This window comes from Papilio xuthus, unplaced genomic scaffold (assembly GCF_000836235.2).
Source record: "Papilio xuthus unplaced genomic scaffold, Pxut_1.1 DF828177.1, whole genome shotgun sequence".
Classification (NCBI taxonomy): domain Eukaryota; kingdom Metazoa; phylum Arthropoda; class Insecta; order Lepidoptera; family Papilionidae; genus Papilio; species Papilio xuthus.
In genome coordinates this window covers 4056765-4128427 of record NW_013530472.1, presented here as the reverse complement: position 1 = coordinate 4128427, position 71663 = coordinate 4056765, and the positions used below count along the sequence as shown (strand labels likewise).

Sequence of the window (71663 nt, the reverse complement as noted above, 5' to 3'; positions counted from 1 at the left end):
TTAGTAATTCGTACTTAAATATAATTTCCAAAACATACATTAAAAAAAATGCCGGTCATCCAGGTACTAATATATAAAATGTTACAACTTCAAGACCGAAACGTCTAAGAGGTAATCTTTCATCGCAATCTTAAGACTTGTTCCTTATCTCTTCAAGAGATTTGCGTATGTAATCCTTAAGTTGTACAGTTTACGTAATGATCCTTAACAGACGGTATTTGTTGTGTAATTTTATATGTCAACTTTTTCTTTTTCTACTTTACAACTAGATAACCCAGAACATTCTGTCTTAAAATAATTCCTTAATAGAATCAAAAAAATTAAGATAATATTTCTAACAGAAAATGTTTAAGGATTACTCAACGTGTATATCATTATTTTTGTACAGTCAGACGCATAAATATGTAAACACTATCTATCGTCCGCAACTCCGTCCGCGCGGGATTTAAAAGAAAAACTTAGTGAGTATGTGTTCTTCCAGACTATGTTCTACATCTGTGCAAATTGCATAAAAATACGTTGAGCCGTTCCGGAGATTTTTTCAAACAAACATCCGACCATCTATCCAAACATTCGCATTTATATTATTATTGAGATTAGGCCTCCATCAATATCATGTATTCGTAGTTGCAAGTATATAGACGGATACGTGCAAACATTTTTTTAAAACCAAAGGCTTGTAAATGTATTCACATTTATGCAGCTGACTGTACAGTATTACTTAGTAAGTAAATATCAAATATAGTTCTTATTTTAAATTATAAAACAGTACTGGCACAACAAATAGTAACAGACCCGCATTATGTTTGTCGCTTACCAGCAATTGTCCGTAAAATGAGGTCCTATATCGCTATAAAAGTGATAGATGTTCACTGAATGAAAGGAAATTATACGATAATAAAAATAAATATTTTCTTCTTATTTTGGATTTCGGGGAAGTTACATAAGTAAGTTCCCCGTAAGACCGATCGCTCGGTTGGCCGATCACCACCCTGCAAAACGACGAAACATCCACAATCATCAACAAGACATCATCAATGAATACGAAAACTGCTTCTTAGTAGGTTTCTAATACTAAATTTACGCTAAGGCGTTCTTTAAGTGACCATTTAACAGGCCTGAGTAAGGCAGTTGTTCTCATAAGAACTTTTAATTGTAACTATTGCAACATTAAAAAGAAATAAAAGTCTGCGATAAAAATAACCGACAATAACATGTTTTTCCACTTCTTTCTACTTCGTATCGTATCAGTACCAGATCTATAAATCACATATTTACGTAAAAATGTTTGTAAAGGATACGCGTTTGCTATTTGAAGAAATAAAAACATTTTAACGTAGCAAAAGATCTCTGAAAACCCTCTCTGTGTATACCGGAACAATACGAGCGAGGTTGCCGCAATAAATATTGTAAACTAGCTGTTGCCTGCGACTTCCTTAGCGTAAAAAAAGCGAATGTAACGTACATCAGCTACCGGTTAAAATAGGTTCCGTTTCGGAAAATACCAGCAATATACTCAGACTTGCGAACAGACAGACAACAGAACAACAAAACTATATTTTTGTTATAAGTAACGCAAATGTACCTTGTGCACGAAATATGATTTTTTAATGTTACATACAGACACTCTAATTTTATTTATCTATATAGATGTTACAACTCCCTTTGACCTAGTCAGGACGAAAGAAAAGTAAATTAGAATGCCCGAATTGTTCGCACAAATTGTTCGGAATAAACTATAAGCTACTCATTTCCAAATGAATATTGTTCGTAACTTATTACACGGTTATAAAAAGATAAGAAAATGTTATATAATTGTTTCCTTTGATGATTTTTTTTACTGCTATAAAGGTATGAGTCCATTTGCCCCGGAGATACCGCACGCACAGCTCTCGACATATTTTAGTTTGCTTTGAATTTTATCGTCCACTATCCGCGCAGTCTGCATATTAACACGGCATTTATCAACAAGCAATCCGTTGCGAGCCGATCGTGCGGTGCGTCCGCACGAATTAATGGACACGTACCTTAAGTGTACTTTATAATCTATAACAATGAAATAATCATCAATTTGTGGGCAATTCTCGTTGCGTATATTTAAACGCTTTGTCACGTCAAAGTACTTAAATTTTCAATTTATAATTGACCTCATTGTATTATTAAATTCAAATTTTAATTGTAAAAAAATCAATTAAATAGAAGAATGAAATTTATGTTTTGTACAAACATCATGTATATACCAAAGTAAATATCATATATACAATATATATCAAATTGTTAATGTTTCCTTCACTTCATATTCAAAAGCAAACAATTTGTATCATTGTATGTTTAATTATGAACTAAATTCACGATATGACGGTAACATGTATATAAACTATCTTTCTAATGTTAGTATTAAGAGTAGCTGTCATTTAAAATGACCATATTGTGACAAAGAACTAACATTACGTGTAGAGAAAGTTTATAATTACTTTCATGGTCTCATGACATGAACAATCTAAAGTAACATGAATGTTAAATCTTACTAATATAATAAATGCGAATGTATGGATTGTTGGAAGATATCTCTAGAACGGCTAAACAAATCTAGATGCGATTTGACATAGATGTAGAATTTAGTATCTTTATAACATCGACTCACGAGAAATGGTTATCCTCATAACATGACCCCCTTGTCAGTAGTGTGAAAAATAATTTAAAAAACATATTTAGAGATCAAATTACACTACTAGAGTAATGATAAAAAGTAATCATTCTTTCCCAGCCTTTACTTTCATTTCAAAATTTCAATTCTCGCATATTAACTTTATAACATTCCGTATCTTGTCGTCTTAAAACAAATGAAACGGAACGAAACGTCCTGACGTTTGTAATCTGGAACCCATTTCCCGGGTCCCTTCGAATCCGCGCAATCATCAATTGATATTTTTCCTGAAGCCCGCATGCAAATAATCAAATAGGTACGTACATAGGTACGTATTCGCATTTCCTGTTGATTTTTAAAGTAAATATTTGTCTCGTTTATCATTGTAACAAAATGAGTTATTCAAACGTAATAAAAATTTGCTAAAATACGAAGCTGTCACACTTTTAAGGGTTCCGTACCTCATAAGAAAAAAACGGAACACTTATAGGATCACTTTGTTGTCCGTCCGTCGTTGTGTGTCCGTTTTCGGAACCCATGGGGCGCGAGTCTGACTCGCACTTGACCAGCTTTTTTTAAATCAAGGTGGCAAACGAGCGAGCGGTCACCTGAAAGAGCTGAAATAGCGAAGCGTCCGTTGCCCATAGACATCCGCAATTGCAGATGCATTGCCAAACTTTTATCGACAGAGGAGGGGATGCACAGAAAGAGAACATTTTCCCTTCCTATGCATCGCCTCAACCGGAAAATCCACTTCCCCTTCCCGTCCTTTCCTTATAACAGAAAGGGTGGGAAGGGAAAAGGACTAAAATTAGGAAATAACTTCATGTAACTGCAAACATATTGAAAGTAAGTCGACTGAGCAAAAGATATTTACTTCTTTTGAAATTATACAAAGCTTAATCGATGTAATAATCGAAGTCATAACCTTGGCTAAGAAAAGTAACCTAAGTAATATTCTATCAGGTCTTTTTTTTCAGCGGGGAATGCTTTATGCATACTCCGCGCCCCGGGGGGGACGCGGTAGTTATGTGGGATTCTCTTCCGGATGGGAAGCATACCCACTAAACCCCTCTGTTCCTCCTACGCATCATGGCGAGGCCACGGGCACGCTTGCGCTTTCGTCCGCGACCTCGCAATTCTATCAGGTCTTAGGTTACATGTTACTAACACAAGAAGAAAGTAATCTAAGACGATGTAAGTTACATCCGTATCCAAAGTCGTAACTTACATACTTTATAACTTAAGTATAAGTTAATGACGTGCAAGTCTCAACGAAATATAAACTTGCTTAATGATAGTACGCTAAGTGTAAAAGTGACCTAGTAAGAACTAACATATTAGCCCTATTTCGTAAGATGTACACGTATGTTTTGCTTACGAAATTGCGTTAACTTCGTATATGAGTTTTCCTGTATTACAGTAATGTGTAAAACCGAAATTATGTTTATTACAATAATTCTTTAAAGTATCTGCAATTGCGTATCTATGGGCAGCAGTCGCTACGCCATTTCGGAGAATTCAGGCAACTTGTTTGTCACCTTATAATATAAAAAAAAGTTAATGTATTGACCTATACCGATGACGTATCCCCGTCTTTTTATCTTACCTATAATATTGTAGTTTCTTAAGAATTATGGTAAAAAAGATATGTTTTTAGTAAACTAGGAGTAACAATAACAGATTCTTCGATTCGTTTACTCACGTGCTCTCTGACGTCCTAAATAAACAAATTATTCGCATATAAAATAATATAAGTTAACATAAAATAATATAATCATTTTAAACATTGCTTTGATTAAAACGTGACTTATTTTACATCTATTATAATTTCGGTGAATCTTTAGCTTGTACTAAAGGTACAAAATTACAAAATTAGTGTTTTATTTTGTTACGGGCTGACACCAGCGACTTCGTCAGCGAGGACTTAAAAACAAACTTAACAAGTAGCCTATGCGTTCTTCCAGACTATGTTATATATGCCAAATTTCATCGAGATCCATACACCCGTTCTGGAGATACCTTCAAACATCCATCTAAACATTCGCATTTATAATATTAGTAAGATTATAAATGTAAATTATAATTAACGTTATAAAAGTTTAGTAGTATTTCCTGGTATCTTAGGCGCTTTAATCGTGTCTTGTAAATAGGGCGATCCTATTTAATTGGCCTCATTAACTTTAATCTACCTCTCACTTAATTAGTCGCAATTAACATTTTGTTATTGTATTAGAAAAATTCGACAGAGTAAAGGAATTCAAAAATAAAATACTCTTTTATATGTTAAATATTGAATCAAAAATCACAAATTAATATTATTGCTACTTTAATACGAGTTGTTTATTCGTGCTATTAGGTTTTGAGGCAAGCTGAATATTTTTGTCGAATATTACTTAACTGCACTGCTGCATAACGTTTTATTAAATACTATTTTCTTTTAAAAGATTTCATCATCATTATCATCAGCTCACTATACGATCCCACTGACGGAGCCTAACCTAAGTTAAAAGTGACTAGGCCATAGTCAACCATGCCGGCCCTATGCGGGTATACTTCACACATATCTTTTAAACCACGATGTTTTCGTTCACTGGGTTTCGAACACAGGACCTGCAGATTACAAATCGACGCTTAAACACATTTAACGTAATAATAGTGACTTATTACCGTAATGTCTTTCACAGATGCAATGTGATAATGTAACTCTCCCGTACCTTATATAACACGAGCAACTAGAACGGAACCTAAGAATAAACCTAAGATTAAGTAACCAACGGAATTTTACTCACAATATGTTCAGATATTACACAATATGTTTACATGTCACCGACAGATTTTTATATTCGTCAGATTCTAGTCGGGCTAGATAAGTCGGGACTGTTGGAAAATTATGAACTAACTAGCGTAATCTTTGACCATTTTGCCGCACAAACACAATGAGCCTATTTGTATTGAGGGCGAGCAAAGAGAGCTCTATATTATCCCAGAATGTCGACAGTTTTGTGATACGTTATACTAAGAAACTATGAAATCTTTAAGATGGCTTTGGGACATTAATCTTATATCTTTAAATGAGCAATTCTTGTAAATATGTATATAATTCGAATCTCGGAATCGGCACCAACGATTTTCATAAAATTTAATATATAGGGGGTTTCGGTAGAAAGCTTCGGAAGACGGGAGTTAAAAGATTTGATTTTAACTGCACAGTAACTAGACAGAACATGTCAAAAACCTACCTAGTCCGATTTTAAATTGATAAAGTTCAGAATCGTTCGACAACATCTAGTCCGAGCAATACCTATACGCAATTGGTATAGCACCTCTATCAGTTTTTCCTTTTACACGATCGAAAAAGATTTTATTGCCCTTCAGATAAAGTTGAATTTCGATAATTTTGCTTTAGCATCCTGGTTACATCGCAAATACTTTGGCAATTTGCCAAAATACGAGGAATTATATTTTAAAAGTGAGAGTTACTCCCTTTGATTGTACCAAATAAAAATTACCATAAATATCTCAGTCCCCGCGATCCATCTAAACATTCGTATGTATAGATAATATATAAAAAACAAATAATTAACAAATAGTTAACTTCCTCTATGAATCATAAAATATAATATTTTCTTTGTTACATTATAATATTTAAGATGTGCTATACAACAATCATAATAAAAAACCGACCATGACCGCCATGAATAGTGAGAGTAAAATGTAAGGCGTTCAAACACTTTCGCCAATTGCTAAACTACACTTCAATCGAAATAGAACTCTATTCACTAACAACAAAGTTGATTTTAACTTCCCATTTTGTATGCGGATATCCTCTTTCAATCAATTGAAAATCAATCTAATAACTAATGCCTAAGGTTGAATTTTAAATAATTATTTTTAATGTTATTGCATAACGCGATCCAGTTTTCTTACGATCGATATTTTACATATAAATATGTATTTCATACCATGATATAACACTATGCGTCCCACTTAAGCATAAATAATATAAGCATACAAATTTTTAGATGGATGGATGGATGTTTGTTTGAAGGTATCTCCAAAACAGCTTTATGGATCTTGCTGGAATTTGGCACAGACGTAGAACACAGCCTGGAAGAATACATGGACTACTATTTTTTTTAATTCTGCGCGAACGGAGTCGCGGACTACCGCTATGTTATGTTATACTTTAATTTTCATATACTAAAGTAATTTCAACAGATGTTTATGCAAGACATTTCGGTTGAGTTATTACGATAATTTTAAATTAATATGAACAGAACGAATCATTAATTAATTTGGATAAATTAATTTAAAAGAAAGTTAGTGAAAGTAGTTATCCTTTTAAATAATTAAGCCGGGGTCACGTATTCGAATCCCCATTGTATCGTACAAAACGAATACGTATTGTTTAAAGTTAAATCATCATATTGCTTCATACTTTCTCATAAATATTTAAGGTTATGTTACACATGAATACTATACCACAAACAATTTTGTTGGTGTAGTCCTGACTTTATTACATGAACGTTTCCTTCAATACCTCCTGTTTCACTACTTATAACTCACTGGCTGTAGACCGAGACTGCGTCCGCGCGGATTTAAAAGAAAAACCTATTTAGTATCCCATGTGTCCTTCCAGGCTATGTTCTACATCGATTCTAAATTTCAGCGTGATCCATGCAGCTGTTCTGGAGATATCTTCTAACAAACATCCATCCATACAACCAAATATTTGCATTTATAATACTAGTATCCGATATCCATTTAAAATATTTTTATTTAGAAATTAAAAATAATTATTCACAAACAAAGTTACCAATTTAACAAAGAATGAGTAATGCTTTACAAAAATGGCGGGAAACTTGACCCAAAGACGAAATGTCAAGGACGCAAATTTGTCTCATTTTCGTTTCCGCGCGCGTAACTCCGACCATACAAGATGCAATTAAAGTTCCGGCCCCAGACCGTCAGCCACGTAATTGTCGCACTTGAATATAAAAGAAATTATTCAAGAGAGAACATAATTTAGAAATAGAAAAATTTAATTTTTAATACGGAAATGAAAACGGTATTTTGTATTCCAAATCCCAAATACATATGTTTATTACTAAAAGCCATCAATATTTTTACAACACGTTGTTCGTCAAAAACACAGTTGGCTTCTGAGACAAAAAACGCTGTATAAGCATATATTCATCCCTGTCATCTGTGACAATAAATTTTAAACAGGGATTTTGGTCTCAAAAACCCACGGTTAGGAAGGAATTTTTATACGGACTGTCCTAACTTTGACAGGACAGAGTTTATTAGCCACAATATTATTGGAGGATATTGTAAAGTTTAGTAATACATTAAGTAAATGTCGTAGTTTCATTTATTTACGGCAACACAAATATTATGATAACTATATTTGATAGTAAATTAAAACATATTGACTTACAAAAGAAAATTTAATCTAAATAGGGCCCTAAAACCTCATTGTTTTAGGGCCATGTTTGAGTTTAATTTTAAAATCATGTTTTGTATTTTGTTTTGACCTTCAATGTTTTACAATTGACCTTCAATATTACCTTCCTTATTTCTCCATCTATTGTTTATATTATCTTCAAAATGTATAAGGGGAATTAAGTATCTATTGTCATGGAACAATCGTTAGCAAGTATTAAAAGATATTAAGATAAAGGAAGTACGAATAAAATATACTTGAGTCACATGATATTGGCATGACATTGCTATGTATGAACTTATTTCGTTCGTTTGTAAAAAAACATTTAATCATCATTATCAGCTCACTATAAGTCCCCACCGAGGAGCTCGGAGCCTACCCTAAGTTGAGGGTGATTAGGCCATAGTCAACCACGCTGGCCAAGTGCGGGTTGGTTGACTTCACATATATATTTGAATTTCTTCTCAGATACGAGCTTGTTGCATCACGAAGTTTTCCTTCACCGTAAGATCGTCGGATAAATGTACATATGTAAATCGGAAATCGAAAAACATATTGGTACATGGCGGGATTCGAACCCAGGACCTGCAGATTGCTAGTCAAGTGCTTGACCACTGAGCCACCGACGCTCGCTCATTTAATACTGTCTATTAAACTCAAATACTCACAAGAATTCTACATGTGATAATTTACCTCTCGTTATCTCAGATACAACATTATATAATTATGAAAATCGGACTACTCGGGGCGAAATTATCGACGATCAAAAAAAAACGAATTGAGAACCGATTTTCGAAGTCGGTTAAAAAGGAAAACATTTAATTTTTTGTCCCTTATCATACGAATTTGTTTTACTTCTCTGTCTTTATTAAAATAATCCCATATTAAAACGAAAATTCCCAAGGCAGTATTTTGGTTTCTGGCTGAATCGTCTTTATGAGGACCCAATCTTTTCATTTTGTCATTTCACACGCGCGGCAAAATGACGCCTTGTCAAATTTTTATTTCTCAGCAACCCGTCACTTCCGGGTTAAACTTGAGAATTTTTTGTTATAAAAAAACATTTTCATTCCTTTTATTCTTTCCTTATTTGGCAAAAACATTTTTCCTAAATTTTATACTGATAATACAATCTTTTGTATATTTTCATCGAAATAACAGACGTATTAATAAACGTAATTCGAATAGCTCGTATAAAAATCTAGTTTCGGTCCTTTTATTTATTCTTATATAGCAAGAACACTTTTTTAGAGAGAATATCTTGGCTTGACTGATACGTGGAATTGGCGGGAAACCGACCTTTTCTTCTAACCTCAACCTTATATTGACGTCGATATTTTTAATTAAAAATGACCCAACAATCGCACTACCGATATTCAAATTAAGTCATTGCATTTTTTAATAAATGGCCAGTAAACCTTAACGTTTCTTTCATCTAAAAATAAAAAAATAAGATAAATTGCTTACCATTGTTGACGGTTATTTTTTTAAATATTGTAACACCATAGACAATTCACTTTTCAAGAGCACAGACACAAAAGTCGATCACTTTATTCCACAGCACTGCGCTTCGAATGCACCGACAGCCACTTCCTTTGCCTTTCCGAATCTGTAAGATGAAAAAAAAACATTGACTTAGTGAAAGTGAGAGCGGTTCGGTCGCGCCTTGTTGAGATGATTTCGACAATGTTATTCGCTTTTTAGTATTGTTGGCAAATAATTAATGCTACGGTGTTATTGTAACTTTATGCACCAACTAGTTTTTGCGTAGTCCAAATATATTTTTTCCTTCTTTTAATGGCAAAAAGTTTCAATTAGTTTCATAGAAGTTCTCCTTCTTATTTTTTCTATCTTTCAGAAATCAATCCACGCTTAACAGTTCATGAAATAGGTTATAATTAAAGACGTTATTGTAAAATTAACAATAGAATTATTAATTTAAAGCATAAGATAAAATCGCACGTTAAAAGTGTTTTAATCCAATTTAAAAAAAAAAACATTCGTAATATATTTTTACGCACATAACCATGAATGTTTACAACGACCCAATAAATGCGTTTTCGGTGGCTGAATACAATTTTACCTTCATTTAAAATTCGTATTAAATGGCCTGGGATAACACGTTGACCTCAACCTCGCAACTTTCGAGTTTTAACCAAATATTATGTAATGTTACCAGCATGATAATATATCACTCCAATTTCGGACCTTTTTAATAAGATAGCTATTATTGAAAATAAATGAGAAAAGCAACAGTGAAAAAAAGACTACAAGAAAAAATAAAAGTAGAAAATGAATTTGTAGTCAAGGTTAGATTTTTGGACACCTGTTTTTTTTTATATAACAGAAAGGGGCAAACGAACAGCGGGAACACTGAGGTATTCAACGACGCCCATGCAGCAATACCAGAGGAACCGCAGATGCGTTGCCGGCCTTTGCGATAGTGATAAGCTCGCTTCTTGTTTACTATGTTACTAGTTATTACTATAAATACGAAAGTTTATATGGATGGCTGTTTGTTTGAAGATATCTCCTGAAAAGCTCAACGGATCTTGATGAAATTTGACACAGATGAACATAGACTGGAAGAACGTATAGGTTACTTAAGTTAATTTTAAATCCACGCAGACGGAGTCGCGGGCGACAGCTAGTTATTTTCTAAATTAAAATTCAACTAAAAAGAAATCAGTGTATTGTCTTATTCTTGCATGAAATAAATTCTTTATAACTTGAATTATTTTTAATTGTTACTAAATATCAGTTGATAATAATCTACGTTGAATTATAACTTTCTAAGCAAATTAACAAATTGAGGGCAGTTTGACACAGATTTTCACTCGCGTGTCGACCACTGCAAGGTGCGGTTCGTGATACCCAATAATATTTACGTTCCACTTTTAATCACTAAATCGAATGCCGGTTTCTATGCCTTGCATTGGTAAAAACACATCCTCTACGTCATACGAATGAATTCAATTTTAGTAACACAAGGTGAAAAAATAATTTTTAAAACAATTTTTTTTTTATATCAGATGGCAAACGAGCGAACGGCCACCTGAAATCGCTGAAATAGCGAAGTGACCGTTGCCCATAGACATACGCAATTGCATATGCGTTGCCTATTTTCTCTTGTTTTTAAAGTTGCTCGTCTATATTTTTATCTGTTCATCTCCGACAGAAGAAAATCGTGATATAATTTGCATAATAAAATGTATCACGTCACTTTCATTTTTAATCTCAATACGATTTGTGTTGCGGTAAACTGCTACGTGAATCGATTAATCGATGACATGTGCTTCATAAATAAGGATTTCCAAGTCCTCTTGAATAATAAATCACATTTCTTAAAAGTAAACATAATTAGGGTTCCGTACCTCATAGGAAAAAAACTTAACCCTTATAGGATCACTTTGTTGCCCGTCCGTCTGTCTGTCAAGACCCTTTTTCTCAAAAACGCGTCAATCTGAAATTTATTTTTACTTAAATCTTACTAATATCATAAATGCGAATGTTTAAATGGATGTTTGTTTGAAGGTATCTCCAAAATAGCTGAACAGAACTCAATGAAATTTTGCGTACATGTAGAACATAGAGCCAGGAGACAGACATAGGATACTATTTATTCTTTTTTTTTTTCGAATTTATGCCTTGAAGAGCTCCTTTTTATTTAACTTACTAATATTATAAATGCGAATGTTTAGATGGATGTGATGTGGATGGATGGATGGGTGGGGTACACTTATTAAGTTTTTTATATATCCACGCGGACGGAGTCGCGGGCGACAGCTAGTATTCATCAACCTGCCCTTATCCCTATCGAGGGTCGGCACAGCATGTACTACTCCTCCATACATCTCTATCAGCCGTCATATCCGAGTCTACCCCCTTCTTACGCATATCCTCTTTCACACAGTCATTCCATACTTTTTTGGTCTTCCTCTACCCTTGTAGCCATCCACATTCAATCTCATTACTTTTTTGCTTATATCATCATCATCCCTCAGGCGACAGCTAGTATTGTATAAATTTAATTGATCTCGTACATTACAATGTTCAACTAAAATAAATACAGCCTCACACTATTGATTTGTAGGGCTTTATCTCCTGACTTTACTCTGGTCTGACTTAGTCTTCTTATCCGATAAAGTTTATCTACGTCTGGATTTATAACATGCATATAAACAAATGATCCAGAATCAGAGATCGCGTTCTCCTAACCCAATTCCAAAGTTGTAATATATGGCGTGTCTAACTTCAGGAATTCCCGCCGAAACGACGTCGGAGCAATTAGGGATCAGTTGGTACGGCACGGCTCACTTGCGGAGCCCTAATGGAGCTTTATAGCCACATAATCGGATCAATACGGTTCGTAGGTTAAACATAATCCTACTTAATTTATTCCAATTCCATAGAATAATAACTGTAGCTAATTTAATTAACCAATTGGTAATTAAATCATTATTTTATACCAAAGTTTAGAAATACGGACGTCTATTTTTTTGTTACCGAAAAAAATATGCAAAAAATTTCGAAGGTTTTTTTCAAAACATATTTCTATTTATAACAGCAATAAATAAAATTAATAGAAACATGTAATTTTTACTATAATAAATTACATTAATATACCATTCCTTTTTTTTCCACATTAATTCTTAAGTGGTTTCTTTGGACTAGGAAAAAATATATTATGTTGTTTCAAGTTTCCAAAGCTATCTTACCATAATCTAATCTATGGTTACGCCTGAGATGGTAAAGTGCTTTTAGTGTTTAAGCTAAAGGAAGATAGAAAGAAAATTAATCAAAATATTTCTCATATTCCAAATTTTTCAACATCGTGTCATATAACGAACGTAATAAATAAACAATAAGAAACTAAATAATTTTTTTATATAAAAAACGGCTAAACACTCACGTATAGCCCCGATGGGCTCGAAACTAGTCGATGCCGCCACCGGACGAATATACGTGAGTATTGAGCCGTTTTTTTATAAGTTTATTATAATGACCTACGAAAAAAATAGTTAAGAAGCCAAAAAGTGATAAATCATATATGACTTTGCCTTGAATTATGGTGTTTCTAAAAGTAGTTAGAAAGAAAACATCGTGTTGCAACCTGCACTTATTTGAAGACATTCAAATATATGTGTGCAGTCAACCCTCACTGGGCCAGCGTTGTTTACTATGGCCTTCTTCTTCTTCTTCTAATGCCTCTCCATTACTGGAGGTTGGCCGTCAGCTCAATGAACCTTTTTCTGTCCTGTGCCAAGCGAAAAAGTTGTTCAACGCTGGCAATATTGGTCCATTTCCGGATGTTTCTTAGCTACTATGGCCTCTTACTATGGACTAGTCACCCCTAACCTAGGGTAAGCTACGAGCATCTGTGGGGACATATAGTTAACTGATGTTGACTTAGTATCGCATCTCTGATGTCTCGTCCGCTCAGAAGACAAGGGTAAAATATGTATTTCCGCGTTTTGTGACATGATTGTTAATTGTAAAAAATATAGTATGCGTGTAATAAACGTTCTGTCATCTGTAGTAGAGAAAACGGGAAAGGAAATTTCCCAATTATCGATATGTTAAAGAATTACAATCTCACTGTTAAACGTTCTCAATAAGATTTATTACGCGGTAATACGTAATCGTTAGCGGTGTCAGTGTGCCGTCGAGTTACGACTTACGTCTGTTTACACATTATTAACATCCTTTCACGCGATCTTTATGACGTCATTTAAGAAATGTGAGTACTCAAACGTAATAAGCGTTAGTAACAAGTTTTAGAGTAGATGTTTGAGAGGTAAAATAAAATTGTGAACTTTATAAATTGACTTCAGCACAGATATAATGGAACTTAACAAAGATTTATATTTACTTTCAATTATATTCAATTAGTTTAGATTCTTCAAGATTTTCGACTTTTAGTAAAGTCTACAACCAGTTATGTTAAAAGGCTATCTGAAAAGGCTACGAAATAAATATATTTTTCTCCTACTAATATTATAAATGCGAATGTTTAAATGGGTGGATGGATGTTGGAAGGTATGTCCAGAACTGCGGAACGGTTGTCGATTAAATTTGGCATACATGTAAAACATAGTCTGGAAGAACACATAGACTACTAATTATGTTTTTTAATTCTACGCAGATAGAGTCTAGATATCTATATACTCGATTACAATGATGTAATATCGTTAGCATAGGAACAAAAAAATATAGGTGCGTCAATATTGCAAGATTTAAACTTATATAAGAAATCGTTTCATCGAAACTAAATGTACTCATCAAGAAATCTCTTCATTAAGAGACCGCCATCTTTGTTTATGGAACTTTTTTTACAATTAACCAGACCTCAGGCTTTTGAAATGTCTGACTTTATCCTTATTTATTTGTCTGTTAAAATCAAAAGACATTTTAAGATAAGAGTAAAGAAACATTTAAGTTGTTTTTCAGTATTTTTAAATTGAAAGAAAAATGTTCAAGATAAATTAATGTTTTATTTTACGTATGAAAGATTTTTAGTCTGTTTTGTACTTAAATACGTGTTTACTGTAAAATATTGTTTATGCTCTTTTAAAGTTTCATTTTTAATATTCAAAATTTTTGTATAAATCTTGTTTTATGTTATGTTGTTTCCATCGCAGATTTCTTGTAGCAACATCTGTGTCAACTATCCTTGTTTTTGCCGAGAGAATAAAAGAGACGACAATATGTTTTGCGGAAAACAAACACAACAAAACACAACTTTAGAAAATCACATTTCTGCATCTGAATTTTTTGGACCTTGAAATATCTAGGAAAAATTATGATATATTGGTATATATTGGTCTAATTTATAACTTTTTGGATTGTTTTAAAGGCAGTTCAATGAACAATAAGTCGACTTCAGAAATTCGGTTTACGCGTAGGAAGTTGCAATTATTTGGAAACTAACTGCCGACCATGAAACTAATGCTCTGCATATCGCATGTTTATGCGTTTTTCTGATAATTTAAATTGAAGTGAATAACTGATTGTCAATTTTTTTTATTATGTTTCATAAATTATTTATGGCCAGATTGCAAGCCTTACAAAGTTCCTAACATAACCTGAAAGTGTTCGAAAGAGGTTATGCTACAGCCAACTCTATAGGAGTCCTAGAGTGAAATGATTCTTACTAGTTTTCACATAATAGAGTTTCACAGCTAGCTTAACACATAAATATTAAACGAAAAATACTTAAGTTCGAAAAATTTTATTATGTAGTACTAGCTGTCGAACGCGACTCCTTTCGCCCGGGTTTAAAAAAACTTAATTAGTAGCCTTTGTGTTTTAAGCGAGATCCATGGAGCCGTTTAGGAGATACCTAACGAACATCCGTCTAAACATTCGCATTTATAATATTAGTAAGATGTAATCCATATTTGATACTAATTATCCTCTATATTTCAAATACAATTAACTGTTTTAACGAATGATAGTTGAATTCTGAGACCAAAACATATCGTCAACCCAAGTTTATCGACAAAGCTCTACGTGTAGGTTTCTACTAATAAAACACGTGTACAAAATAATACCGCTGTCTTTTTTTAAGGTAATGAGAGAAAAAAATAATATGTTTTTCTACGGTAAAAACCCACAGCATCATATAATTATTGCATACGCATATACGCATTTACAAATATATTAATGTTGTCACTTTATTTGCTCCAATTAAAAATATTTTGTTTTGATCATTTTAAAGGTGAAGGCGATTCTGTTGCAATTATTGTGAATAATGCAATTTAATTAAGAAAATTTTCCATTATTTATTTCGAATATGGACCGCTTAGCTTTTTCTCAAGGACCTTATGACGCAAAAGTATGTACACTTAGTAATTAAATGCGTAGATGAAAGTACATCTATCGAATTGGTATGTCACTAATCCAGTCTACATTTACCAAAGTAACTGAGAAAAATAACGGACAAATTACTTATAAAATCTATCCAAGATGCTATGTTATAGTGATATTAGGGAAATAACACACCTGTATTAACGGTTTTTTTACTTTTTGATTACCACCAAATTTTAGCTATATTTAAACGCGACTGCGCGAGCATAACTTCGTTATTGCAGTATTTTTTTGTAGGTACATAGTAACTATAATACGCCTCCGCGCATCACATCCATACAGGCAGTCGAGAATTTTAAAAATAGATTTTTTAAAATGACATTTTTCCATGTTAAATACAGGCAACCATTTTTATTAATATGTAGCGATAATATATGAGTTAAGAAAAAATACGATATGTATATTTTATTTAATTACCTACAAGATAAATAAGAAGTCGACTAAAAACAAAGGTCAATTGCAATATATTTATCACCGTAAATCTTGTCAGTGTTTGACAATTACTCAATACAATATTATAATAAGGAAAATTCGAGGCGTCTTAACAAATCTAAGTGTAAGAAATGAACTGGAAAGTCCAAGAAACTATTATGTAGTAACCAAGTTGTTATAAGGCCTCTTTTCTATGAAGCGACTAGTTCAGACTACTATTCCTATAACGAGGCGCGCCAGTGGAAATGGTAACAGTGGTGCATGTATATTCGCTTAGTGGAAATAGAATGTTTGACAAAGTAATTTTAAAAGGTAGTCTTAAACCTGGTTGTAAGCTGAGAATACTAGAGCACTGGTCAAGGTTAAACTTTGCCTTTTATAGAATAGGATAAAAAACAAGTATACAAATTATTTAAATTCAATGTAGTTTTAAGCCTTACAGATTATATTTAAGTAACGTAACAGTATGCTAACAAAATTACCCGAAATGTTTTATTGCTATAAATGCCCGCTTTCATATGACTTAATAACCGCCTAACTTTCCTTAGGTATTTAAAATGTTGATCTCTTGACGTGATTTCGACATTTGAAACTTTCAGTGTTAACATTGTAAAAAAACGATTACATAACTGTAGTAGTTTATTTTTTTTGCCACTCGGGTGAAATTTAAAATTTATAAACTCCTAATGTCGCAAAATAATTAAACACGACGTATAAACATAATTAACATTAGTATTACATAAAAAGCTTCCTTTAATTGGAATAAAATTGTTTTTTCACTAAAAACAGCGGGAACCCTTTGTCAAACTTCCCAAAAAAGGAATAATTAATTCCATCGTAGAGTTACATAGATATATTAGAATATGTGAAATTAAATTTAATTAATAATTTTTTAATGCAAAATTATTTACAACTTCTTAAAATATATAAACTTTTAAATAATTACCAAAGATCAATACCAAAATTGTTACACGTTGTATTGTAAAAATTTTTTTTTTGTTTACTGTGATAAAAATAAAACTTACTTTTTAATTAAAATCCGTTTTCACTCACGATAGCATAACAAAATTCGAAAACTTAATCGAAAACGAATCGATACCAACCACCTCAAACTTTTTAAAGCAAGATGGCGTGCGCGTGCGTTTCGCGCGCTTATTCGCGACGTTTTGCGTCCCTACCACATCGCCTTCGCTTACCACGAAACCATTCCACATGGCGGTGAAACTTACCATTTTATATTTCAAATCTAATCAATGTTATTTCATCGTCCAAATTAATAATCCTGTCATAATAAAGCCTGACCTCTATCAGTAGATCGGGTCATTCAGTAAATCCGCTTCTTTTGTTCCCGCCAAAACGATGTTTGAAATAGCCACAAGGAATGAACTCAGATTAACTCAGTTAATTGCATTTGTATTGTAATGTATATGATTATGTTCAATTAAGTTCCTAATATTACAATGTTTAACATAATGCTACGTTATGTAACTGTTCGTAGAGATTGTTACTATTTTTTGTTATTTTATCTTTCACTTACTATCTCTTTCGATGGCCAGTACTGTTAATTGCATAATCTATTAGCCAGAGAAAGGATTAACTTTTATATAGTACAGTGTGCAAATAAAATTAACACATTTTAGCACGAGAATGGACATCTGAAAATAGACCTCTTTTGAATTATATTTTTGTTGTATTGAAACGTTATTCAGTTTACTTTTATTTTAATGTCCGCTTTATATAATGTCCAGTTTACATTATTTCAGTCCAGCGACCAAATCTAGTGCACGCGACAGCGAGTGTTTTTTTTTCCAGTTTCGCTCTGAATCGGAATACTGTAAACTGGGTATAAAAGCAACATAACCTATTGTGTCATGCTTATCTATGTCCTTCGTATAATTTTAAAAGGGACCACATTTTATGACTATACGCTATTTGTGAACCGTTTAGGAATTCCGAAGCATTTAGAAATGGATATTGTAGTTTTCTGACATCTTGAAGGCTCTGAACTTCGCGCGAGTCACTGCGCAAAACACTATTTTAAGTGTGGCAAGATACGCGGGAAGAGAACCGCACGGCGCGGCTATGACCTTGGGCCGCTAAAATATTTGAACAGTAATACTTGTCTTTTATCTCAGGTGACGTTTGCAATTTGGAGGATTATAAATTAAAAATCATATATTAAAATATAATATTTTATTTATACCAATATAAATGTGACTTTACCTTTTGACTATGACATAAACACATGTCAACTTTTTATTCCAAATCCGTAGACGAGACATACCTTAATACTTCGCATTATTTAAAAAAAATTTACAAAACTTTTAATTTACAAATGTAGATCAGACAATTGACAATATATTATACAGATAAAAAATTGACAAGTGGAAGCCCTTTTTCTCTTTGCTAATTATTATAATAAAATGTTTTATTTAATCTATAGATAACAAACACAGATCTTCATAGTATTTAAAATAAAGCCTCATTTTTAGTAACATTCAAACTATAAATTGTATAGAATATCTAATAGAACCTCGTTTAGCACCCTTCTTAAATACTACCGTAACTTTCTTTTCTTCTTTTTTTCCACAACTTTCAATAACTTACCATATCGTTAAATTTATTCTACACTATATTCTAACCTAAATTCTTCATAGATTATTTTTGAATCCAACATCCCCTCTCCCATAATTTAGGCTACCCCCCTTTATGTCAATGTAAACACCAAAAAGTAAAACTAGTACAAAATGCTATTAAGAACATAATTAAATAGTTTCTGTCACAAAAACATCAAACCAATCATCTGGTCCGGGAAGACACAAACTTTATTACGGTTGGATCTGTCAGAAAATCAAAAATTAGACATAGAAAATAACACACAAGACAAGAAAACGAGATGGCTATGTTATTTTCACAATTTTCCTGCTAATATTTTAAATGCAAATGTGAATGGATGTTCGTTTGAAGTTATGTCCAGAACGGCTGTATGTCTCGATGAAATTTGGCATACATATAGAACACATTCTGGAAGAATAGGCTACTTATTATGTTTTATTTTAATAATGCGCAGACAGAGTCGCGGGCGACAGCTAGTTATATTAATACATTAGTAAAGTATTGAAAAAATGCTTATATCATGTATTATTTTGAGCTTGACTCATATCAATAATAGTGGTATACTGAGTTGCATTAATAACGGGTACTTCTGTGTGAGATTCAGTGTTACTTCTAGTGTCCATTTGATCTCTCTTCTCTAGATATCTGGTGATATAGTGCTGGGATAAATGTTGACGAAGTTCAGTTTGCAAGCGGAAACTTTCATTGCATTGTGTACATCTGTAAATAAAAAAATAAGTAATTCAATTGAACGGAGAAATTATGTAAACAAACTTTAAATATATTTTAATTTATGGTGTGTTTCTGAGGTAATAAATATTATAAATCATATTGTCACTTGTCTTAAGAAAAATGTGAAAAGTAATATGATATAATATCAGAAGCGCTAATAGCCTAATGGTCAAGGGTGCAAATTCCTGACCACGACGTCGGGGGTTCGAATCCCGCCATTCGATTGTCGTAAACCATATCCTAGCACAAGGCTAGAGTTTACTTGGAACGGTATAAAGAATATTAGCAAACATACAAAAGTCTGCTAATATTTTTTAAAAAAAAAAATATATATCTGGGAATATATTTTTTTATGTAAAAAAAAGCGTTAAATTGAAAATTATGTGGTAAGTTATTGTGAATTTTGACTAATAAAATGCTTACTTATACAATTTATCACCCAAATGTGCTCGTCTATGCTTCACCAAATCATTGCTTTGTGTAAACGCTCTGCTGCAAAATTCACAGCGGTACGGTTTTTCTCCAGTGTGGATACGGTAGTGTCGTTTTAAATGATCCTTACTAGTAAATCTGAAAATAACATTAAATTATGTTTTAAAATAACTATTAACCATCAGTTCTTGATTATTCCTCATTGTGGAATGTTTCCGAACGTTGCTGTCAAACTGTCAATTTTTTTTATACAACTTCCGATTTTAATGGCGTTTCAAAAGGAGTATTTTATTTGTAAGAACCTCCAAACTCTATTAATATCACGAGAGACATAAGTTTTTTCTGAAATTCATAATCAATTCTAAAAATATGCTAAATATTATTTTTTACATAGAATATGCACATAATCACTATTTTATTAGTAAAATGTAGATTTTATCAACCCTTTTCAACCTTTTTCTTTATTTACAGGCCCTAATTTTGGTATTAAAAAAGCTAGCAACGCTTCTACAGTACTAATCACTTACTTCATAGGACAGACATCACATTTATGTGGCTTAAGACCTAGATGGCGCTGTTTGTGCTTAACAAGGGAACTGCGTTTAGTGAACTTTCCATTACATTGATCACATGCAAACGATCTTTCACCTGTATGAGTTTTAGCATGAGACATCATTTCACCTGGAAAATAAAACAAAAAGAAATAATTATGGTTTTGATGTAGACAATTTTTTGTTAAGCAATTATAATAATTGAAAAATCTTTCTTACAAGTTAAGTTATTTGCAGGTAAAATTGACACAAGTCAGTGTTTCTATCACATTATGGTGTAGATGAATAAGATAGAATAGGCACTTACTTAACTAAAGATCTAGGTTAATTGATGGTTTATGCTTAAAAATTGTGGAAATTAATTTACCTTTACTAATAAAAAGCTTGGGACAAAAATGACAAGCAAATGTTTTATGACCAATATGCCTCTTCATGTGCTGATTAAGATTCGTACTAGAGTTAAACTTTTTACCACAAGTTGGGCATAAATATACTTTGTCCGTACTATGTATTTTAATATGATTTGTTAACGTTGATAACTGCGAAAATGATTTATGGCATAGAGGGCATGCATGTGGTTTAATACCATTATGTTTATTCATATGTTCATTTAAACAACTCTGTTTTATAAATGTTTTAGGACAGATTGTACATTTATATGGTCGATTGGCACTATGACATTGTTCATGTCTTTTTAAATGACTTATTTTATTGAATTTTTTGGCACAAACATTACAAGAGAGTACTCTGCCTTTTTTAACATGTTTTCTCATATGAGCGGATAAAGAATGCATTGATTTATATATAGACGAACATATGTCACATTTAAAAATTTCATTGGTTTGACTTTGGTTTTCATTTGCATCTATTCTATTGTTCTCTTGACTATGTATTATTAAATGGTTTACAAGTTTAATTTGATGCTTAAAACTCTGTGAACATATATCACATACATATAAATTATCTAATGAAAAATGTTTTTCTTTATGCTGATTTAATTTGGAAAGCTTTTTGAATTTCTTTTCACAAATATCACATTTTAATTTAATTTTAACTTCAGTTTGTTGAGTATCTTCAGCTTTCACATATGTAATGTCATTGTAAATAGTTGAATTCTTATTTTCATCAAGTTTTGGTCCAATTTCTATTTTTATTTCTGTCATTTGATCATTAAGTGCATCAAAATTATCATCTTCAGATTCAATCTTAATATCCGCCAGTAAATCTTTTTGTAGGGATATTGAGTTGTCATTAGTATCGTAGTTAATTTGATTTCTAAGATGTGTATCAATTCTCCTTGCAACCAAACAAAAATTGTAAAAACTAACAATATTATTATAACAACTACTGCATACAGTTTTTGGAAGACTGTCATCAGGATTTGCCTGGAAAAAAGAGTAATCTATTTTATTTAGAGTGTCAATAAATATACTACGAGGAAATAAAACAACTGAAAGCTATTACATTTTTGAATTACGTAAACAAATTAACAAGTAACTAAACTCACCGCTAGACCTGTACAGGTCAATAACATATGAGCGATGTTAATAGAATCTTTTTTATCGTCAAAAATATTATACTGCTGCGTAGAAGAGTCATTTAAGCAAGTTCTGCAACTGTGGACAAAACTTTTGCAACTTGTTTCTAAAGCCATTATAGAAGAGTTAGAGGAAACTCACGGCGTGAAAGATTACACAACTATTATGGATATTTCAAAAATGCAAAGATAAAAATTTGCGTAATTTAACTTAATCAACATTTTATACCCATCTTTAAAACTATTAATCTCAACAGAATTCATATGATGTTTCACAGTCGGAAAACATTTTTTTGTTGATATTATGACAGACATCATGGACAGTTGACATGTTTACAGACAGATTGCTAGATTATATATAATTTTCGCAGATTGCATAAGAAAATTAAACAGGTTTTTTTTAATTTTTGAAGTGAAATAATATATTTTAGGTTTCTAAACAATATATAACAAATTTAGTAAACCAACCAAATACTTTATTATACTCCTAAAATATCTTGTGTAATATTACTAAATTTAACGGCGTTGCCATTACCTTGCTGTTGCTGCCATTATAAATAAATGAAATTGCGTTTTTTTTTTCTTCGATTATCAAATCAAAGCAATTCAATTTCAATATCATTCAACTTCTCCAGGAAAAGTGAACGTGTGTGCAAAGTTTAAGTTATAGATAGTTTTCTTTGTATTAGTTTTTACTAAAAAAAGGTAAGCAAGATTTTAATAATTTATTTTTCTACGTTATTACTTTGTAAATCGGCCAACTTATGTCACAATGTTTTCTTTTACTCGTCTCTAATTTATATTAAGAACAACGTCGTTTTTTGTTTTTATTATTTTATTAGAGTTATATAACCGCATAATTATAATCATTGATTATTTATTAAATTTAATTCTATTATTGAAATAGTGTTTCGTAACTATTTTCTTATGCTCCTAATTTTATTTATAAAAATTACTGATTACAATTTTATTGTTTTGGTAAAATAATTGAGTTAAATTTTACTACTTTAATTGGTCATGCATATTTATTTCAAACTTTAAGTATATACCCTTCAATATAATATTAGTGACATTTAACATATTTTTATAAAATTTTCTATAATTTACTCAATCTTTCTTCTTTTTCATTTTATATATCGTGACTTCTATGTACAAAAGAAATTATTCCTACTTATATCACAAATGCGAAAGTTTAGATGGATGGATGAATGTTGGAAGTTATGTCCGGAATGATGTAGAACATAGTCTGGAAGAACACATAGGCTATTGTTTTAATTACGCGCAGACGGTGTCGCGCAAGACAGCTAGTATGATATATACTGAGATATTACTCATATTCATCAAATTACTAATCTACACAATCAAATTAATATAATCACAAATACAAAATAAAAAAATTCTAATTCCACTTTATTACCAAACACTACTTTTTCATAAATTGCATATAAGTTTACAATGTAAATTAAATTATCCACAGTTAGGAAGCATTAGTATTAATCATCACAAAAAATCCTCACTTAAGTTCTAAATATTTGTTTATTTGACTTATTTGTACCTAACATGTACAAGTGTGCTTGATTAAATAAAGGCTAAGAGTAGATCAAGGTTCACATGTTTGTATTTGATAGTAAATGTACTAAGTGAAGCAGTTAGTCATTTATTTGATGTATTACTAAATCAAGTTTAAGAGGTCAAAATTTAGTAACAATTTTATTAATTTCAAAAAATCTACAGCATGTTTTTATTTTGAAAATGTAATTTTAAATATTTACAGATATACCAAAGAAATATTTCACTTTTTTAATAATTCTATAATAAAACAGAACAACAGAAATAAATAAGATATATAGTTGCTTAAGATATAAATATAATCTTACTAATAATTAAATGTGAATGTTCAGATGGATGGATTGATGTTTGTTTGAAGGTATCTCCGGACTGGTTGAATGGATCTCACTAATATTTGGCAAAGTTGTATAACACAGGCTACTAATTGAGTTTAATTTATTCCATGGACGGGATCTTGGGGTACAACTAGTGTTATTTAAGGGAGTGGTAATACATTTATGTATGATGGAATAGCACTTTATGATTTCATATCTTTTACGATTATATCTTTCATATAACCCACGCTGGTAAATAAAAATATCACTAATATAACAAGGGCAAAGTTCGTAAGGATTAGTATGTATTAATAAAAATGCTGATTTCGGAAGTATAATTAATTACACCATGTACAAAGTGCAAAACGTATCTTACTAATACTATAAATGCGAATATTTGGATGTATGAATGTTTGTTAGTTGGTATCTCTCACTAAAATTTGGTATAGAAGTAGAGCATTGCCTAGAAAAAAACAGGCTACTAATGAAGTTTTTTTAAATTCCGCGTGGACGGAGTCGCGGTCTATAGCTAGTAGAAACATATAGAAAATATTGATCCGTGCCATAAAATAGGAGACCTAATGATTGATAATAAATAACAAAATATATGTCCTGCATGTATTCTAGATTTTATATCACGAGTTTCCAGATATATGAAGAAATAAATTTTTTAATTTATTATTATTATGTAACGTAAAGTCTAAACTTAAACAAAATAATATAGGTTATTTAAGAAAACGAATCACGAACTGATAGTAGCAATGGTAACTTACAGTTGCCATTGAACTCCCTGATAAGCTTAGTTAGAGGTCACTCTGACCCTATTACACGTCTATTAGGTACATAAATAGTATCGCTTTAACCGGCGCGCTGTGTGTGTGTTTGTTACTCTGTTAAATATATTTAAAGGTAATTTTTTATTCATTTATAATCGAATTATTTAATGCTCAAGTTGGTGATAATATTTATTGTAGTCGGTGTAATTTTCTTATTTGATTTTTTCGACACGTGTAAATACATCGGTCATAATTTACAATAATTTGGCACTATATGTATATGTATAATACAAAAAAAAGAAGGATTGAATTATTTTTGGATTTATTTAAATAAGTTCTCCTATACATGTTTTTGAACTGAGACGTCTTGTGATGTATCAATCAAGGTCTTATTATTTGATTAAAAATTTACACATACTGTATATATATACAGTATGTGTAAATTTTTATAACAACCATTTTTTATCCAAAAGTGTTATCAAGTGTTGCACTCAGAATTATTAAACTTAGTGTATAGTTAAATGACAATTAAACAAGCCTAAGCTGACGTTCGTGTTGCCATTAAACGTATAGCTATTACGCAGTCACGAAAAGCAATAAGTGAGGAACGCGTTTTAATAATTATTTACGCTTGTCTGAAGATGATAGTGTCATTTGTATGTCGAGACAACAAATTTATAATATAGTAAGAATCATTTGTAATACGATGAATTGATTTTATAGTTCTTTTAGTAAGTAAAAAGAGGTATTAATAGAAGATAGTTATCGCGCGTGACTCTGTCCGCGCGGATTTAAAAACTGTGTTCTTCCAGATCTGTATGTGTGTCAAAATCCGTTGAGAAGTTCCGGAGCTATCTTCAAACAAATATCCATCCATATAAACTTTCACATTTATAATATTAGTAAGATTAGAGCAAATATGAGTGCATTTCGAAGAGCCAAAATAACGCGCAATATGTAAATTAACAACCGCTGTCTAACCCATAGTAAAACAAACGCGTGATTGCCTGTTACTAACGAAAAAGATTGGCGTATACAGTAATCTCATATTAGTAAATTACATATAAAAGTGTTTTTATTAATCAGACTTTCGAGTACATACAGTTAATTAAAAAATTCCCCACCGGAACGCACCGAAAAACAGTTAAGACATTTTTACGAGCATAAAATAACGAAAGTAATGTACAAATAAGAAATGAAAGCACGGATTATAAAAATGTACAGTTTTACTAATTCTACTAACATTTACAGGACTCCTAAAAATGCGGATCGAAAAACAATATTGCAAATTTTGATATTCATTACTGGCCTGTACTTAATAATATTATGAAAAATTAAATGAATGAGGTTTTAATTAAAACGAAATATAAACTATGTAAAGCGTAAAAAAAACTACATGAAATAGTAGAAGAACGACATTATTGTCTAGATTCTGGGATTTCCCAGCTCGTACCGGCTGGTTTATGGCAGTGCAAAATTTGCGTGTGCGAAAATGATTTCAATATCGCTTATGGCTCACGCAAACAAACCACTTCAATATTCTTGATATGTTTTGAATGTTGTGAAAATCCTAATAAATTAATGCGTTTGGAAGTTCGTGATACAATTGTCGATAACTTATAGTTTATTGTCAACTAAATATTAAAGCCAAGGCTAGATCTCTGGGATAAGGAGCTTAAGGGTACTCGCACGTACTTAGTCGTTAATACCATTGGGACTTGCCTAATTGTAGACTAAACTAAACGACTGAACCGACTTTGACGAGGGGTGATTTGACGTGAGTGACACGGATCAAAGTTGGCTATTTTATTTTGTAAAATTTAAAAAAATGTGAATTAGACGTGATAATAATTCAACCTATTATAAAGGTCCCTAGCAAGGTTGTTTGTTTATCTTATAAACAACAAAATGAAGGTTTAGGTATGTAGCACTTCCTTGTAAGTTTCAAATATTATTGTGTGTTTACTTAACCTGTAGTTTGCCTTGATAACAGGTGATAATGTGACCTTGACCGATAATATATACGATTATGAAGATAACAAATAAAAATTAAGTGCATTGCTAGAAAATATAGAGACAGTCGAATCTGGATTAAACATAAATCTCTGTAAGCTAGTCATAGTCCTGTCCTGACGGACGACCTCCACGAGCGAGAAACCTCTCTTCTAAAATATGGCGGTCCCTTGGACTTTCGATTGTAATTGTATTCTATTAGGTTATACGAAAGTATAAACAAAATCGCTTTTTAAATATTATAATACTTTTATATAGCTATCTCATTTTTTAGAAGTATATGAAAAGGATGACAATATGTTTTAGTACATGTTTTTTTGACCGTGGAAACTAATAATTATATAATTTATTCAATCAATTCAAATTTGTTTCTTAAGATAAATATTCAACGAGTAAGTTCAACAGTCTGTCTATGCTCACTAAAACTGGTAAAGAGTCAATGACCGGCATTGGCACCAAACTAACTGTCAACCGAAGTGTCATGGCCGATCACTTTCGTAATTTCTGAGATAAATACAAGATTTACCTTAAACCCAAGTTGCTACATTTTCTTATAACATATAATAATAGTTGAAATTATTACGTTTCTTTCTCCTTGCTTTATTGACTTATTGCCGAGTATATTTATGTCGTTGTGTTCTGATGTAATCTGTAAATTGATGTCAATCTTCGTCAATATTGCTAATATTATAAATGCGAATGTTTGGCTGGATAGATGAGACGAAACGCGGAATTGCTTCCACTTCACGCCTGTCTTCTGTGTGGTCGTGGTATTTCACCGGGCGAGCCGGGCCGATTCGTGCGAAGATGTTAGTTAAAGTGGGCTCTACCACTGTTACTGTTGAGGTATCTCTAGAACGGCATATCTCGATGAAATTTGGCAAAAATGTAAAACCATAGTCTTGTGTATAACAATAAAGATTTTCATTTTCACAGTCTGGAAGAACACATAGGCTACTATTTTTGTTTTTATTTAATTCCGGGAGGACGGTGTCGCGGGAAACAGCTAGTTAATTATAATTTCCGTAGTAGATCTTCATTCGATAAGAAGCCATTGGAGCTAAATTATTTGAAGCTCTAGTCAAGATTGATTAAAATTAAATATAGAATAATGATGAAATTCTTTTTTTTTTGGAATCGAGACTGACGTAACTGGTGTTTTGTTTGAAATTAATCGAGACTTTTGTTTTTTGTTTTTACAGTAAAGATGTTTGGTATTTTTTGTTTACATATAAATGATATTTCAATAAATGTCAATAATGATTACGATACATCGTCTTAATGTTTTTAAAATTGTTATTTTTCTCAACTTGAAATTAACGTTCTCAATACATAATATTTGTTATCGCGTGACTGTTCGTCCTTCGAATTATAAATTAGGTTTGAATGGATGTATGTATGTTTGTTTCCACATCAGAATGTTTGAATGGATTTGGATGACATTTCTAGCAGTTTGGAATAGACAGACCAGGGATATCAAACCAATGGCACGAAACATGCCACTAACCACAAAATTCATACGGGAAAAGTTTGAAGTAGTTAATACGAGTTAAGGCCAACGTTCCCAATATATTTTTTTTACAAAAATGGCGCTTTTATACGTATAGGTTAGCTATCCCCAGCAAAGACTATATTCTTAGTTTTTTACGGATGAAGTGTCAGATAACACTTGTGCCTATTCGTACAACTACGAAGAGAGAGAGAATTTGAGTAATTTTTTTTTTAACAAACACAAAAATATCAATAGGATTCTTTCCAAAAATATCTTCCGTTGCATTCATGCATTAGTTTTAATACTTTGTTGAAATATATAATATTATTACTCGGTAATTGAATAGGTCACCTTTCAAGACTTACTCTAGATAAATATGAAAGACATAGGGTCGAGATAATAAGTTATCTATTATATTATACATATTTGCTGAAGTTTTTATTAAAAAGAAAAATTAAAATAAGAACTACATAAGACATTATAATAAACTTATATAAAAACGGCTAAACACTCACGTATATTCGTCCGGTGGCGGCACCGACTAGTTTCGAGCCCATCGAGGGCCCTTCACCAGGGTGAGTGGGACTGGTATTATTTCGCGGACGCGGCCCGTCGCTCACATTGGTGGGCTCTAGTTAAGTCGGTGCCGCCACCGAACGAATATACGTGAGTGTTTAGCCGTTTTTATATAAGTCTAAAAATTACATGATCTATGACTCCATGTTTGTTATTAATCGTTTATTAGATGAACTATGTTATGTATTTGTTTACATATAACAAGCGTTAATTGTAAATGTAAACGATACACGGACAATATCATTCAGGTCATACACATACTAGCTGTCGCCCTCGATTCCGTGCGGCATTAAAAAAAATCTCAATTAGTAGCCTATGTGAGAGATATCTTCTAACAAACATCCCTCCGAACATTCACATTTATGTATAATATTAGTCAGAAGTAAGTTTAAAATAAGTTAAGTTAATCTTAAAATAATGTATATTTCTTTCTTTCCAGGCACAACTCGAACTAAGCGATACGAAATCGAAATACGATAATCTAGTCATATTTTTTTTTATTCAAAATGAAATAAATCAATAAATTATTTTTTATCTGTGAGAATTAAGCCTGTACTTATTAGTTGTTTAATAGTTTTAACGTAGTTCCTAAACAAAGATGCAAATACTAAACGCTAGATATGCCCTAAGGGCGTCAGCGACTCAACTGCAAGCATGGTCTTCAGTACGGCACCGAACCGCTACCACTGTAAGTAATTTTATATTAATTTTTAACTAATACTCTTTCTCCCTCACACACTATGTCTTAGAAAAAGTCAAGGAGATAATGCAATAATTATCATTAGCTCACGACACGTCCCCACTGAGGGACTCGAAGCCTACTCTAAGTCAAGGGTGATTAGACCATAGGCAACAACGCTGGCACAGTGTGGATTGACTTCAAACATATCTTTGAATTCCTTTGCCGTAAAAACATCGAATAAAATGAACATATGTTAATCGAATGTCGAAAAACATGTTGGTACATGTCGGGATACGAACCCAGGCCCATCGGATTACAAGTCCAGTGCTTAACCCCTGAGCCACTGACGCTCTAATAATAAGATGCAATAAACGCTTTAGAATATTTTATTATGCAAGCTACACTAACACATATCGATAACAATTAGACGTAGTAAAATTAACGCATACATAAAGACTAGAATTACACATCTCACAAATATTTGCATACCATTGCGTGAAGTTAGCCCTAAATATTAGACGCAATACACTCCGTGTGAGTGAGACAAACGTATAAAGTCAAAGACAAGACAGAGAAAGAATGACTATGCTGCCAACTTCACAGCTATTAGCTATTAGTACTATGCTTGGGTATAGATAATTATTGTCATATTAATTAAATTCCATTGCAATTGTTATCGTGGGGTAATTGATAGTTTTTCATCTTTTGATAACTTCCGATAGACATTATCGGAGCTTCCAATTTTATGATTTAATTCCTAATAAATTCCATTTAATCAGAAGTGTTAAATTATCATTAATTTACTCGATAAAGATGCTTCTATAGAACATTACTTTAATTTTCCAACTGTTAATCGGTTCGAGTCTATAAAATTAAATAATCTGCTCAAAAATGTAAAAAACACGACTGATTGAATAATAGCAGCAAGATCTTTCTATATTTATCTCAAATCCCAAACACTATCAAAAAGGCTTAAGGAAGTCTATGTACCTATGCTTAGATTAGCCTTTTTGTATTATCAAAACAATGCTTTTACATCTTAATTTAAACTGCATTGATATGTAAATTATTCGAGCACAATAGTTGATACATCTCGTGTTGGCATCAATTTTGTTCATCAGATTGTTACAAGCCGTTTCTTCCGGTCACACGCAGTAGGCTAATGGCTAAGTGTAGTCACAAGGGGCCAAGTCACATGTTGAGTTCACGGATAAATAATAGCTGGATGTGCCGTTAGACTTTTATTTATTTAAAAATATACAAACGAGTGAAGTCATTAAGTGTTAAGATCTCACGTCTTTGAATGATTTAAATCTCATTGTCTCGTTTAATATTTAAAACAACGGCGGCAGTATCTCACACAGTTAATTTTTTTAACGGACTTCTAAAAAGGAGGTTCTGTATGTTTTTTTTTGTTACTTCGTAACTCCAATCCCGGCTGTCCAATTTTCAATTCTTTTTTTGAAAATTATTACGTGTCAGTAGTTTTTGAGTTATTCTTAATAAACAGTGCCGAAAACTTGTTGAAAATAGAATCAATTTTGCTTTTATTTAAATGAATTGTAATAAATAGCTAAGTTAGTTGTAACCTATAACATATAAACTAGGCCCCATTAAATTAGTGATTGTAACTTGATTGTATCTCATTATGAAAGGTCCGGAGACCGTTTGATATTCGAGTTATAAATAGAAAAGTGATCTACTGCATCATGCATCAATTGAGCTCGTTATAGCTTCCTACAATGTCAGTGTTAAACGATCCTGGTCTTACGCGACTTGCGAGGGTTCATATTAATCAATTGTTTGTCCGTCTATCCATTAAGGTGTGGTCTATTACGGGAAGTATTTGTAACTAGAGTATCCTTATTTTTGTTATTGATTTATGTCTACCAATTTACCTTAAATATGGAACTTTGGATTTAACGTGAATTAACTTTTAACAATTAGAAGAATATTCTGGTAATTTTAAATAAGTTTTATTAAACTACTTTTAAGGATTTTAAATTTCTTGTATCACAAAAATAGGGACTTTGCGTCCACATAGATAATTGTAACGATTATGTCTATAAACCATCATCATCAGCTCACTATACGTCCCCACCGAGGGGCTCGGAGCCTACCCTAAGTTAAGGGTGATTAGGCCATAGTCAACCACACTGGCCAAGAGCGGGTTGGTAGACTTCACACATATCTTTGAATTTCTGCTCAGATATGTGCAGGTTGCATCACGATGTTTTCCTTCACCGTAAGAACGTGGGACTAATGTACATATGTAAATCAGAAATCGAAAAACACATTGGTACATGGCGGGGATTCGAACCCAAGACTTGACTAGTATTTATGTCTATAAATACTAACTCAGAACTCAGAGTTATTGTCACTAAGATAGACCATTAGTACAGATTTATTTTAACAAATCTATACTAAGCGACTACTTAAGTTACCACTAAATGAATATGGGTGGGACAGTAAAGTTTGAGAAGTTTGCGAAAGGCAAATGAAATCTAGTGTCGTAGTGAAATAACCAGACAATTAGTACCGGTGTATACCAAGCTTATCAGGCAACCTATCAACGTGTATGCACTGAAGATAACTTATCTCGATATGGCAATACGTTAAATTATTAAGATAAGACTTAAATCCCCATTAGCACGAGTAAGTAGTTGAAAGTTCCAAAGTAGAAAGATAGCTTATTGATTGTCGATACACTGCTAATAAACAAGATTCTGAACACGAAATTAGAAAATATATATTTTATATTATAATACAATTTCTCTTCCGAACTAATTCATACTAATTCATGTTTATGTTTTACTAGCTATCGCCCGCGACTCCGTCCGCGCGGAATTAGAAAAAAAGTTAATGAGTAGCCTATGTGTTCGTCTACACTATGTTCTACAACTATACCAAATTACAGCAAGATCCGTCCAGCCGTTCCCGAGATACCATCAAACAAACATCCATCCATCCAAACATTTGCATTTTGATATTAGTAAGTTAAATAAAAAGCAGCTCTTCAAGGCATAAATTCGATACAATAAAAGTATCCTATATCCGTCTCCTGGCTCTAAGCTACCTCCTCACCAATTTTCAGCCATATTGGTAAAGCCCTTCTCGAGTTATAAATAGTGTAACTAACACGACTTTCTATTATATATATAAAGATAAATAATACAAATTCTGTTAATCGTGTTAATTTGTAATGTTTAAGATATAGGTTTTTCATAATTTACATATTACGGATACTTTTAATTACAATAATGTATTAATATTCTTAGGATACGACAGTGGAATACAAGCCTATAAGGAGTGTGCTGGTGGCGAATCGCGGTGAGATAGCGATCCGCGTCTTCCGAGCATGTACGGAGTTAGGCATTCGATCCGTCGCTATATACAGCGAGCAAGATCGGTTGCAGATGCACAGGTACGTTGAACATTTACCGTAGGTTTCTGAAGCCAAAATATCTGTATAAAACATTGTCATCCCTGTTATTTTCTCTAACAAAACAGACAAAATTTTTTAAATGGGGATTATGGTCTCAGAAACTTACGGTTAACGATCTCTTTATCGTTATACACGTCGTCACCGAAGGACTCAAAACTATTCTAAGTTAAAAATCAACTTCTTTAGGTTCTAGTCAACTACGCTTGACCAGTCCGGATTGGTTGGAATTCGACGATTTTTTTAAAATAGTCATTCTGTCTGTCCTTTAAATCTGACATTGTATTCTTAACTTAATAAGGCATGCATTTTTATTTATTTGACCGTTTTCACTACTGAAACGCTTCTACAAAAACATTGTTGTCTCTGTTTCTTTTCAAGGAATGAACGGGATAGGTATATTTTTGTGGACACATAGAATATCAAATTCATTTGTCATTCCGGTAAACTGGTTTATAAAACAAAGTTTTGTTAACATTATTATTTGACACATCCGTCCTTCAGAGTTGTACGATCTTTTTTTTGTTATTGTTTTTTTTAGTTTATCTTAAGTCTTATTTTTGCATTTAAATTGTTGTTAATTCTGTCTGTATTTAATATTGAATTACATTGTGTGTTGTTTTTTTAAATAAAGAATATTTAAGTCACCTTAGCTATGAGATATTTTATACAATGGTCGATAAATAAATAAATTTTATTGCTGGACTTACTGATATTTGGCTGATAGCGATATGTGCTAAAGCGGAAGAATGTAGGCGTTTAATTCCAGTTTTCCTTCCCATCTTTCTCTATTAAGAAAGCGTGGAAAGGAGAAAGAGTTTTGGCAGAGAAGAAATATTATGGTCCCTTAGACTTTTGCTTATCAAGGTTTGACTCTATGTGTCTCTGTAAAATATTATATTTCTTTTGCATCTTCTCGGAATAATATTTTTTTATTAAAACAATTATTTTTCGAACATGATTATAATCAACTTTATTTTTCTATGATAGACAAAAAGCCGACGAGTCATACTTAGTCGGCAAAGGTCTTCCACCCGTCGAGGCTTATCTGAACATCCCGGAGATTATCCGTGTGGCCAAGGAGAATGACGTCGACGCGGTACATCCTGGATACGGTCTACTCTCAGAAAGGTAAGGAACAAAACATAATATAGAAAGATAAAAGATTTTTTCCTTCACCTTAAGAAAGTCTGATAAGTGTAGATACCGTAGCGTACAAATCGGAAATAGAAAAAAACGGTACATGGCGGGATTCGAACCCAGGTTGTGTAAATTGCAAGTCAAGTGCTTAACCCTTGCGCCACCGACCTTTTTATTTGAATTCTGAAGATAAGGACATTGCCATCTATTAATTAGTAAACTGTGATCAAGTTTGGAGGTTTTTTTTTAAATATAATAAAAACGCAATATAATGTTACAGGTCAGATTTCGCACATGCCATCATTGACGCGGGGCTGCGATTCATCGGCCCTTCCCCGAAGGTGGTACAACAAATGGGTGACAAGGTCGCCGCGAGGAAAGCCGCCATCGAAGCTAGTATGTTATAAAGCTCCTAAAAATAATATAATACCAATATAATAAATAGTTTATATATAAGATTATATATATATATATATATATATATATATATATATATATATATATATATACATATATAATCTTTTTAATGGTGAAAGAATGATTGAAATCAATCTAATAGTTTTTGAGTTTTTCAGTTACAAACATATAAGTTTTTTCCATGTGTACAGAGGTTCCAATCGTCCCCGGAACTGACGGTCCGGTAACGACAAAGGAAGAAGCCGTAGAATTCTGTAAGCAACATGGTCTGCCAGTTATCTTTAAGGTTAGTTTTTGCATTTAATATAAAGTTAATAAATTATTGATAGTCGATAAACAATACAATTAAATAATTATATCCCATTCGAAATGAATAATTAGATCTTGTGAACATATAAATATCTTTCGTACATAATTAACCGTAGGTTTCTGAGACCAAATCCATGTTTAAAACATATTTTTATATCTGTTTTGTCAAATAATAGGGATTACATGTTTTATACCGAGGTTTTCGTCTCAGAAACCAACCGTAACATAGATATTTAAGCTAAGATTTGTAATTTGAAACAAAAGTAATTTAAGTCTGTATATTTTTAGAGTGCCAATAGCCTAATAGTTAAGGCTTCCGATTTCCAATCACGTGATTGAGAGTTCGAATCCATTCGACGAAGTCTAGAGCTTATAATAAGCTTCAAGAAATATTAGTAAATTAACAAAAATATGCTAATATTTTTTATACATAATACAAAAATATGCAATTACATGTTCATTGTAAAATAAGCTGTAATTACTTGTAATAAGGTATATATTTGTGTGTCAGGCGGCGTACGGTGGCGGGGGGCGTGGCATGCGCGTGGTGCGCGAGATGAGCGAAGTTGCGTCCGCGTTCGAGCGCGCCTCTTCAGAAGCGCTGGGCGCCTTCGGGAATGGTTCTATGTTCATTGAGAGATTCATTGAAAGACCTAGGCATATTGAAGTGCAGTTATTAGGTAAGGTTTTATTTTCTTTTTTTTAAATGTAACTCTTTAAAATCTAGATTTAGACTTATTATGCAAATAGCCAATGCGTTCTTCCAGGCTATATTCTACATCTATGTCAAATTTCAGTCATATCCATGCAGCCGTTCTAGAGACCTTCAAACAAAAATCCATCCATCCATCCATACATTCGCATATTACTGAGAAGTAAGATTTTATACCTTACTTACGTAGCATGCATGGTGCTGATCTGATGATGGATCTGGAAGGTGGCCATAGGAATTTCGCAATGAAACGATACAAACACATCTAGTTTGGGCCCGTTTGAAACGTCGTCGAGCACTTTGTCTAATATAACTTTTAATTACCAAGAACATAAAAAATCTTTGGTTTTATTTTTTCTCTTAATTTTTTTTATTTATTATATATATATTTATATATTATTTGTATAACACAGGTGACAAAGCTGGTAATGTAGTCCACTTGTACGAGAGAGATTGTTCTGTGCAGAGACGTCACCAGAAAGTCGTTGAAATTGCACCCGCGCCCAGACTTGATCCTCAAGTAAGTCAAATTATTATCAACTAAGTAACTGATAAATGATAAGTTAAATATCTTAAAATATACTCTGCAATATATAAAATTTACTAATAAGTTAACTAAGTTGAAACTTGATCTTAAACTTAGGTATTTTTGATTTACAAAAACGTCTTCATCTTTACTGTTATATATCTGAATTAACTTGATTTCAGACTTATTTATTGAATGATTGCAATTTATTAAACTTAACCGTGAGTTTCTGAGACAAACACTCCCTTTAGAACATATTATCATCTCTGTTCTCTCAAAGATAAACACGGATGACATGATTTATACAGAGAATTTGGTCTTAGAAACCCACGGTATGATTTAATTACCTTTGTCTAGGTGCGTCAACAAATGGTGGACTGCGCTGTACATTTAGCGAGACACGTGGGCTACGAGAATGCTGGAACTGTAGAATTTCTACTCGACGATAAAGGAAACTTCTACTTCATTGAGGTCAATGCAAGGTTAGTCTAAACCAAACCATTATATTTTTAAAGTTTATTTTAAGAGCCGGTGACAGGCGCTGCTGTCGCGGTTAGGTCCTAAAAAAATAAAAAAAATACATAAATATAGAAAATGGCATAAAAGAATCCATGGATTGATAGGTACAGTACGAAAAGCAATTTTTTGTAACGTTGATAGAGTGGCGCTAGTGAGCTTTTAAAATTTAGTTTAACTTATGTCCATCGGATCATATATCCTGCACCGTCTATACTATGTTTTCTGTTTAGTTTAATGTCTGTTTGTAATATTTTATTCTCAGTCTATGCATTGTTAGGAAGAAAATCCGACACTGCCGGTGTACTGGCGCAACACTAGCCTTACCAAAATGTCGACATCTATGTCCCCTCACTAATCAATCTGACACTTGACTTTGTAACGAAAGCGCGCCATTCGCGACAAAGGATTCTGACTAATAATGTATAAAAGTATTTAGGAAGAAATATATTCGCGTTTAAAATCAAAAGAAATAATTTCCATCTCTATAATTACAGGTTACAAGTAGAACACACGATAACTGAAGAGGTGACAGGCATAGATCTGGTGCAGTCACAGATCAAAGTGGCGGAAGGTCTGACGTTACCTGAGCTAGGTCTCACTCAGGACAAGATCAAGACACAAGGGTACGCGATACAGTGCAGGGTCACCACTGAGGACCCTGCTAATAACTTCCAACCAAGTACTGGAAGGATTGAAGTCTTCAGGTGATAACCTAATTTTTTAAATACCTATTTAAATTTTTATAGAAAGTATAAGATTTCTTAAAGTAAATAAAAAAAAATAATTCGCAAATCTAAATTATAGGTCTGGTGAAGGTATGGGTATTCGATTGGACTCTGCTTCTACTTACGCGGGCGCTATCATCTCACCTTACTATGATTCCCTACTTGTTAAGGTAAGTCTTTACAGTCCTGATAACACACAATACAGCCTTGTAAACCTAAATTACTAAATATATTATTTTATAATAATAATAAATTTTAAGGCATCAATACTTAGTCTCCGTGACCAGAACTTGTTTGTTTACCCCATATGGATAAAATAGTAGGAACCAACTAACTTTTAGATAAAGGAAGATGGGGTATAACGGGAATAGAGTATGTAGACGAATATCTCTTAAAGTCTCTCTTTTCTAAATTTACGTACTATTTTCTAGGTAATCTCCCACGCACAAGACTTATCAGCATCCGCAGCTAAGATGAACCGCGCGCTACGCGAGTTCCGGATCCGAGGTGTGAAGACTAACATCCCATTCCTTCTCAACGTGTTGGAAAATCAGAAGTTCTTGAATGGTGAGTTTAATATAAAATCTATATTCTTTATTTTATTCTTTCAGGTAAATATAAGTCGAACCCTATATCAATCTCGTTTTCTTTGGTACTATTAGGAAGAAAATCCGACAATGTGCCGGTGTCTCGGCGTAACACTAGCCCTATTAAAATGTCAACGTTTATGTCCCCTCAAACGCGCCATTCGCAACAAAGGATTCTAATTAAAAATTGCTAAAAGTACCAAGGCTGAGGGCCTAGCATTTAATTTGGCACGTCAAGAACAACAGTATCCTTACTCCTGAAATGCCAACATGAGTTCGATGCTTAAGTACTATGGTTACTATCCACCAATTACTAATTATAATGTTGCCAGTTAATCCTTTAACATTTAAAATTGATGTTCAATTTCTCAGGCGCTGTGGACACATACTTCATCGACGAGCACCCTCAGCTTTTCATGTTCAAAGTATCTCAGAATAGGGCTCAGAAGATCCTCAACTACCTCGGCTATGTGCTGGTCAACGGTCCAGCAACGCCCCTCGCCACCAACATACCACCTTCCGATGTCAAGCCCTACATACCGCCTATTCCACTCGGTAAGTAAATACTAGGGAAAATGTTATTTACGGTAATCATTTTAATGATTGTAAAAATTTTAATGATTGTAAAATTTTTAATGATTGTAAATTTTTTAATGATTGTTAAAAGTTTAATGATTGTTAAAATTTTAATGATTGTAAAATTTTTAATGATGGCAAAAATGTGTGTTTTAAGTTAGATTGTTTTTGGCCGTCTCAACATTAAATTAGTTTAAAATATTTTTTTATTGTATTTCGAACAAATGTGCAGAATGTACATTCATCAGAGCTAAAGTCCTAATTACCTTATCATTGTGACTAAAAAAAAACTATAACACACATTTCATCGGAAAATATTTCTTTCAGTCCGCTCTGGTTATGGTATGTGTCAAATTACATGTTTGTCGTCTACCCTAACAAATATTTTTTATATTAATTTGGGTATTTTTTTTAATATGCTATTAACAGGTTTTTGTTCTTGTTGCGGTTATGGATTTGTTTTAATAATTTGTTCTATATTATCATATTTCATCAAAGCAGTAATGAAAATAATATTCAACCATAAACATTTGACATTTTCAAATAAGTCAAAATTGTTTTACTTTTTAAGGTCCATAATTTTTTTTAGGTCTTTAAGTAAATATTTTATTTACTGCTTTTTTAATAATCCATTAAACTTATTTCGTAAACCTCCTATTATTTCGGATTAATTTAAATTTTTTTAATTGGTTTTTAATCTGCGCACGCCATAGACATTACGGCACATTTTCATTTTTTTTTACTAATAATATTTTTCAGACCTTTCACCTGAGGCCATAAAAAGAAAGGAAATGACTGGTGAGAACACAGGTGAGGAATATTAACAATTATATTTATATGCAATATCATTAAAAATCACCTATAATACTTTTGTCATGTCATATTTTTTTTTCTATTTAATCCTAACTAATTTTGAAGGGGATTTAACAAATTAATCTTATTTTATCACTATTCTTTCTATCTTTAAATATGAATGGGCTTGCTCGTCCAGTACAATACCACGTCCACATTGAAAACAGTCAAGTGGAAAAAATTCTTAAGCAGTCTGATGAGTGTGCCTTACAAGGATAGGTTGGACGGTGAAGTGAATTTAACGTAGGAGAAATAAAAATATCCTCTTTCCGGGCGTCCCCTCTTCTATTGTCCGAGTCTATGAGCAGCGGTTAATTCGGCGAATTCATGTGCCCCTTGCTTCATCATCAGCTATACGTCCTCACCGAGGGGCTCGCAGCCTACCCTAAGTTAGGGGTGACTAGGCCATAGCCCCTTGCTTATTTACACCTTATATTGTTTAAAAATAGATATTTAGATGTAACGGATACTACAAAATTATAATATTATAATTAAAAATATGTTTTTGTCCGACTATTTCCCATATGTAAACACTGAAGTTTACAGCTATTCGTTTATCTCGTTTATTCATAGACAATATCTCTCAACCCCTTAGCCGTTCAACCTCCCAAAGGCTTCAAGCAGATACTGAACGAAGGTGGTCCTGAGGCATTTGCGCGTGCGGTGCGGGAACATAAAGGTCTGCTCCTCATGGACACGACCTTCAGGGACGCTCATCAGTCCTTGCTAGCAACTCGTGTGAGGACACACGATCTCCTCGCTGTATCACCCTATGTCGCACACAATTTTAGTAACTTGTACGCGCTGGAAAACTGGGGAGGAGCTACCTTTGATGTCGCATTAAGGTACGTTCTCATAAATTCTTTCTAGGTTAAGAAAACTAAAATCGTGACCTGAAGAGTTAAGTATGTCTCTCGAGATGTTTCATAAAACTACTGCAAGAATAGGGAATGCTTTGTTTTTTTTTCATCATCAGCTCACAATACGTCCCCACCGAGGGGCTCGGAGCTCACTACGGTGGCCAAGGTCCACTTCACACATATCTTTGAATTTATTCTCAGATATGTGCAGGTTGCATCACAATGTTTTCCTTCACCGTTAGAACATCGGATAAATGTACATATTTAAATCAAAATTTAAAAACACATTGGTACATGTCGGGATTCGAAAAAAGGACCTGCAGATTGCAAGTCAAGTGCTTGACCCCTGAGCCACCGATTCTCCTTTCTTTTTACTAAAATAAAATCTTAGTATACGGTCTATTTCCAAATGGTATCATCAGCTCACTATAGGTACCCACTGATGGAGCCTTTCTTCGGGGTGAAATCCATATCTAAATTAAATTCTATTAGGAACTTCCTATCCTTTAATACTAAGCTTCTTTTGATAGGGAAAAAATATAAAATTTATTTACGAAAATGCCTAATTTTATTCTATTTCAGATTCCTGCACGAGTGCCCATGGGAGCGATTAGAGGATATGAGACGACTGATCCCCAACATCCCCTTCCAGATGTTACTGCGCGGTGCTAATGCTGTCGGATACACCAACTATCCAGACAACGCTGTCTACAAGTTCTGTGATATGGCTGTTAGTTTAATTTTAATTATTATAATGTTAAACCTTAATCATTTTCATTTTAATGAAAACTAATTTTTTAATGTCATTTTAATGATAAAAAATTCCATTTTAATGGATAAAAATTCCATTTTAATGATAAAAAATTCCATTTTAATGATAATCAAAATGTTTGTCATAAAAAGAAAGCTATACAGTTCTTTTAAATCGTTTTGGCTCCTTTAGATTTAATATATTTTACTTGATTTTTTGGGTTCCGTACCTCGAAAGGAAAAAAAACGGAATTCATATAGGATCACTTTGTTATCCGTCCGTCTGTCTGTCAAGACCCTTTTTACTTACGATTGCATATTTTAAATCTTAATTAAAAAAATAACGTTATCAATCTTTGGAATCTATTCATTCGTAATCTTTGACTATAAATTCACTTTTTTTTTAGGTGAAATCCGGTATGGATATCTTCCGTGTGTTTGATTCTCTCAACTATTTACCCAATTTAATCCTGGGTATGGATGCGGCGGGCAAAGCCGGGGGTGTCGTCGAAGCGGCCATTTCCTATACAGGCGATGTATCAGATCCTAACAAGAAGAAATACGATCTTAAATATTATTTGAATTTAGCCGATGAATTAGTCAAAGCGGGAACACATGTTCTAGCAATTAAAGATATGGCTGGTTTATTGAAACCACGCGCTGCTGAGTAAGTGTATTGATTACTTCATATTTATTTAAGAAAATACGTAAAAAATACATAGGATTTGATAATATTCATAAAATCTGGCTAAAATTGATAAAATTGATTTTCATAAAATTATTTTTTATTTCTCACTTTTGCTATCTGAAACTATGTTGTATGCGACTCCGTTAGCGTGGAATTAAAAAAAAAAGTTAATTAATAGACTATGTTCTTCCAGACTATGTTCTATATCTATGTCAAATTTCAGTGACATTCGTGCAGCTGTTCTGGAGTTACTTTCTATCAAACATCAATCCATCTATCCATCTAAACATTCGCATTTATAATTTTATTAATATTGTTACTTAATAGAATTATTTATTTAAATTCAAAAATGAACCCTGCACAAACCAACCGATAATCTTCAGGGAAGCGACAATTGTATTACATATCGTTGTCTCTGTTTTATCAAAGACAATGAAAGGGATGACTACATATTAATACAGTACAAAAATACTTTCAGATTATTGATAACAGCAATCCGCGACAAGCACCCTTCAATTCCAATCCACGTGCACACACACGATACGTCAGGCGCGGGCGTGGCGGCCATGTTGGCGTGCGCACGCGCCGGCGCTGACGCGGTAGACGTCGCTGTCGATGCCATGTCCGGACTGACCAGCCAGCCCAGCATGGGGGCCATGGTCGCGTCTCTGCAGGGAGATAAACTTGATACTGGTCATTATTTCTAACCCGTATACTTCCAATATTTACCATTGGACCGTTGAATTCTATATATTTGTTCAACGGGAAACATCCTGTACTTTTAAAGTCAAAATAAGTTGATTTCTTTCAAGTAATGTCTGATCGTATTCATAGTCATAGTAATATAATCGAGATTAATTAAAAAAAATATTGTCTTTTTTGATGTACAACAACTTTTCTTATGTGTCAACTAAGGAAATTAGGTATTAGACAATTAGGAAACATGAAATGGTACTACGACTTTCTGAAACATAAAATCTTGTATTTTTTTCTAGATAATAAGCAAAAAAAAACATTTTTTCTCGTAAATTCTCTTTAAAAAAAACTAATACATATTTTTAATACAAATATTACAAAAATATAATTTTGACTTACAGGAATACCTTTACAAAACGTATCAGAGTACTCTGCGTACTGGGAACAAGCGCGCACATTGTACGGACCTTTCGAATGCACGGCTACTATGAAGTCGGGCAACGCTGATGTCTACATCAACGAGATACCCGGCGGGCAATACACCAATCTGCAGTTCCAGGCATTCTCACTCGGCCTGGGCAGCCAGTTTGAACAAGTTAAAAAGGCATACAGGTAATGCTTCCAAGTGGTCACTAAATAAATGAAAAAAAAAACTTAATTCATCAATAGTACTCTGGTAGCAAGATTACTTTAACCAGTACAGTACCAATAATATCCCAAACTCTTGTTCTTTCCCCTTCCCACTCTTTTGTCAAGGAAATATGGGGATTGGTTTTGGCTTGGGAAGGATAAATCACACCAGTGGTAGTATCGCAATAGCTGCTGCACAAATGCTTAGACCAGTGCAATACCAAACTCTAGTTTTTTCCCCTTCCCACTTTGTTCTCAAGAAAAGATGGAAGATGGGGATTGAATTTGGCTTTAGAAGGGATTGGAAGAGATAGTGCTTGGGATATTTACCTTTCATATACGGAAGGGTAAATCTTACTAGTAATAGTCTGGCAGCATTATTTGTTGCAAAATGTGCTAAGACCGGTCTAATACCAATAAAATATCAAACTTTACTCCCCCTTCCCAGTCTTTTCTCAAGGACAGATGGGAGAAAGGGTATGGATTCGGCTTTGGAAGGGACATATAGAGTAAATCCATGTTCTGTGTGTTAAAAACTCTTATTTTTTCCAGGGAAGCAAACCTCTTACTAGGCGATATAATCAAGGTGACGCCCTCATCTAAAGTGGTAGGAGACTTGGCTCAGTTCATGGTGCAGAACAAATTGTCCGCTAAAGACATAGAGGAGAAGGCAGAGGAACTCTCCTTCCCTAAATCTGTGGTGGAATACTTGCAGGGAGCGATTGGTATACCATATGGAGGATTCCCTGAACCGTTAAGGTATATCTCTTAACTAGATCTAACCTGCGACTTCGTCTGAACAGAAAAAAGACTTAATTAGTAATCTATGTATTCTTCTAGACTATGTTCTACATCTATGTTAAATATTAACGAGATCCATACATTGGTTATGGTGATAACTAACAGAAATCCATCCATCCATCCAAATATTTGCATTTCGAAGATTAGTAAGAAGATAAGATTAATATTTCTTTGTTAATAAATGTTTACAAAGTGTTTTTGTAAAAAATTAACTTAATAAGTGAGGTCTTTATTTTATTTCGACAATAATTCAATCTTTATATGACAACACCATATTATTAAAAAAAAAATTGTTGCAATTCTTGCTTTTTCAATTTTTATAATATCTAAGTCATCGATTACAATCAATCTATTTTACACTAACAATTTGATTATTAATAAGTTGTAAATATATTATAAAATACCAGGTCCAAAGTACTGAAGGACATGCCGAGGATCGAAGGTCGGCCCGGACAGGAACTACCTCCATTGGACTTCGACAAACTCAAGGCTGAATTACTGGAATCATTCCCAGACGTGAGTCATTATTTTAATTAAAAAAAATATTATCTGTTTTATCGTTTATAAATGGACTGGCCATGGTCATATCGGATGAAAGATTGCATATAGCTGAAATGCGTTTGCTAAGATGTGTGGTGTGACAATAAAGGATAAAGTTAAAAATGTGTATATTAGAGGAAGTTTGAAAGTAGCGCCAGTAATCGAGAAATTGAGGAGTAAAAGATTAGCGTGGTTTGGACATGTTATGGGGAGGGATGATGATGATATAAGCAAAAAAGTAATGAGATTGAATGTGGATGGCTACAAAGATAGAGAAAGACCAAAAAAAGTATGAAATAACTGTGTGAAAGAGGATATGCGTAGGAAGGGGGTAGATTCAGATATGACGGCTGATAGAGATGTATGGAGGAGTAGTACATACTGTACCGACCCTCGATAGGGATAAGGGCAGGTTGTTGATGAAATAGACTGGCCATAAGACGTGGTATTTTGTTCCTATTTGATTTTCACCATTTTGTACCGATGCTTGTATGTGATAGTAGCGGTTGTGTGAAGTCGAACTAATATTAAAGATAGAATTAAATGTCACGTAACATCAACAGGCGCGTTTAACCATTAAGCAATCACCTATCCATTTTATTATATAGAATGATGTTTTAATAAAAATGTGATTCCCCAGGTAACAGACAAGGATGTGATGTCTGCAGCTATGTACCCGCAAGTGGCGAACGATTTCTTCCGCATTCGTGATAAGTATGGACCCGTCAAACACTTGGACACCAAGACATTCCTCGTTGGACCCACGGTACTAAGAAAATTTAAGAAAAATCTTAATTAGTAGCTTATGTGTTCTTGCAGACTATGTTCTACATCTATGCCAAATTTCATTCAGATCCTTGCAGCCGTTCTAGAGATACCTTCTAACAAACATCCATCCATCCATACATCGAAATATTGGCATTAATAATATTAGTAAGGCATATAGAGCCACAAGATTCCTTGCAATACAAAAGGCTAAATAATATGGGAAGTGTGTTCAAGCAAAAAAAAAAATAAAAACAATTTTTTTTAAACATACAATCTCTATAAATATTGTTTATCTCTGAATACCCTTTTATTTACTACATTTTATCTTAGGTGGGTGAGACAATAGAGGTAAAGATAGAACGAGGCAAGACATTGGACATCAAGACCCTGGCGGTGTCCGAGGAGATGACGTCTGCGGGAGAACGAGAGGTCTTCTTCGAGCTCAACGGACAACTCCGTTCCGTCTTCATACGAGATGAGAATGCTAGCAAGGTATTGTAATAGAGGTCAACTCAAGGTCACTAAATATTTTAAAAAATCAATAAAAATAACTCACAATATCGATTAAAAAGTCCTTCGTTCCCCCTTTTAAATCATTACAAGCCTTTTTTCGCGTTAAAAAGTAGCCTATTTCCTTTCTCGAGCTCTAGACAATCTGTGTACCAAATTTAATTTAATATGCTTCAGTAGTTTTTGCGTGAAAGTCAGATAGACAGACTTTCGCTTTTATAATATTTGTAAGGATTTCAAATACTATAATAAAATATCTTCACTCTTTGTATTTTTAAGACGTAAAATTATTATAGAAAATTTAAAACTATCATTGTTTTAGGAAATGAAAATCCATCCTAAAGCTGTGAAAGGTGACAAGGATCAAGTTGGAGCGCCAATGCCGGGCACCGTGCTTAGTAAGTGATCCTTCAAATTACCTCTCGATACAAATTATAATCATAAACAACGTAATTTACGCGTAAATTCTTAAATAAATTCAAAAATTCATATCTCTACATTACTCATAATTATTCGTTGGTTTCTGAGACCAGAATCTCTGTATAAAGCATATCATCCCTGTTATTATCTTTGACAAAACAGAGATAAAAATATGTTTTAAATGAGGATTTTAGTCTCAGAAACCCATGGTTTATCTCACAATTTAACTAAATTTTTACTCAATATTCATATGAAATTAACGTCTTTGATGTAATTACTTTGGGTAATTGCTTTATTTTACTTCTAGCTATCAAAGTAAAGGAAGGTGATAAAGTAGAGAAAGGCCAGCCCATAGCTGTTCTCTCCGCTATGAAGATGGAAATGATTGTCCAAGCACCCAGAGCCGGCACCATCAAAACTGTATCCATCACCAATGGACAGAAATTAGAGGGTGACGATCTGATCTGCACAATTGAATAGAATCTTACTTGTTTGTAGTCGAGGAAATTTATTTCCTACCCATTTCTGTGCATCATTTTACCCTAACAATGCATATTATAGTAAAAAACTTGTCACATCAATATAAAAATTAACTTAAAAAATAATAGCTTTTATAGTCAAAGTTCGGTTTAAAATGTATGATTCTAAGTGGGAAGTGAATTTATTTCTTTGACTAAACATTTTTGTTATTTTTTTTAAACATTTCTCAGTAAAATTACGCACAAAGGTTTTAAATAGCTGTGATAAATTTTAACGTTTTCTTTGGTTTATATTTTAATTCAATTGAGTGGATTTTAATATTGTTAAAAGTTAAATCGAGACTAAGAAATATAATTTCGTGTTATTTTGTTCTACATATCACATTGAACTTTTTTAAATTAACTGTCAAAATGACGTCATATTTTGAGTCATTTGAACCTAGATTTCTTAATGAAAAGTTTTGTTTTTACTTGGCGAGAATACTTACCTAATAGTTTATTTCGGTAAACATGGTATTCTAATACTAAAACACTTCATATACATATTTATATTACTTCGTTCATCTACGTCCGTATTTTTATTTAAATTTGGCGTCCTAAATATGTTATGACATTATTGTTGAAATTAATAAATATTATTTGTTTAAAATTGAGTTAAACTCAAATATCACATATAATTTTATCTATGGTTACATATTAACTGAATTTTAAAAAAAGAACTGTGATATGATCACATCACAATAGAGAATATAGATTAAAAATGTGGAAGACAAAATTTTTTTCCCATTCAAATTATGCCATAAAATTTTTTAAAAAAAACAGACTGATTAAGATGGCGAATTTGTTGAAATTAATCAAATCATAGACAATTTTTTTTCCTTTTTTTGTTGTTAAATGTTTTATTATATGAGAAAATAAGATAAAAACATTAAATGTATCGTAAATTATGCTTATATTATTTTTTCTAAGTTCATCCACAATTATTATTAAATTAGGCTTTAAGGACAATTTGAATTTATTTCAATTAATAGTTTTAGAAAATATACATACATTTTTTTTCTTTTTTTAAATCAATAATAAAAAAAATCAGAAAAATATAATGTGGATATATTTAGAAAACTATTTTTTTTCAGGTGCTCACTGTTTTTATATTGCATTGTTATTTTTTTTATGTTTGTATATTTAATGATCGAAAATAAATTATTATCACAAATTATTTTATGTGACTTCGTCGTAACATTTTTCGTATCTACCTCCTCTTTTAGTTATTACCTAGCTGTCGACACCGCGATTTAATCCGCACGGGATTTGAAAAAAACTTAAATAGTAGCCATGTGTTCTATGCTGCCAGTCTGGAGATATCTTCAATCAAGCATTCGCATTTATAATATTAGTAAGTAGTAAGAATAGATTTATATCAGGAAATATTTTTAGTAATAAAAGTACTGTATATCTATATATTTTATTTATGTACAATTACATATTTCATGCATCTCTATGTATAACCTTTTATAAAGTTTTTCTTATATTTATTAATATCATGATACAGTTAGTATTTTGAAATGTAACTTTGACAAAACATGTTCATAATCCTCTTTATATTTGTAAGAATTGTTACAATTTTTTTATTATTAATTATACATTGCAAAACTAATTAACAAACTCTGATATGAACCATAACTATTTAATTTATATTTAATATTTACTAATTTTGAATGTATATGTAGTTATTACATCAATTTACTAGATATTACTACATATTGTAAGCAATATTATAAAATTTTGACTAAAATCACTGAAATTCGATTCTAAACGGCAAGTACATAAGATATACGATTCAGAATTATATAACTACATAAAAATAACTAATTTAATATACTTCAGACTTATAAAAATAAAGACCAAATAGTCAAGTTATAAAACATGATTATATACATAAAATCATCTTACTATAAAATACTTAAATAACATTTTAATAATGTTTTAATTGTCTCAACTTTACGTTTACACTATGAAACAAGTATTTAAACATCCATCACATTCTATTTTAGGAAAAAAAATATGTCTTAATACAAATATAACGGTAAAATTTCATGGTCTAGAAAAATCTCATTAAATCAATCAACATCACCTGGATCTAGAAGAGAATTATCAACCAAAGTTCTTGAGAAGTTATCCACTAGTTTATCTTCTGCTTCCAATTTGTTGTCCTCCGGAGCTTGATATAGTACATCATCTAAATCATTAGCTGAAGTAACCGAGTTCTGATCGCTCAGACTCAAGCTGGAATCGTTATCCTCACCGTAACATCTACGTTTGTGATCTGACGGAAAATTGTGACAGGAATGTTCTACACGAATTGCTTGCATTGTGTTGCTGAAAAAATATATTAACATTACTTAATTTGTACCATGTCAAAGAAAATTATGTCTTTCTTAAAATGTTTAAGATTTAAAATGAGTTTATCAATAATAATTTCAAGACTACTTGAAATAAAATAAATACCTTGTTTTCCTCAGTACTGGTCGATCCATCTCCATTTCAAGTTCCAAAGAGTACAGTTTAGCTAAAGACTCCAATTTCTCCTTTTCCTCGGGATCTTGCAAACCCGGTAGCTTCAGTTCAATTTGACAAGAGTCCTGAAGGAATTTAGACAACTGTTCATTAGCCGCACTCAATATAAGAAAGCCGGGCCGTTCCTCCCTTATTCTCCTACATCCGGCCCGAATTTCCCTTATTTCTGCAACTGGTATATTACCCATAGAATGTTCACTGCAGTAATGATCGCTCTGTGGTGACTTCTCGCTTAAATTTAAATCGCTCGATGACGTCTTCTGTAGCGTGAAATTCGTCCGCGGCGCTTGATTGAAAGCCTCCTCGTTTTGCTCAGATTTCTCCACGAAAACCTGAAAGGACTGAAAAAACGTCTCGTCTGCATTCTTTCCTGAAACCCCAGCGTTCTTTATATCACTAAAACTAGAGAATGAGGAATGCGGTTGCAGAATATCCCTGTTCTCTTTCGATACTCCTTCGTCTTCCAAATCGATTATAGTTTTGGAATCGGACATCATATCATCATCATTACCGGAATCGACTTTCGCCCTTTTCTTTTTGAATCGATTTTTACAATTATTCCAACCACTTTTGCCACTTATATTCTCTTTCTTCAATCGTTTTGGAGGTGGCATACTGCTGACTGTTTTTGTACAATTATTATTAACTTTAGATGATTTGAAAGTTAGACTCTTGTTGAATACTTTCAGTTCTTCAATTCCGGGCCAATCTGTTAGTTCATCATCTCCTTCTCTGTCACTGTCGTTGGTGACCACTCCATCTGATTCACTGCTGCTAAGTGAACTACTTTCATTACCAGTGCAATCCATTCCACTGTTAGATTCATCAAATTGCAAAGGATCCCTTAGTGAATTAGGTGGATGTGTCTTGTTCAACATTTTTATCTTCCTCTGATATTTTCCATCTAAACAATTTTTACCAGTTGGATTAAAGACAGGAGGTAAATCAGTTGCTATCCGATAGCCAGTCATTTTTGACAGTATCGGTGTACCATTTCTCGATGGATTCTTGTATACAAAATTAAAACTTGAACTGCCTGGCAACGAAGGTGTATTTGTGAACGTTGAACATTTCGGATCTTCTGTATTTTGAGATTTAAGAACAATTTTACCTGGTTGTAGGATTGAGTCTCTTCGTTTCTTGTCCGAGTCGTGTCTTTTTGATTTGAAATCGTTTTTGAAGAAAGCCGACTTTGAAGAGCAGCCTCCGCTGAACGATCTTTCTCTCATTTCGCAAACATCGCCTTTATCTCTGTGAGACCATTTTCTTTTACCGCAGAATGCATTCCTATATTTCAGAAAACACAATTAATTAGTTATAAACTAATCCTATTTCCAAGAAATTAAATAATTACTCTTAAAACCATACCAATTTTTTTATAACATTAGCAATATAACTATGCCATATTTTTTTTGTAAGCTAATAACATAACAGACATCCAGTCTGAATTATTCCATTAAATTTTTCATTAAAAATATATAATTAAAAAAAAAATTATAATTATGTACTCACATTTCTGCTGAAGTTTTTAGATTCCATAGCAGAACCATGAAAATGCATTCAGACGGAAGAACCATTTATCAAACAAAAAATTTAAAAATATTCTAATTAAAAATATAAATAAATACTTTATAGGTGAGCACATTACATGTCATAATAATTATTTATAGAAAATGACATGGTAACAAAAACATGATCAAGACTGGCAAGAGATAAAAATTATATAAGCATTAATTACCTTTCTTGTTTATGTTTTCCGATGTGCAACAAAGGTGATAATCCTGGTGTTTGTAATATTATTGTTGTTGGAGAAGTACTCAACTGGAAAATTTCATAACACTATTATGTATGTGATTGATTAAATATGAAGCAACAGTAAATAAAAAGTGTTAGAAGTCACCTGCAACTAAAACTCAAACTGACTTAGGCAATAAAAGAGTCAGAGGACACTTAAGCTAGTATTACTGTATTAAAAAGTAGAAAGAAACTATTAATACTGTATAAAAGATCTAACCTCTGTTGTGACACTCAATATTTCAACCGGAGGTGACCTCTTTCCATCTATATACTCTACTGGGACCTTCTTATACTTTCTTTTCCTTCTAGCATTGGCAGGACGAGTGGGAGAGAAGTTTTCATTAAATGAATCAGATTCAAAGTTGCCAATTTGGCAGTACTGCCTTGACTTCAGGTTGGCAGACTTGTGAAGATTAACATGAGGGTCATCGGAATCAGAGAGTGGTTGTGTGATGAGTGGTGCTTGTGGTGGACTGCTGGAGCTTCCATCTTCAACTAGACTCACAGTTACGGTGGCCGCTAGAAATAAATATGCACAATATATATACTTTTTATCCTGGTCAAGTTCTATTGTGAAAAATTTAATTTTAACCTTTATTAGATTTTACTTAAAAAAATTAAATACTTTATAAAAGATTAGCAGCAAAACTCTCCATTGTATTCAAGTCATTCTCATTATTGACAAAATAATTAATTGTTATTATGTAAAAAAAAATTGTAAACTAACGCAAATTCCCAGCGGATCTGGTGCGCCGTCGCAGCCCCAGCTTCCGCCGCTCTTGCCGGCCACAGTTACTTTCTTCGAGAGCCAGGTTTAGGTCATGAGACAATCTTTCCATGATACGCTAAACACAACCACCCAATACAAAGCCCATCGTCCGGACAAAATAACAGCACAAGCAATCTAGAACTTACGATATATCAGTGCGTAATGCTTTTGTTTACCACCTAATTGGCCTACTTCCCACCTGCAGTTCTTATCCGAATCACTGCACTATGCACTTTATTTGTTATAAAGAAATGATGGTATTAAATAAACTAAGACTTTTGTATTTTCGTCTTAAGTTTATGAAAAAGAATGAGAAAGGTCACTATTTTTAAAACCACGTACAGAAATTGTTCTAGAGTATAGTAGTTTAGTTTTATCTAAAAAATATTACAAATTACGTATACGCACAATTAATAATTACACTGTACGTTATAGCACATTCAAGGTAACATTGAGTAAAAATTAATAAATAAGCAAACAAACCCCACACATACTTTTGCTTAAAACTCAACATTCAATTTCTTAAATTCAGCTTTACAGATAAGCAAATGTCATAAATTAAACATGGTCAAAGAGCAAAAAAAATCCCATTCCAAATAGTAATTTTTACAATTAACTTCCATGTAAAATTATTATAGTTAAGACCAGTTAAGACGTATGTTACTGAAAGTAGGAATTAAACTATTTAAAAAATTTAATTGCGTTTTTTGTGGTGGGAGCAAATGACTGCTCCACTGCAGCTGCAGCAGCAGGAACCATAAATTATTATTTACTGCAGTTGACTTGTCTTTGTTTTGTCAGACATCATTTTGAGTTTTGGGGTCAACTGTCAATTTGTGCGCGAATAACGTTTGTTGTAAAAGTTCAACTTTTTGTTTTGATTGTAGAAGTGTTTTGGTAAGTAACGTTAAATTAAATAACGTATAAACCGTGTTCAATTTGATAGTTCACTGGCTTTTACAAATTGATTTAGATGAGCTAATATGAAAGCTTTGTATGAATACAGTAATGCGCATCTTAATTTAGGCGGGAAAGTGTACTTCATTTTTTGTCAACATGTCTTATCTATTTGTAACTTTAATGTTTCGTGATAGTCCGAAACTAGTTTGTAAGTAGAGATTTATTCTTCAAATTAAAATTGTAAATTTAAATTTAACATTGTCGTTAAGCATACATTGAGATACGTTTCCGGTTGTATTGTTATCAAATTTTTCAGCAGTGATTTAATCAATGGAGGGCGCGGCGACGCCTGAGACGGGGCGTCGCACCCGGGCCGCTCTCGCCGAAATCCCGACGCGCCTGGACCGTCTCCGCGTCACACCGCTCCAGCCCGTCACCAACTTGCGTGAGCTGTCGCCAGCGCTGCCTCCGAGCTACCTCAGCCCGGCGCCCTCGCCCGACGAACTGTGTATACAGCAGCGAGGTAAGTACCATAACGCAGATTATAAGTGATTAGGTACTATTGTGTAGTTATGTGAGCCACTGAAGACAAACCATATTGTAGAGCGAGACAAAACCCAGGCATTAGTAATGATAGCTTTAATAACTAAAATAAATAATATATAATAAAAAAGAATACTTTCTCCAAATACATGTTGTGTTTTAATTATATAAGGCATGAAGTGAAAGTGAAGCAATTCCTTGTATTGTCTGATCAGTGTCGTGGGAGGTTCTAAACTAGAGCCTAAAATGTTGACTGGTTTTAATAAAATAAATACACAATATAAATGTTTTTCTTTTTTTTATAAGAGAAGGGGGCAAACGAGCGGCGGGAACACCGAGGTGATCCCGCCGCTCAATCAAGAAAGTTTGGTAAAGAAATATGCATATTCAAAGATAATCTTCTTAGTTAATCATAGTTTTCATGTCATGGAACTTTGTTAATTATTTTGACAATTATTTACTATCAGGGAGAAAACGACAACCAGTAACATGGTCTCCTGATATAGACACCAAACGGAACTCAACATTCCATTCTACTATTCGGACTCCACCGAAGAACTCTCCGGGTCGTACTTCACCTCCTAAACTTGGAGTGACTCTTCGTTCTACGCCAAGAAAACGTCTATTGCTTGGCGAAACCGAACGTATACCTTTAACACCTGAAAAGATTGACTTTAGCGATCTTAGCACACCACAAAAATTTAAAATAACCAGCCCTATTAAAGGTACACCGCCAGTCAAAAGATTCAGATTAGACAAAACCGTGGAAGAGTTCAGAGGTCCGATAGATGTTGCTCTAAAAGGTCTCAGTCCAACCCAACTTGTGAACATGATCAAACGTATAACTCAGCATCATCCAGAAATAGAACAAGAAATAAGAAGAGAAATGCCAACGCCAGATCTTGCACCCTTAGAAGAGAAACTAAGCTATTTAAAGTCAAATATATTTAAGAGTCTACCAACATCGAGACTTACTTCTAAAACTGATTCACCAGCTTTCTCACGTGCATCCACACATTTGGCTGCATTCAAAAAGTGTTTAATTGAGCAAGGGAAGATATTAATCGACTCACAGCAATGGGAATCTGTTGTAAAATACGTATTTCTTGCTTGGAGTTACGTAAGAGCAACACCGGTGTGGGATAACCAGCCGCATAATGTTCATAGAAAGCAGTGTTTTAAGGCTTTGATTAACTTCTGCATGACGTCATTGAAAAAAGGTTCTTTAAATAAGGATATATTAATAGATACACAGGACAAGTTGCAGGATTTAGTAGCAGATAGCGAAGAAGTACAGTCATGCATAAAACTTATACAAGGAAGACTTCAAGATTATCTTTAAATGTTCTGTTAGACTCAATTATAGATAATTTAGACATATTTAAAATCATTTCAGTATACATACTCAGTGAAAATTTCTAGTTCATTTAATACTTTTTAAAACCTTAAGATAATTAACAGATAATTAAAATTAATTACAAATATAACTTCTGATTTGATTTTTAATAGAAAATATATACCAAATTAGTTTATTTTAAATCAACTTTTAAACAGTTTTAAATCAAGATGAACTATTGGAGAATCAAATTTTTGTCATCACATAATCTGCATTTAGAAAAGTTTTACTTTTATGAAATTTTTTGGGTCATTAATTATCAAACTACTAGCTGTCGCCCGCGACTTTGACCGCTCTCAATTAAAAAGCTTCATTAGCAGTCTATGTGTTTCAAATATGTATGTCAAATTTTGTTGTGATCTATTGGACATTTCTGCAGATATTTTCTAACAAACATCCATCCATACATACATACAAAAGTTAGCATTTACAATATTAGTAAGATTAGACTGTAAGTTTTATGATATATATTTCGATTTGTATGTGCTGGTTTTGCATGTCCGTCTTCTTTCAGATGTCTATGGATTTAACCATAGAATCAGTTTATAACTATTATGATTTTCCTTAAATTCTATGTATGATGTATGTTTTGTTTGTATTGCAATGCGTTTTGTTTACCGAAACATCAACATCATCATGGATGAATTTTTTGTATGTCAAAAAAACCCCGCAAAATTATTTGGGTAACAATAATTATATTACTTTCTGAAGCAATTTTCTGTCACAGTACTGTCGTTGATTGTACTGTTTAATCACATTTTTAAATTAATTTTTGACTATTGATTTCTTTACAATCATGTTATTAAAATTGCAAATATAGTGGTATTTAATTTGTCTAACATATTTTTCGGGTACTTATTTTCTTCGTGACTGTACATTTGAAGGCTTTTAGTGTAATAGAGAAAAGTTCAATACTAAGTGGTACAATCGTAAACAAAGTTTTCTATTTTTGAATTTTTACACTTTGTAAGTCGTCTTTTATAAGTCGTTTTAAGAATATTGTGCCTTAAAATCTTTGAACATGTAATGATGCTTTAAACGTATTGTCATAAACATTGCTTGATGTCAATATTGTGTTTTTGTAAACTTTAAGTTATTTGAAATAAATCATTGTTTAAATAAAATATCCGTTCATTACCTATTCACACAATTTTCGTACTTATGTTTTTAACTAATAGACCCGGTTCAAATAAACTAATACAGCGTTGTAGAATGGTCTGTCCTTGGCGGTATTTCCAAACCGCTACGACTTATTGTCCTTCAAGAAGCGAGCTTATCACCACCTCAAAGGCCGACAAACGCATCTGCGGTTCCTCTGGTATTGCTGATGTCCATGGGCGTCGTTGAACACCTCGGTGTTCCCGCTGCTCTTTTGCCCCCTTCTGTTTTAAAAAAATATAAGAAAATTAAGAAACTCGTCCAATTTAAATCAGGGTAAAATCCTCGTGCAAAGCCCTTTGAAGGTACGCATCTGTTGATCCGCGCCGGACGCACCGCACGGATTTGCTTTATCTTGATGCGATGCGGGCGACGCAGAGCACTGTAAAATCATACGAAGCAAACTAAAATCCGTTGCGTGCTGTACGTGTGGTCTGTCCGACCGTATATACGGTCAATAAACGCGTATAAGACGGGGTTACTAATAACAAAAATCTTCGTAAGTAATAATAGAAGTTTCATTAATAAGCCGTGAAATCATAATAATAAGAAAATAAATGATATATTTGTTTCCTAATTAAATTAATGACAATTAATTAATGTTTTCTTCAGTGGCAAAATAAGATCATTAACAAATTACATTCATAACAATAATAATGAAAGGATTTAATGATGTAATTTGTTGTAATTTTGTAAACAATTTAATGATTATAATTAATAATTTATATTAATTAATTAACGGATTGGTATTTAAATAGCGGTTGTAATATTTTATCATCATTCCGTCTTCAGTCTTCATACAGTACTTTAGTACGCTCTAGTAATATTCTAGTAGTTTTAGTGATATTTTTCAAACACAATTTGAAAAATGAACAGGAAATCAGAGAGTCGTAAACTTTTATATCGTTTAATTGATAACCCAGTTAAAAGCTCCAAGCGCCCGAAAGGTAAGATTAATTTAAAATACATTTTGCGATTTATCAATTTATTTTTTTACAAAATTGTATTCAATATGTTTCGTAACGTTCTAGTTTTTACATATCTATTTAATCTAGATTGTATAATTTAAAAAAAAAATGATTTTTTATTTTTTTTAAAAATTAAATTTTGGAATAATAAAAAAAGATAATCGTTTAGAGTCTTATTAGATGAGTAGTTACATAAAAATATTATTTGCAATTTTTTCATAAAATTCAAATTTCAGGAACTCCACAAAAACCAAAGGTACCAAAGATGGAATGTTTTTCCACACCACAAAACAGATACAACGAGGATAACGAACTTGTAAAGACCCCACACGGAACTGAATGTAATTTATCACCAACAATATTCTTAACTCCGAAGAAAAGGCGAGGACAGAAGCGATTTGTCATCACAAATATGAAGAGATTGACTTTTGATGATGAAGAATAAAGACTTATTTGGAAATATTTATTATGACGTCGGAGAAAATAATATAATCCTGAATTTATGGCTATTTTGTTAGAACCTTTACTTCGAATTATTACAAGATATGCTTATTTTATTAGATCGTCGGTGGCTCAGGGGTCAAGCACTTGACTTGCAATCTGCAGGTCCTGGGTTCGAATTCCGCCATGTACCAATATGTTTTTCGATTTCCGATTTACATATGTACATTTATCCGACGTTCGTACGGTGAAGGAAAACAACGGGCAACCTGCACATATCTGAGAAGTAATTCAAAGATATGTGTGAAGTCAACCAACCCGCACTGGGCCTGCGTGGTTGACTATGGCCTAGTCACCCTTAACTTAGGGTAGGCTCCGAGCCCCTCGGTGGGGACGTATAGTGAGCTGATGATGCTTATTTTAGTGAGATATAGAACTATTCTGTAGTTTAAGCAAAGAGGCATATAAGTAGAGACTTATATTTACATAGGTAAAAATTATTTCGATGTATCGCAACCCTGTTGTAAATTGTGATTGTGAAGGGCACAAGAAAGAAAAAATCAAAAATGTATAAATTTATTTATATATTTATTACTATAAGTGAATTAATATAAGAAATAGTATTAAGATAAAAACATTGTATTATATTTTGTTACATAATTTATAAATTAAACATTTTTCAAATACATATTTCTTTTCATTATAAATTCTGAGACATCCTAATTTCGTTCTTTAATCACAAAAAAGATTTCAATATATACCAAACGTTGGTTTCTGATACCTAAATCTCTGAGTAAAATACCATACCTGTAATCTTTGATAAAATAGAGATAAAAATATCTTTTTAACGAGGATTTTGATCTCAGAAACCCACGATAAATGCTTTATTTGCTGAGCTATTTTTTCGTTTTTATTTTACGTCTCGTTTTCAAGTCTTATTTATTGCAAGTTAGAAGAAATTCATTTAACTTCACATCTAGAGCTTTTAATATTGACTCAGTATTGTATGGATGAGCTGAAAAGTAATACGTTTTTAGTAAGAGTTAAGGTCTGTATGAATTTTATTGTAAGACATTGATTCATAAGTTTATTCTGCTTTTTAGGGTTCCGTACCTCATAGGAAAAAAACGGAACCCTTATAGGATCACTTTGTTGTCCATCCGTCTGTCTGTCAAGACCCTTTTTTCATTTGTTTAGTATCAATAAAGAGGAGAAAGACTGCCTGTTTCTAAATATAGTCACTAGATGTCAGTAGACAAGGAGCAGCGGATTCTTGGCACTGGCGCAACTGCAGTTTTCAATTTTTCTCCCCGTTTTTGTTATCTTTTTATATTCTTATACTATGCATTTTAAAGCATACAAACCTATATTAATCCATTCCTTAGGATCATAGCCAGAGTCTTTTCTAGATTCATAAATGCATTTCCTCAAAGCATGAGTTACTCCATGTGCTGTACAAATACCCATCTCACCCACCGCTGAAATAAATTATTAAGATTGTTTTATGTCCATATTTGGCACATAACTATAATTCATGATAACAAAATAGTTAAAAATATGGTATTTACTTTTTGACCCCAACACTCCTTTAGGATTTTTAGCATTATATTTGAACTTTATTCTAAAGTCAATGGGAATGTCTTTCGCAAGAGGTACCTCGTAGTTAAGGGCATCATTAGTTAATAATTTCCCTGTTGTTTTATCGTAAACGAAATCCTCTGTTAAGAAATAACCAAGTCCTTGAACGTAAGCACCTTCCAACTACAAAATAATATAACAGTTAATATTTATAGGTTAATATTATTTCATGGTATGGATATAATTGAAGGACATACTTGACCAACATCTACAGTAGGGTTAGTACTCAAACCGACGTCTTCTAACATATCAGCTCTGAGTAATTCATATCGTCCTGTCAACACCTCCAATTGCACTTCCAAAATGACGACTGAAAACGCATTATACCTCTGAAGCTCTGGTTCTTTATCCGTCATCATATATTTAGCTGATAATTCGATCTGTTCTTCGCCAGCCGCTTGCACGACTTGCAACCACGTTGGATTCGTCAACTTCTTTCTTATTGGTTCCAATCTTAAGTTTAGCATCTTACACGCTTTTATAATTGAGAAACAAACACTCTCGCTCGTTATACTGGATCCGGAGAAAACATTGTTGGCTGCTACAAAAGAATAGTTAGGTATAACCGTGACGTGTTCTACTGGAACTGATAGTTCGTATGCACAAACCTGTGCAGCTTTTGTATTTAACCCTTGTCCCATTTCAATTCCACCAGTGGTCACTGTTACTGTGCCATCTCCTCGATAAATCGATACCATAGCTGTGTAGTTGCCATAAAATTGTACTGGAAACAGCATAACACTAGTTTGAATTGCTCGTTTCATCCAACGATTTTCTTTGTTGAATTTTTCTACTTCCAATACCCTTTTGTTATAATCAGATTCTTTTTTTAGTTCTTCTATAAGTTGAGGGATATCGTTTTCTTCGGTTTTCATGTTTGCGAGTCGTACAGCTGTTGAGTCTTTTTGCAATTTGTAAGATATGTGCTCCATTATATGTTCTATGCAGGCGATGCCTTCTGAAGTACCTAAAAAAATCAATTTGTGTGATTAAATTTACCAATGAACGTACCAAAATCAAGGTACAGGTTTTGAAATACTTACCCGGAGCTCGTGCGAATGTATTTGAAGGTAAATCTGTGAGTACACTGCCGGTCTTCAATTTCCAAGTGTCCGTGACGTAACAGTTGGAAAAACCTTCCGCTGTGTAGCTCAGTATGTTCTCGTTGTGTGAACAGCCGTCGTCTTCCACTATAGTAGCGTCTAGGTATTGGATTTTACCATTGTCATCAACTCCAACCTGAATAGCAAAAATGTAATGCTTTACAAAGAAATTCAGCCTTCTTTCTCAAAAAATATCGACAATTCTTTGGTCTCCTTACCTCGTAAATACATTGACACGGTAGTCTTCTGCCAGCCATAGTAAGATTAGTTTCAATCGGCAAAATAAATCTACAAGGAAGATCCATCTTTTTGGCAACCAACGCACACGCGGTTGAAACTTGAACATTGCGACTGATTTTACCTCCAAAACCACCACCAATTCGACGGACTTTTAGATGCACACTAGAAATATACGTTTAGTTAACTATTTTATTAAATAGATAAGAGAATTTATATTCTCGTATATACTTACTCGCTTTCATTTATTCCTAAACACTGAGAAATTGCGATTTGTGATAAATCCATCCATTGAGTTGAATCGTAAACTTCTAGACCTTTGTCTACGGGTATAACAACACACGTTATAGGTTCCATGTAATAGTGATATTGAGCTCCTATTTCATAGACTCCCTTTACTACTTTTTTTATATTAGTGCCTCTGCTCTTTGGTGTCATGCCAGAGTCGCCTGCCATATATCTTTTAGGATCACCCTTTGCTGCGTCTATGGTAAGCACAGGATGTGTTTTTGGAACATTTTTGTAAGTAACTTTAACTTTCCTAGCAGCCCTAACTGCTAATGCCTCACTGATCGCCACTAGTATCGCCACCGGTTGTCCAAAGAACTTAATATACCGACTTGCTAGTATTTCTTCGTCTTCGTATTGTAGTTGTATTCCTGGGAAGCCGAAAGAATTTTTCCCAGGGATATCACTTGCCGTATATACAGCAAGTACGCCTTCGATTTTCTACAATAAAAAAGGTTGGCACAGTTTAAGGAAGTAAAAGGAAACTGAAAACTGGGATAGCTTTCTCTACTTCTTATTCGATGATCAACAAATCGTTGTAATTTTAGTTGTAGTAAATATTCTTAGTTGAATAGTCTTATCTTTTACTTCGACCTCATTTTATTCATATATGACTACCTACGATTATATGGATGGTACTCTGCAAATCTAACAACTGTTTTTCTAGTCTACGTCTATAATATTCTTACCAAAACATCACATGCGTCAATAACTTCAATTTCGCCTGAATGTACTATTGATAGAACAAAAGCTCCAAATACTTCTCTTCGCTTAGGCGGTATATCATTAGCATATTGAGCCTCACCAGACGCTTGTATCAACGCTTCTAGTTTCTGCAACGGCTCATTGAGTGGGTACAGCGATTTGTCTGTTTGGAAATCTTGCTTACCACTGGATAACGGACGTTCAAACAACATGCCACCTGAACAGTACTTAGGACACGGTAATCCAGCCGGACTTATATTCAAGATGAACTGTGAAACAAAAAAAAATCCTTTACTTCAGTGAATTCTGTTTGCAAAATTAACATATGGAACAATTGTTTTCATTCGAGTTTTCCGGAAAACCCACAGTAATAAAGGGCGAACTGATTTTGTTAAAATAGCGTCTACAAGAAGTAGCCAATGTGTTCCAATCTTAAATGGACAGAGGAGTGGAGGTATAGTCCAATTCCCAGCCCATTTCTTAAAGGAAAAGACTTGAGGTTCCGGCGACGATTCGCGGTATTGCTTCCACATCGCGCTTGTCTTCTGTGGTGGTGGTATTTCATCAGGCGAACGAGCCATTCGTGCAGAACCACTTACAGTACTAGAGTAGGGTAGGTAGGGATAGTAGGGTACTAGGTTAAAATAACAAACCACGCTTTTATCATTTTAAACTAACCTTATAAAATAATCCGATAGCTAATTTCTTTCGACATTCCGGTGATGGTTTTGGTGGGCGATGCTCAGGTGTAATTTCTGCACTCAACTTTTGTATCGCCCTTTGCAAATTATCATTGGAAAATATATTCTTTCCTAATAAATATTGCTCAGTGTGATATGCATGGATGAAGTCAGCTGATATATTTCCGTATACTATCCTTGCTTCTGTTATTACGTTATGTTTGTTCATTTCTAGAAGGAAGCCAGCATTGACAATAGCTAATGCGTTTTGGTTACGTGGTAGTATCTAAAACATATAAAGACTTGATAATAGTTTAAAGGTTAACGCGGACTCGTCAACTCACCTACCCATTTGCCATGCCTCTCTGCCCAACTATAAGAAGAAAAGCGCATACTACGCGTCATTTTTAATAAATGGAGTTATTCGAATTGCATTCTTTCCCAGATTGTCATAAGGTACAGTCAAGCAATATATTTCTTCTTTTATAACTTTTGGACTAAATGGCTATGCAAGTTATTCTTTTAGGGTAAGGACCCTTACCTCATAAAATTTCGGTATATACTTGAAAATGATCATACCTTATAAGTTCTGACAATACTACAGTCGCCTAAAGGAGGCAATTCCACGTTCAGTATAAGCTGACCTCGCATATTGTAGCTCAAAAATTCTATCATGGACAACGTCACTTTTTGATTACTCGAATTTCCTAAAAGAAACATAACTTAGTTTTGTCCTTTTAATGTCCATTTAATAAATGATAGAAAGTTAACTTTAACTTACTCAATGTCACATAAGCTCCTACCGTTTCGAATAGCAAAAATATATCTGACTGAAAATCTGGTCTGGTGTGTTTCAGCATTAGATTACCAGCTATAGATCCGATCTAAAACATGGATAAAATAATTAAGTTTGATTTAAAAGTAATGAGATTGAATGTGGATGGCTAGAAAGGAAGAGAAAGACCAAATAAAGTAGTTGAATTGTGAGAAAGGGGATATGAAGGGGGTAGATTCAAATATGACGGCTGATAGAGATGTATGGAGTAGTACATACAATATATTCTAATTAATTACCTTTCTAACAGGAATGTGTGCTACCAGTTTGATATGTTTAGCGAATTCTTCTAAATATGCAAAGCCATTCATCGATTTAGCTGTATCTGTAAATATCGTGATGCAGTCCTCAAGGCTGATATTCCCGCACAGGACTAGATTCTGACTGAATTCATACGTCTTTAGTGATTTGACGTCACTTATGTCAATCAGAATTTTCGGATATTCGTATGTTTTGTAGACGCCTATAAAATGAAATACGAACGTTACAAAGCCTTTTAACTTTTGTTCTTATCATCAGTGGTTTATTATGGTGTTATTTTTAATGTAAATTACGTATCACGATGGAGAAGTGCATAATATAAAAATAAAAAGGTTTTAGATATAACGTAAATTAAGAATTGCTCTTAAAATATTTTAGGAGTTTACAATTGTCTTTTATAATAGTAATTTATTATTAACCTACCTTTTGCTGTGTTCCCATCGACAAACATATAAGAATCATCACCAGATTTTGAAAGAACATCAAAAATTTCTCTTTCAGAAAAAGCTTTGAAAAATTTAGTCTTTCCAAAATTTAAGGATATAAGCGATTCATTTTGGATCCTTAACTTATCTACCATACACCAGTCACTTTCGCTGATACTTGAGCATTTTCTTTTACATTCTATGTTCTTCTTGCATAGGTCTTCTATATCCTTGACTTTGGCGCATAGATCTGGACTCGCGTCTACTGCGAAAGACTTGGCTGTGTCCAATATGGGTCTATAGCCGGTACAGCGACAGGTGTTGCTGCCTAAAGAATCCTCCATTTGCTGCATTGTGAGATGCTTGTCTTGGAGGCTGCAAGGAATACTATATGTAAGAAATACTGTCAATCACTTTGGGCATTAATATCTTACTAATATCACAAATGCTATGTTTGGATGAGTTGATGGATGGATGTTTGTTAGAAGGTATCTTCATAACGGCTGAAATTTGTTATAGATGTAGAAAATAGTCTGGAAGAACACATACTAATTAAGTTTTTTTAATTTCCCACGGACGGAGTCCTAGGCGACAGCTAGTTAAATCTATTAAAATTAGTTTTCATTACATTAATACTAAATCTACACTAAGGAGATCACTAAACTAATAGACGTGCAATTAGAAATGTACCTATAGATTTGCATGACCCAACCAGTGGTACAGTACCCACATTGGGTTCCATTAAATGCTGCGATTCTCTTTTGACCTTCACTGTAGCCTGACAGTCTGTTGCCAACACCTTCGATAGTTGTAATTTCCCAGCCATGACAGGAGAACACGAGAACTAAGCACTATAAATAAAACTAGGTATTTAAGGTACACCGTACAATACACGGACAACTTCAAGCAGTCACTCCTAATCCGGTAATAATAGCGAAGTAACGGCCCGAGCCGAGGTTCCTGAGGGATCCCTCGAGCTTAGTTACTCTTAAACGAGGTTTAGGCTAAGTGCCATCTGCGCTCGGCCACCTCAAGCCCGGTGAAGCTGTAAATGCCTCCTCAAGGCAAACAGTGGCAATCAGTCACCAAAAAAAAAATCAAACAGTCAGGATGTTACCAGTAGTATTGAATACTCTTAAAATTGTCTCATCACGAGTGTGGTGGCTTTGCTTATATTCAAATTCTATTTGTTAAAAGAGTATTGATGTAACAATTTTTAGGGTTTTAATTTTTTTTTAATTTTCAATGTTGGTCACAATTGTGTCGAAATTAAGGTAACTTTTTTTTAAATCTTACAGCCTGCGATTTATACAAATAAATATTGTATAACTTCCTCTAAACGTAGTAAAAGAGATAGCAATCCAATTTTATCATATATTAGAGTGGAACAAATAGTTTCTAGTGAATCATTTAGCAAATACCGATCGAAATCTAAAGCATATTTTAGTGAAATTTAATTACAACTCATTTCTAGGTTAAGCCCGCATTTAACGCTGTGTAAATTACAAATCGTACACAATAAATAATTGTTGTTTTTTTTTAATAGACGGTAACAATTTTTTAAATACTCATTTGTTGCATAATTATTACGAAGAACTGCGGTTATAAAAAATGATAAAGTGGTTTAAAACGCATTTTGTATGTGAACATAACAGAAATATTACAACAATTATGTATTAGATTTTTTCTCCTTCGCTGGTATCCTATTTGGTGTTGGATTCTGCTTTTCAAATTAACGTTCCTCTTTGCTTCATCCTCGAAATAAATCTGGTAGTCAAACGCCATTTAATTATTTATAAAAAAAAAACTTTTGGAGTACCATAAAGGTTACACTATTTAACTGAAAGCCATATAGTTTTTGTCTATTGTGTTTACATACAGAGTTAACGGAGAACGTCTCCAGAGTGCCCGTGGTTGGCCGTTCCGCGCGTACGACAACAATGCAAGCGCCGCACCCGCCCTGATGACACATCGCCTTGGTTCCAGGTAGAGATAGGTAGTACCGGAGATATGCATTTAGTGATGTCTCCCGCGGTATTGTCTCGTTTACTGAAACGGGAACACTAGAATTAATACCTAATTCCTGAAATAGACCTTGAAGTATAGTGTAAAGTTTATAAGCGTTGTAATAGGAGAATGTGTATCATTTGCATTTCTTAAAGATACCGAAGCTCTTGTTTCCGAAAGACCTCACTAAGAGGTTGCTCTTAACTGCTGTCAGCATGGTCTGTATTAGCAGAATCACGCGTCATGGCAACACGCCTTAATTGACTGATTATTGATAACTTTTCTAGGGTAGAGACAGATTTGAAATACAGTAGTAGAGTCTGCAATAAAATCTGTGCATGGATAGGCCGGCACGCCCACGGAGGACAAGTCGTGTGCGTTCGGGGGTCTAACTTTACACTCTTTCCCTTCCAACCCTTTCTTTACGATGGGAAATGATTTTGGTTGGGGAGAGGACGATATTGGTGAGGGAAATATCCTCTTTCTGTGCGTATCCTCTGTTGATTAAATATATGCATTTCATTTGCAAATGCGGATGTCTATGGTCGCTGGTCACTTCGTTATTCGGCAAATAGCCTTTTGCTCGTTTATCACCTTGTACTATAAAAAAGATAGATGGAGTCACGTTGACTGCACGTGAATGGAATTCTATTTCAACTATTTCATGAACAAACATTGTTTGTTCAAATATTAGTATATTATGTACTTTTTATTTAGACATGTACTTTGAGATAGTACCAACTAAATAAACAAGGGAACAGATATAACTTTGAGGCAGTAGAGTTAGTTACGCAAAGGCGTTAGTTAAAGATAGCGTGTAATGGCTTCTAAAGTACTGTAAATGTCATGATTGGTTACCATTAAGCCAGTACAGAACAGTAGTACTGCCTTGACATGGACTGTATGGGTTCACTGGCGCCAGTTACATTAGGCCAGTCATAGAACACGACGGAAGTAAACAATCTTTCAACAGACTTATGATGGCGACAGAGTAACAGCCAAATTACTATAATTTATTTTAGAGGCCACGCATGTAATTTTAAATCTATTCATATTTAAATATAACTTTACTATGATAGAACGTTTATCTCTATAAATGGTTTAACTTCCAAGGTTTTTGTATATTGTAAATACAATAAGCCCTCTGTTTCACTTGACATCAAAAAGGCCTTATTGACATTAAAAGGCCAAGGCAACGTGAATTTTAAAAATCATGCCAGCCATTCATAATGTGGGAGCCTGATGATTCCTGAACTAGGGCAAAGCACTGTGTTTCAGGAGCCATTCCCCTTATAATTAAATCGATTTTACAATTGGTGACGAAACAAAAAAACAATTATTTATAATTTTGAACATGAAAACTAAATTAAAAAATAAGTAATATTTTTTATTTTTTCCGTATGAAAAATAAGTTTACCATATACCTATGTAATATGAAATAATACATATGAAAATATTACGATATTCGTTCGTCAACGTTCAATTTATATTAGTAAAAATAATTTTATTATTCAATTTACGATAAATTAAATTAAAAAAAAATACCTGAACATTTGACTCCGTTCACTGTAAATTCAATACAAGACATTTTATTTAAAAAAAAAAAACTTATCTTTACAAAATTATTTTTTTTTTTTTAATTTATTTTATGCCAGTTGCTTCTATGCGCTAATTCCAAGTTATACTGGCGATGGTAACACATTACACCAATTGTTGGTACTTCATCACGAATGTTTCCACATTTTAGGGTTCCTGAATAAATATAACAAATCCATGAAACATAAGTGTGTTGTTGATAATTTTCACAGTACTTTTGTCATTTCACATCAAACAAAACTTAATTTGTTAAGGTGTAACATTAAAATGTTTATTTGATGCCAACTTTTTTTTTCACTTCTAAAATTAGTTCACTATGACACTATAATTTTTGTTAAGTAATCGAGAAATCTAAAATTTCGTTTAGAGATGTATAAAAACCTTTTCTCACTCCCTCGAATACAGTTATTTGAATATTTGGATCGGTCTCAAGGATATAGAAGAGTAATTTTATTGGGTTTCGTAAAAAATAAAAATAAAAACTTTCATTAATATATGTTTATTTTGTGTCATTAAACATGAATTTAGTAAACCATTAAAAAATTACAATCATTAAAAAAAAATACGTCGAATTACATTAGATCGCTATTTAGGCCTTTTGTTAACAAAAAAAACTTATATAAATTTAAAATACTTACAACAACCGAGATTAAAACAAAAATACAGACGAAATAAAAAATAAAAAAAAAAACAAATTTCAATAAATTACAGATTACATATAGCTTAAAAATTAAAGGGAAAAATTCGTCGATACTAATTAATATATTATGTAAAATATACATTAATATAGTCTATACAATCATGTCAACAGTAAGTGTTATGCAAAAAGTGCGAATGTTACTCTAAAAGACGTTACGCAAATACAGACTTTATTACCTGTTGCATAAAGTCGAACATGAAAATTCTTAATATACAAAAATAATCCAAAAATTCAGAACAATTAAGCTTTGGCTCATTAAATATTACACTAAATTGATCTTTATCTTAATTACAATAAGGTCTATAGTTACTGAAACTTGGAACAAATCAGCTATGGAAGCGTCTCGTTAAGAATTGTCAATTTAAGTTTATAGTTGACTTAGCATTCACCGCGGTGATTACGAGTGGTACACCCGATGTCGCCTCATCACCGCCGATAAAGCGCTATAGAGAATACGTAAATTTGTTTTTGGTTAATGTCGTTTGGATTTATATTTACATACGAATTTATGTCTTCAATTTATTCAATCCACGATAACTCTGTGCCGAGTAAGTCGGTTTTAAACGATATCTTTAAGGTGTATTTTTCACCGTATGTTTATTTTTTCAGCTGATTTATTTTTGATTACTGTAATGTTAAGATTGCAATCATTTTCATTTATTATTTATGCAAATAATATTTACACAGAACGATGGTAACATTTGTTTTTGATGTACATACTACACGTGCAAGATAACATTTCAAGGTCAGCAACATTTTGTTTACTCATTATTTTGACAATTCATTAGGGATGGGTTGGGTTGTGTTTGGCTGAAAGTCAAATTCATATTGCAGTAGAAGTTAGACGTACCCCTAGACAAAGTGCATTCACTCCGAAGCGATTACATTACGTTTTAGAAATTCGTTATGGAATCGCTCCGCAGCGAATGCACTTTGTCTACGGAGCAGGTTTAAAGATTTCATCCTGTATATGACTAGAATCTACGAGTCTCCACTGAATACTTGTATCATAACTTGTCGTCCTTCTTACTCTCATTGAAAAGAACAGAGATAACTATACGTGTATTACGAAAATTGTAATTTTCTGTTATAGTACTATCTAAGTTAGCTGTGTCAGACAATATGTAAAACTTACATACGGATATAAAAGAAAAACATAAGACAGCTACAGTACGTCAAGAATCTTGTAACACTTTGTTGACATTGACAAGATGGGTCAGATGACTTTCGGTTCATACTGTCACTTTTGCCCATAAGGTCAAATGACTCTGTCGGTTTGTACTGTCACTTTTGCCCATAAGGTCAAATGACTCTGTCGGTTTATAGTGTCACTTATACCCATAGGGTCAAATGACTTGATTGGTTTATTCTTTCACTTGTGTCCACCGGGTCAAATGACTGTCGGGTTAATACTATCACTTTTACCCATCGGGTCAAATTACTTGGTCGATTTCTCGTATGACCATTGGTCAGATGACTGTCGGTCTGTCAGCTTGGAAGCTCCTAATGTCATGTCAATAGCATAAATGGCCTTAAAAATGTCAGAATATCTATACATTATTTACAATCAGTACATTATATAAAATGCCCAAAACATAGCTACAATACTAAAGTAGGCTTACATTTTTTGTATATTAGTACTAAATATACATTTTAAGAAAATGCACCTTTTTTGACATTAACATATGAACCTAGAAAATAGATATTTTTAAATGTTTTTATGTCATTTTGTGCAAGAAATTTATATAAATAAAAAAAAAATTATGTCTGAATGATTCGAAACACCAATTTTTAAGTTTGTTTAATGAAATAAAAATATGAGATCAAGTAAACAGATAAAATATCTATTATTCAAGTATTATAAAGCAAATTATTATTAAACAGTGAGATATAATTCAATAAACTGAGATTCTTTAAAGATCCATAGATAATAAGATTCGAACATAGATTAACATTCTTGCCAGTCTTAACCTGTGTTTCCACTCCTGAAACATCTACACAAAACATGTTTTTACTCATATTGAAAAAGAACATAAAATGTTTTTATACAGGTATCCCGGCAGTGAAAACACAAAGTATTAAATTACAAATTTAATTTTACCTCCAAAAACATTATTAAAGCAAATTTTATGCATCATTTTTTGAAAACGTTAAATAACAATTTATTGTTTTAAATAAAATTTACTTATAATCAGAGAAAATTTCATTACAAATCAAAATATAAAATAAAAAAGAGCAACTAACTTATTTCATGACATATTCCTTATCGTGAAAAATTCGACAATTTCACAGATAAGTTGATTACTATTGCTTCTCTCAAAATACGGACAAAATTAAATCCCTTTCATTCTTATTGAAATAAAAAGAGATAGCAATATTTCACTCATATGCATCTCCAGTGGAAACTGACCTTTAGTCAGAATAGAGCTACATAGTGACGTCATCAAGTTACAGTATAAGCATCGAAACGTCTACATTTTGTGTCACCGCTACATTCCTACATAGCATATTACCCTGCACTGTGCCACACGCTGATATTTTTTGTCACTGGAAGAAAAAAAAACAAAATGACCATAGACAATATAGCAATTGTTAAGGTTAGATATTTTGTCTATGCATTTCTGTGCTGCCACTGTTAAAAGAAAAAGTCTTGTCATTTTTAAATATTTTTTTCTTATTATAATTAATAATGTTGCCATTTATTTATTATTTTACGAAACAATTAACTTAATTTTAATTTTATTTAATAAAGTAAAATATCCAATTTTGTTAAGATTAAATTTTAAAATTAAACGCAATTTTTCACTGAACAAAATATCAACGTGTTCACGCTACGTACATCTAAACTCGATTTTTTAAAAATAAAAACTGTTAAAGGCAGTACAAGCGAGTTATTGGCAATTAGGCAGATATTTTACAACTAAACTAGATTTAGCCTAATCAAGAACATAAAAAATCCAGAGGGCGCTTCAATTAGTTCCATATATTTCCGCAATATGACGGCTCTTTACATTCCTAGCTAGATAATGCCAATCATATAAAAGGCAAACTTCAAAATATGAGGTATATTTAGAATACGACCGTTCAGACATAAAAAAAAATTACATCACAATTTACAAGCAACGGGACAGTCCATTTTTAATATATATTGAGTTAGGATCACGCAACCCCACTATCTTGCGTGTGACTTCGTTTTTTCTCACTTCTATGATGATCCGGGGTCGATTTCAATATGTCGGGTTGTCCGTGAGAGAGGACTCTGGCTTCGATGTGTTGATTGAAAGTGGATGTGTGCGAGCTCAACGTGAGAGTGGCATTCCTGTCCGAGCCTAGTGTCATTGTGGTGGCATGTGAGTTGAGGGTGTTATGTCCCGTGGTGTGGTGAGCGTGGTGTGCGTGTGACTGGCTGAGGTGTGCGTGTGGCAGTGTGGAGGGGCTGGAGTGCGGCAGTGTGGAGGTGGGCTTGCGGACAGAGCGGTGGGAGCCGTTGCGAGTGAGGGAGTTCATTTGGGGCGTGCCCGTGCCCCCGGCACGTATTGCATTCTTGTAGTCCGCGATTAGATGAGTCAGTTCAACCATCTGGAAATCAAACAATCAATTTTATTACAGTATTCAAAGAATTAGAAAGATTTAAGTGCCATTTTCACTAGGCATCTAGCCGCGCGATTCTGTCGCAGTGGAAATACATTAGAACTTACTTTAGGCTTGTTGAGGCTGACTAGCATCTTGTGTACAGGACTCGTAGCATCATCTGCGTCTATCAACATCATCAAGTCGTCCTATGAACAGAAAAACGAACATTTAATTATTACATAAAACATTATCTTACTAATTTTATAAATGTGAATGTTTGCATGGATGGATGGATGGATGGATATTTGTTTGAAGGTATCTCCAGGACGGCTTTATGAATTTTGCTTAAATTTGACAAGGAGGTAGAACTTAGTTTGGAAGAACACATAGGCTATTTTTTTTCTGATTCTGCCCGTACGGAGTCGCGGGCGTCAG

At 33.1% G+C, this 71663-nt stretch overlaps 7 protein-coding genes across 25 annotated transcripts in view; 2 read left to right on the top strand and 5 right to left on the bottom strand.

Annotated features, from left to right (window-relative positions):
• Ugt50B3 (UDP-glycosyltransferase family 50 member B3) overlaps positions 1 to 17600 on the bottom strand; it is a 36634-nt gene extending 19034 nt beyond the window's left edge. Inside the window, exons 1-2 of the mRNA XM_013306814.1 lie at positions 17423 to 17600; positions 9564 to 9705 (exon numbers count right to left, since the gene is read on the bottom strand). Coding sequence (XP_013162268.1) covers positions 9564 to 9566 — 3 coding nt within the window. The 5' untranslated portion in view covers positions 9567 to 9705; positions 17423 to 17600. The remainder of the gene's footprint in view (positions 1 to 9563; positions 9706 to 17422) is intronic.
• Positions 17601 to 19427: 1827 nt separating this feature from the next.
• Positions 19428 to 22536, bottom strand: LOC106113628 (gastrula zinc finger protein XlCGF57.1). Its single transcript, XM_013306464.1, has 5 exons — positions 22236 to 22536; positions 21096 to 22113; positions 20705 to 20858; positions 20169 to 20315; positions 19428 to 19733 (listed from the first exon to the last, which is right to left on the bottom strand). Exons 1-5 carry the CDS (start codon positions 22380 to 22382, stop codon positions 19532 to 19534), a joined length of 1668 nt encoding a protein of 555 aa, XP_013161918.1. The 5' UTR covers positions 22383 to 22536; the 3' UTR covers positions 19428 to 19531.
• Positions 22537 to 22859: 323 nt separating this feature from the next.
• Positions 22860 to 46786, top strand: PCB (Pyruvate carboxylase). 3 transcript variants are annotated; one of them, XM_013306724.1, is made up of 25 exons: positions 22860 to 22970; positions 29445 to 29693; positions 32966 to 33111; positions 34120 to 34260; positions 34550 to 34665; positions 34878 to 34972; positions 35507 to 35675; positions 36121 to 36227; positions 36591 to 36715; positions 37247 to 37456; positions 37557 to 37647; positions 37909 to 38044; positions 38437 to 38619; positions 39400 to 39450; positions 40088 to 40337; positions 40935 to 41082; positions 41510 to 41769; positions 42269 to 42483; positions 42888 to 43098; positions 43669 to 43875; positions 44325 to 44433; positions 45098 to 45223; positions 45556 to 45717; positions 46058 to 46133; positions 46463 to 46786. In XM_013306724.1, the coding sequence occupies exons 2-25, from the start codon at positions 29604 to 29606 to the stop codon at positions 46633 to 46635; spliced, it is 3597 nt and encodes a 1198-aa protein (XP_013162178.1). In that variant the 5' UTR covers positions 22860 to 22970; positions 29445 to 29603; the 3' UTR covers positions 46636 to 46786. The 3 variants fall into 3 exon arrangements, with proteins under 3 accessions (XP_013162178.1, XP_013162177.1, XP_013162179.1); XM_013306723.1 differs by lacking the exon at positions 22860 to 22970 and adding an exon at positions 25016 to 25057; XM_013306725.1 differs by lacking the exons at positions 22860 to 22970; positions 39400 to 39450 and adding an exon at positions 25016 to 25057.
• A 1643-nt stretch (positions 46787 to 48429) lies between these two features.
• Positions 48430 to 52295, bottom strand: LOC106113848 (uncharacterized). Of its 3 annotated transcripts, none has more exons than XM_013306880.1 (6): positions 51733 to 52295; positions 51223 to 51524; positions 50947 to 51029; positions 50320 to 50495; positions 49140 to 50244; positions 48430 to 49010 (listed from the first exon to the last, which is right to left on the bottom strand). In XM_013306880.1, exons 1-6 carry the CDS (start codon positions 51842 to 51844, stop codon positions 48752 to 48754), a joined length of 2037 nt encoding a protein of 678 aa, XP_013162334.1. In that variant the 5' UTR covers positions 51845 to 52295; the 3' UTR covers positions 48430 to 48751. The 3 variants fall into 3 exon arrangements, with proteins under 3 accessions (XP_013162334.1, XP_013162335.1, XP_013162333.1); XM_013306881.1 differs by having other exon boundaries at positions 48431 to 49010; positions 49140 to 50112; XM_013306879.1 differs by having other exon boundaries at positions 48431 to 49010; positions 49140 to 50495.
• Positions 52296 to 52579: 284 nt separating this feature from the next.
• On the top strand, positions 52580 to 55682 carry LOC106113883 (uncharacterized). 4 transcript variants are annotated; one of them, XM_013306929.1, is made up of 3 exons: positions 52580 to 52671; positions 52994 to 53197; positions 53685 to 55682. In XM_013306929.1, the coding sequence occupies exons 2-3, from the start codon at positions 53005 to 53007 to the stop codon at positions 54557 to 54559; spliced, it is 1068 nt and encodes a 355-aa protein (XP_013162383.1). In that variant the 5' UTR covers positions 52580 to 52671; positions 52994 to 53004; the 3' UTR covers positions 54560 to 55682. The 4 variants fall into 4 exon arrangements, with proteins under 4 accessions (XP_013162383.1, XP_013162382.1, XP_013162385.1 ...); XM_013306928.1 differs by having other exon boundaries at positions 52991 to 53197; XM_013306931.1 differs by lacking the exon at positions 52580 to 52671 and adding an exon at positions 52763 to 52882.
• Positions 55683 to 58040: 2358 nt separating this feature from the next.
• Positions 58041 to 66976, bottom strand: LOC106113906 (indole-3-acetaldehyde oxidase). Its single transcript, XM_013306966.1, has 16 exons — positions 66905 to 66976; positions 65232 to 65401; positions 64043 to 64203; positions 63351 to 63727; positions 62906 to 63129; positions 62613 to 62715; positions 62411 to 62538; positions 61830 to 62117; positions 61136 to 61420; positions 60394 to 60887; positions 60140 to 60323; positions 59862 to 60057; positions 59016 to 59785; positions 58749 to 58941; positions 58545 to 58658; positions 58041 to 58195 (listed from the first exon to the last, which is right to left on the bottom strand). Exons 1-16 carry the CDS (start codon positions 66945 to 66947, stop codon positions 58116 to 58118), a joined length of 3810 nt encoding a protein of 1269 aa, XP_013162420.1. The 5' UTR covers positions 66948 to 66976; the 3' UTR covers positions 58041 to 58115.
• A 3444-nt stretch (positions 66977 to 70420) lies between these two features.
• Positions 70421 to 71663, bottom strand: part of LOC106113776 (uncharacterized protein CG43867) — a 219118-nt gene continuing 217875 nt past the window's right edge. For all 12 annotated transcript variants that reach the window (XM_013306729.1, XM_013306730.1, XM_013306735.1 and 9 more), the window contains 2 exons: positions 71354 to 71434; positions 70421 to 71234 (listed from right to left, as the gene is read on the bottom strand). In XM_013306729.1, the coding sequence (XP_013162183.1) occupies positions 70815 to 71234; positions 71354 to 71434 (501 nt within the window). In that variant the 3' untranslated portion in view covers positions 70421 to 70814. The remainder of the gene's footprint in view (positions 71235 to 71353; positions 71435 to 71663) is intronic.

Bases quoted from the DNA above. Each gene is read 5' to 3' on its own strand.
- LOC106113848 (XM_013306879.1), bottom strand. From the start codon at position 51,844: ATGGAAAGATTGTCTCATGACCTAAACCTGGCTCTCGAAGAAAGTAAC. The intron at 50,496-50,946 runs GTAATTAATGCT...TCTGAAATATAG, and splicing joins GGAAAACATAAACAAGAAAG to GAATGCATTCTGCGGTAAAA. The intron at 49,011-49,139 runs GTATTTATTTTA...ATATTTTTTCAG, and splicing joins CCAGTACTGAGGAAAACAAG to CAACACAATGCAAGCAATTC.
- PCB (XM_013306724.1), top strand. From the start codon at position 29,604: ATGCAAATACTAAACGCTAGATATGCCCTAAGGGCGTCAGCGACTCAA. The intron at 37,457-37,556 runs GTGATAACCTAA...TCTAAATTATAG, and splicing joins GGAAGGATTGAAGTCTTCAG to GTCTGGTGAAGGTATGGGTA. The intron at 46,134-46,462 runs GTAAGTGATCCT...TTTTACTTCTAG, and splicing joins AATGCCGGGCACCGTGCTTA to CTATCAAAGTAAAGGAAGGT.
- LOC106113906 (XM_013306966.1), bottom strand. From the start codon at position 66,947: ATGTCTTGTATTGAATTTACAGTGAACGGAGTCAAATGTTCAG. The intron at 63,130-63,350 runs GTAGGTTAATAA...TTCATTTTATAG, and splicing joins CGATGGGAACACAGCAAAAG to GCGTCTACAAAACATACGAA. The intron at 59,786-59,861 runs GTAAGTATTTCA...TGATTTTTTTAG, and splicing joins TACATTCGCACGAGCTCCGG to GTACTTCAGAAGGCATCGCC.
- LOC106113628 (XM_013306464.1), bottom strand. From the start codon at position 22,382: ATGGCTTTAGAAACAAGTTGCAAAAGTTTTGTCCACAGTTGCAGAACT. The intron at 22,114-22,235 runs GTGAGTTTAGTT...TCTTTTTTCCAG, and splicing joins TGACCTGTACAGGTCTAGCG to GCAAATCCTGATGACAGTCT. The intron at 20,859-21,095 runs GTAAATTAATTT...TTTATTTTCCAG, and splicing joins CAAGCTTTTTATTAGTAAAG to GTGAAATGATGTCTCATGCT.
- LOC106113883 (XM_013306929.1), top strand. From the start codon at position 53,005: ATGGAGGGCGCGGCGACGCCTGAGACGGGGCGTCGCACCCGGGCCGCT. The intron at 53,198-53,684 runs GTAAGTACCATA...ATTTACTATCAG, and splicing joins ACTGTGTATACAGCAGCGAG to GGAGAAAACGACAACCAGTA.